At 38.4% G+C, this 71787-nt stretch overlaps 2 protein-coding genes across 4 annotated transcripts in view; both read left to right on the plus strand.

Annotated features, from left to right (window-relative positions):
• LOC111539216 (flavin containing dimethylaniline monoxygenase 3) overlaps positions 1-11854 on the plus strand; it is a 23243-nt gene extending 11389 nt beyond the window's left edge. For 2 of the 3 annotated variants that reach the window (XM_023207021.2, XM_023207023.2), the window contains 6 exons: positions 1267-1429; positions 1671-1813; positions 4739-4938; positions 8059-8414; positions 10215-10287; positions 11135-11854. In XM_023207021.2, the coding sequence (XP_023062789.1) occupies positions 1267-1429; positions 1671-1813; positions 4739-4938; positions 8059-8414; positions 10215-10287; positions 11135-11477 (1278 nt within the window). In that variant the 3' untranslated portion in view covers positions 11478-11854. The remainder of the gene's footprint in view (positions 1-1266; positions 1430-1670; positions 1814-4738; positions 4939-8058; positions 8415-10214; positions 10288-11134) is intronic. The other variant, XM_023207022.2, reaches the window with a different exon arrangement.
• A 19285-nt stretch (positions 11855-31139) lies between these two features.
• Positions 31140-54910, plus strand: LOC111539252 (putative dimethylaniline monooxygenase [N-oxide-forming] 6). Its single transcript, XM_031935504.1, has 8 exons — positions 31140-31184; positions 32217-32366; positions 37248-37433; positions 40118-40280; positions 41359-41501; positions 43202-43401; positions 45527-45886; positions 54155-54910. The coding sequence occupies exons 1-8, from the start codon at positions 31140-31142 to the stop codon at positions 54546-54548; spliced, it is 1641 nt and encodes a 546-aa protein (XP_031791364.1). The 3' UTR covers positions 54549-54910.
• The last annotated feature ends 16877 nt before the right edge of the window (positions 54911-71787 follow it).

Genomic DNA, 71787 nt, shown 5'->3' on the forward strand with positions numbered 1-71787 from the left:
ATTATAGGCAAGAGCCACCGTGCCCGGTCTTAGAAATTTTTAAATTGCATATGTTGCTCATACTATATTGGTACTGATCAGTGCTGTGCTAAAGAATGAAAAGTTAGAAGCATTCACTGTCAAGTTTCAGAACAAGATAAGAATTCCTAATCACTATTTTCAATAGTAATTACTTCTTTTCAATAGTCTTAAGAAATTTAAGAAACAGTGCAGTAAGTAAAGAAAAATAAATGGAATGACAACTCAAAAGAAAGTAAAACACAGTTATTGAAGATAATGTGATTGTCTATGTATTCTCAAAGAATAGATAAATTACTAGAATTAATAGCAATACAAAAAAGTTAGGCAAGATGGTGGTATATAAGATCAATATATAAAAATAGATTACATTTCTGTAAACCAGCAGCAAACAGAAACCCATACAAAAAAAAAGTTGACATATGCAATAGCGTAACTAATTAACTAAATAATCCCAGAGTTATTCTAAACAAATGATGTATTAGGTCTTATGGGTCCATAAGTTCTCATTATATTTCATAACTAACAAAAATGTCATATATGTGTTTATGTGTGTATTCTTCTATATGTATGAAATAGTATATAATAAACTTTTTAAGAACAATTAATACCAAATAAAGATTCTTTTTCCAATATAATCAGAAGAATTGAAAGATTTTTTTAAAACAGGGAGCACACCAACAGGCAGCCATTTAACTGTGAACAAATATTTATTGATAATCTAGTCAAAGCTACTCAGTGTATAGTCCAAGTGACATCAGCATCACCTAGGAACGTGTTAGAAATTTGAATTTAATAGTTTTAATTTTAACTTAACAAATTTAATAATTTTTTGGATCATATTTTCATATGTCCTGGTTCAGTACGTCTATCTTTGAGCTATCTTTGATGTACTGAACCAGAACATATGGGAATGTGATCCAGAACATTATTGGCCATCAGATTTTCTAGTATACGTGACGTATACCTCTTGTAAATTGTAATTGAAGTCACTGCCGTATCTCCAAGGGGTGTCACTCTTGTACTCCAGAAAATACTGGTTATGCACAAGAAATCATGCAGGGACAAATAGATAGACAGATACCATTTAGTGTTTTGATGTATTCTGAGGGAATTTTAAATTTGTAATATGTATCTTAATAATTAGTTAAATATTTTTGCTAACCCACTTTCTCTTTTTTCATACTATTTCTGCCTAATCCATTTGCTAGCATAGAAAAGGGGGGTTTCTTTCTGTATTTCTCTTAGACATTTGTATCCAGTGTAAATAAACGTCCTGATTTTGCAACTACTGGCCAATGGGATGTTACCACTGAAAGGGATGGTAAAAGAGAATCGGCTGTCTTTGATGCTGTGATGATTTGTTCTGGACATCATGTCTATCCCAACCTACCAAAAGAGTCCTTTCCAGGTAAGGCCACAATTTAAGCTGCTAGCCACATAACTGACAAAAATGAATATCTCGATCATGTCTTCTTTTTTCTAAAGGTACAAGCAGGTTAAATTAAAATATACTTCTGTTATATCTAATACGCTTGGTGTGTTAAAATAGCACATTATTGTGACTGCATCTATTCACAAGGTTGCTTCTGTTAAAGTCTTTGTTTAAATATATGACTCAAATTGTCATCTATATCTCACTTTTCACTCAGGACTAAACCACTTTAAAGGCAAATGCTTCCACAGCAGGGACTACAAAGAACCAGGTGTATTCAACGGAAAGCGTGTCCTGGTGATTGGCCTGGGGAATTCGGGCTGTGACATTGCCACAGAACTCAGCCACACAGCAGAACAGGTACTACTACCCGGGCACTCAGGCGACTCTCTTTACTGACAAAAGAGTTATTATCGTTGGAAAGGTGTGATAGGAAATGTGGGGGAGGAAGGAAGGGTATCTGATGTAAAGACTAAGTGGTATTTCACATAGCTGAGCTTCCCCAAGTAACAGCTGAGGTTTTAAATCACTTCATAGACAAAGGCAGAACATCAGCAAGGAGTAATACTGTCATTCAACAATCTCCTTCTTCAGGACATTTGGTGCCTAATGTCTCTGATCAATTTCTCTAAAACTAGCACAGATTTAGGGTTAAGGTTATGATTCTGAGACTCAGGCAAGTCTTTCAATCTCTCTGAGGCAGTTTTCTCAATGGTGAAACAGATAAAAATAGAACCTACTTCTGGGGCTTGAGATAAAGTTAAAGCTTTGGAACAGGATTTAAGCAATATAGAGTGGCTCATTTATTCATTCATTTATGCATGCATGCATACATTTATTCCATGACTACTTATTGAGAGCCTACTATGTGCCAGGCACTGGCTTGGGTGCTGAAGAGAGTGGTGAACATAACAGGCATGATCCCTGCTCTGGAATAAGAGCTGTCACTGGAATAAAGGATAAACAAGTGATTCAGGCACTAAATGCTATGATTCCAAAACTGGATGCTTCACAAAGGAGGTAGAACTCAGTCAGTCCTTGAACAATAAATATAAATCATGTGACTGAAGAGGCGACAGAGGCTGTTCTTAGAATTGGAAATGCCTTGAGCAGAGGCATGAAGATAAGAAAATGAGGGCTGTATATTTGACTATTGTAGGTTATAGTTTCATCTTGCTGTAATGGAGGTTGTTTTTTGGGTTTTTTGTTGTTTTTTCCTTTTTTTTTTTCTTTTTTCTTTCTTTTTTGAGAAGGAATCTCGCTCTGTCGCCCAGGCTGGAGTGCAGTGGCGCGATCTCGGCTCGCTACAATCTCCACCTCCCCGGTTCACGCCATTCTCCTGCCTCAGCCTCCGGAGTAGCTGGGACTACAGGCGCCCACCACCACGCCTGGCTAATTTTTTGTATTTTTAGTAGAGACGGGGTTTCACCATGTTAGCCAGGATGGTCTCCATCTCCTGACCTTGTGATCCGCCCACCTTGGCCTCCCAAAGTGCTGGGATGACAGGCGTGAGCCACCGCCCCCGGGTGAATGGGGGTTCTTAATGCTAACAATTTGTATGATGCATTATGGTACTCAAATACCTTCCTGTAAATGAGCTCCTTTGCTTTTGGGAAGAAGGTAGTTTTATTACAGAGAGGATAAATGAGGACCAGAAATGTCAATTGTCTTCTTGAAAGTCATCAAGAAAATTAATGTTTGAGCCACTGAAGGGTTACAGAACTGAAAGCCAAAGCTTCTGAATCCAAGGAACAGTAGATACAGGATTGAGTTACAGGAAAGAAAGATTGGAATCAGGTTATATCACATGTTTTAAGAACTTGAATGACAGGATAAAATAATTAGATTTCTGCATAAATAAAGGTAAATCATTATTTCAGCTTCTTGGGTTCAGGAAATTTATGATGAACTCACAGTTTTAAGAGATTTGTATTTGAATATGTGATTATTTGCATATGTGATAAATTAGAGGGAAGACCAATTTCAGAGGCTATTTAATTAATTGAACCTTTAGTCTCTTTTTTTTTTTTTTTTTTTTTTTCAGGCAGAGTCTCACTCTGTTGCCTAGGCTGGAGTGCAGTGGCACAATCTTGGCTCACTGTAGCCTCCATCTCCCAGGTTCAAGCAATCCTCCCGTCTCAGCCCGAGTAGCTGGGATTACAGGCACCTGCCACCACACCCCACACCCACCTAATTTTTGTATTTTTAGTACAGATGGGGTTTCACTATGTTGGCCAGGCTGGTCTCGAACTCCTGACCTCAGATGATCTGCCCGCCTCGGCCTCCCAAAGTGCTGGGATTATAGGCGTGAGCCACCACGCTCAGACTCCTTTAGTCTCTTCTTATTTGTCTAGTTCCTCCTATAACAAATGCCTTGAAGTGATACGGTATATAAAAATTGGTTTTAAAAAAGACAAAGCCTGAAAACTACACTATTAGGGATTAGCATAACAGAAGGGGAAGGAGAGGAAACTGACATTTACTGAGCACATACTATCTGCCAGGTAACGTTAGCCATGTGACATAGTTTATCACATCGAATTAACCCTTTTACACAAATTTGATGAGGCAAATTTGATTCTCTCCATCTCAGGAATGAGGGAACAAGATTAGAGAAGTTAAAGGAATTTTTTCAAATCACATCATTGATAAGTAGGAGAGTCAGTGTTTGAGTGTGTGGTTTTCTGATTCCAAATTTCTCACCTTATTTCCAGATAGTAGCAGGCATTTTGTTTTAAAACGCCTATTTTGAGATCATAATTGCTTATTTGTAGACAGCAATAGTTAGATAAGCACTAGGGAAAACGTGACTAGAATTAAGTTATTAGTCACCTGTAGCAGAGATTGATTAAAATATGAAAATTTGCCTGCAGCACTATGACAGGGTGGCTGACCCTAAGATGCAGATGTCAAGTTCAGAAGTTTATTTGGGAGCAGTCTCAGGATCAATACTTCTGCAGGAAGGGAAGAAAGCTTCTGTTTACTTTGAAGCTGGGATGGTCCTTGGGCATTGCCCCAATTTGAGGTGAGGGACTGGGCCTTTATATGCCTGCACTGACCAGTCACTAGATGGAGGAAACTCAGAAAGAATAGAAGATATTGGGTGAGGCCCCTCTCTTCAGCCAAAACAACTGTCAAAGAGGACTGACAGATGAGAGATGCCTTCTGACACCACTTTCTGCAGCTGGGGTAATAGATCCATGCCTCAAGAAGGCTCTGGGGAGCTCATCAGAATATCCACTACAAATGGTCACTAATTTCATGGTTGAATTGGTGTTTTTTAAGGTCGTGATCAGCTCCAGAAGTGGCTCCTGGGTGATAAGCCGCGTCTGGGACAATGGTTATCCCTGGGACATGGTGCTTATCACTCGATTTGGAACCTTCCTCAAGAACAATTTACCGACAGCCATCTCTGACTGGTTGTACATGAAGCAGATGAATGCAAGATTCAAGCATGAAAACTATGGCTTGATGCCTTTAAATGGGTAATGCAGAGTTAAACGTGATATGCCTGCTGGCCTTTAGTTCAGTGTCAACAACCCTTAAGGTCCTGTAACTCCAAAACAAATAAAAATATTAGCAATCACATCTCATCTATCAGAAGATAAAGAACTGCAAAAATTAAGAGTGATTTCCTATTTTACAATCCTTGCTATATTTACACAGCTGGAAAATTATATAATGCCTCAAGAATTAGTCCCGGGAGTAATGATAATCAAAGTTAACCTCTTTTAAGCATTTTATACATGTCAGAGATTTAGCAAGACTCTGCTAAGGCTCTGGCATATATTATTTGGTTTTATCCTTACAACAATTATGAAGAGAGCTCTATTAGTATCTCCATTTTAGAGATGAGATAACTGAGTTTCAGTGTAGTTAATAACTTTACTAAGGTCCCACAGCTAGAAAGTAGAAGCAGCATTCAAAACAAACCCAGATCTGCTGATTCCAGAGCCCTCACTCTTGGCCACTTGCTCTACTGCCTGTTATTTAATGGCAAAGTTAAGCACAGCAAGAGAACTTTTCCTGTCCTACCTTTCCCTTTCCATTTCATTACCCACTCCTTAATGGACCCCTCTCACTAAACACATACATGCCAATGCTTGCATCTTCAGTCTCCTTCCCATCTTCTCCTGTAAGATCCTCCAAGCCAGCAAGATAATAAGAAATAACTTTGACACGAGTTGAAAAACCCAAGTTATGAGCTGTTTACAACAAAGTGAATTCATTAATTTGACAAACATTTATTACACGTTTATTATATGTCAGGTCCTGTGTTTAGCCCTGAGGATATAGCAGTGAACAAAACAGGCAAAAATCCCTGTCCTCATGGAACCTACATTCTAAGTAGTGGGAAACAGACAACAAACAATAGCATAAGATCATATGGCGATGTGTGCTTTGGGGAAGAAAACAAAGCAGATAAACGTAATGGCAAGTGCTGTCAGGACAATTTCCAATAGAGTCGTCAGAATATGTCTCAGAGAGGAGGAGAATTTTAAGAAAACCTCTGAAGGAGTTGAGGGAATGAGTCATGAGGGTCTCTGGGGAAGGGTATTCCAGACTGAGGACACAGCCAGGGCATTGTCTCTTCACAGGCGGAGCTGGCATGATCAACAAACAACAATGGGGCTTCTCTTCCTGGAGAAAAGAGAAGAGGGAAGAGCGCCAGGAGATAAAACCAGAGACATAAACATTGTTGGATGGCATGGGCCTTGTAGATCATTGTAAGGACTCTGGCTTTTATGCTGAAAGCAATGGGAAACCACAGCAGGCATCTGAGCAAATGAATGACAAGACCTAAGTTAGCATTGCAGAGATTGATCAGCTGCTGTGGTCACCATTCAATGTAAGGGCAGGGCAAGGAAGGAAATGAAATGACCAGCTAAAAAGCTACTCTCAAAAATCTGCATAAGAGGGGATGTTGGTCTGGGCCAAAATTGTTAGCAGTGAGTGGTCAGAATAGGGCAGACTTCTGGATAGCTTGAAAGTAGACCCAAATAGGATTTTCTGTGGACTGGATAGAGGATGAGAGAGCAAGGAGGGGGTAAGAATGTCTTTCAAGACACTTGAAAAAGGATGACATTGACATTTACTAAAATGTGAAAAACTACAGGAGGAACAGAAGTTCAGTTTAAGACATATTAAAATTGGAATGCCTATTAGACATTCAGGTAGAAGAATGTTGGCCAGCAGTGGGAAACACTGACTTTGAGGCTCAAACCAGAAGTTAAAACTTTGGAGTCATGCGAAAATGTTTCCTGAAGAAATGAAACTAAATGACATCTCTTGAATGCGTGTAAATGGAGGAGACTAAAGATCTGAGGGCTGAGTCCTGAGGTATGCCATTGTCAGAAGTCAGGAAGAGGAGAAGAAGAGAAGACATCTGTGGGAGACAGAGAAAGAATAGCCAGGAAAGTAGGAAAGGAACTGAGAAAGAGTGATGACCTGGAAACAAAATGAATACAGTGTTTCAAGAAAGAAAAAACCATCAACTGTGTTAAATGCTAAGTTGAGTAAAAGGGAAAGTGAGAGTGGACCACTGGATCTGGGAGCCTGATTCTGACGGCCTTGACAAGAGCCGTTTCAGTGTGGTGGTGGTGGAGGTGAAAACCTGATGGCCACAGGTTTAACATACATGGCAGGTAATAAGTGCAAGTGAGTCAAGCCTTCTTCCAAGGTTCCAACCAATCTCGTTGTCCAACTCAGTTTGTTCTCCAGTAGAATCTGCCTGTAGCACTCTCTCACAGCTCCCACAGCCATACAAGAACAGCACTCTTTCCTTCAACTGTATTCACATTCATCCCCGAGTTCAGATTTCTCTGCTCCCACTACAGATATTATTCAATAAAAAGTAGTCCAAAGCTCTCTCTTTGCAGATTTGCAGTCGCCAAAACCTCAAACTGGCACCCTCCCTCTGGCCTTATTTAAATTTCTGGGTGCTCCCTCCTTCACCTGACTGGTGCCTCTGTCTGCACAGGGCTCATACTTCATCCCTCAAGAGCCCAGCTGCAGCTTTCACACCTTTGACTTTCCTCCTCCTATTTGATCTTCTCCACATTATGATGACCACCTTAGAGTATACAGAATTAAGAACAGCAGTTAACATGTTCAAGCTCTATGTGCGTGCTAGAGACTGTGCAAAACTCTTTATATAATTTAGGGAACTTCTGAGGTAGTACAAACATTACTGACATTCCAGATGAGAAATGTGAGACACCAAGAATTTAAAAAACATAATCTTATCAAGGTTCCCACTGAATAAGTAGCAAATTTAAAAATGTAAACACTGAAGTACCCTCACTTCAGAGTTTTTCCTGAAACAGGCTTTAACAGGGAACTGGGCATAAGTCTTTATTCCAGGATTTGGAAAGAGGTCCATGGAAGAGAAGGATCACAGAAAATAGAGATGGAGCCAGCAAACAGCAACTTCTCTTACTTCTCAATGTTGCCTCCCATCAATTTTGTTCTTCAGCCATATTGGAGATAATCTATGGCTCAGAAAAAAACTACTGGGCCATTTTTTCCTTATCAATTTATATATGGACCAATAAAACAAGAGGGAAATATTACACTTCTAATAATTATCTCTGTTTTCCATACAGAGTCCTGAGGAAAGAGCCTGTATTTAATGATGAGCTCCCAACTTGCATTCTGTGTGGCATTGTGTCCGTAAAGCCTAATGTGAAGAAATTCACAGAGACTTCGGCCATTTTTGAGGATGGGACCACATTTGAGGGCATTGACTGTGTAATCTTTGCAACAGGCTATAGTTATGCCTACACGTTCCTTGATGAGTCTATCATCAAAAACAGAAACAATGAGATCATTTTATTTAAAGGAGTCTTTCCTCCTCTACTTGAGAAGTCAACCATAGCAGTGATTGGCTTTGTCCAGTCCCTTGGGGCTGCCATTCCCACAGTTGACCTCCAGTCCCGCTGGGCAGCACAAGTAATAAAGGGTAAGTCAATAAAAAGGCTCATGGATTGGGAAGATGAATGCCAGTGACAATAACTTTGTATCTTTGTGAAAACAATAATCCTTGTTGCAAGGTCCCCTTCAGTTTTGAAAATTTACAATTCTACATTCTTTGGTGCTATATTTTATAAGCAATTTAAAGTATACCAGTTTGGATTATTATATGCAATAGTACAAGATATTATTAGAGGAGGTATTTTGTGACTTATAACTTCTTACAGCTGATAATTACCCAAGATCATTCATTAGATTTGAGACCACCAAAGCTTGCATCCACTTAAGACTAAGTGAATGACAACTTTAAAAAATTATGATTGCAAAACTCAGTAGAATTACATTGCTTGAAAAGTTCATAAGAAAATATGTTTACAAGCCAATATCCAACCAACTTCGAATGTCCACAGTCATGGAAAATATGATTGCTGAAAGGCAATGGCTTTTCTACTACTGTTTCTTCCCTGACAAAATAAGGACAAAGAGTGGATCAATAGAGGCAGAAAGTGCTAAGTGTGGTAGATGATCAGTCTGTAATACATAAGAATGCTAAGTCCTTATATTTTACAAAGGAAACAACAAACTTGATTGGGGTCAGGCAAGAAAGGCAGGCAGCATCCCCCAGCAGCAGGTTAGAATATGGCTGTGGGAAGATGCAGATCATATGACCAGGTAGCCAGGAAGGTAAAGGCATGAAATTTCACTCAGGGTTCCACTTAGAGTTCAGACCCACAGGGGCTGGCATTAAAGGAACCTTTAATGGACCCTTACTCTGTCTGAGGACAAGAGTTGTAACTTGGGCTCTGAAGAAAGGAAACAAGGCAATTTATGGGGAAAATTGATGTACAAGGCACAGGCTGTCTTAAGGGAAATGAGAGACAAGGCAAACAACCTAGGTTTGGAAAACCAAAGTACCAAGACAAGAGGGGCTAGTTACAACAACCCAATGGCAATAGTTGGTGGGCTAAAAAATAGTCTCTTTCTTTTCAATCTCTTCCCCTGCAAAGCATGACAAGTTCCAAGGCCTGGAACCAGGCCACATCTACAAAAGCTGTTCAAGTGACCCTCCCTGTAAGAAGTGTAGAAATGGGAAATTAAGCAAACCATTATAGGTCTTGAGCAATCATATCTGGGCTGAGAGTTTTATTCTCTTTCAAGTTAATTCCAAGACTACCAAAGAAATCATCCTAAATATGAAGAATTTCTGGACACAAAAGCCTGTTTTGGTCTGGGTTTCAGAGAACTCTGCAAACCTATGTAAACCTGGATCCTGGGGCAGCCCCAAGTCAGAGCTAGTCTCCTGGGTCTCCCTTATGTCCTTGCTGACTTGTGGACAGTCTATATCCTCAGTCACATTCAAGAACTATTGGCTTTCCATAGAAAAACTTAGCCCTTCACCAAATTCTCTATCTTCTGGAAATTCCATTTTCTGGCAAAGCAGGATTAATGTCTATGAAGTTTTCTCTTCATAAATCTTGGAAAAGTGATGGCAATTCATCTCTGGCTATAATTTAAAATATAACATTCTTAAAATATGACTGGGAGATTAAAATTTATCTATGAAATTGAGTTTAAACATCTTGTAACCAGTTTAAGAGCAAAGCTATTTAGGTAATGCTTTTTAATTATTATGACAAACATGAGTTCTGGGAAGACTAGAACTAAATTTGATGTCTGTCTGAAAATGATCAATTAATGGGATTCATAACTATTATTAAAAAGGGAAAACTGTAGGCTGGTCCTATGCCAGACTCATTTAACTACCATCATGTCTTTCCTTCTTTTTCAGGAACTTGTACTTTGCCTTCTATGGAAGACATGATGAATGATATTAATGAGAAAATGGAGAGAAAGCGCAAATGGTAAGAGTACCTATTGTAATAGGAGTGTAGAATTTCCATAGAAAAGTGAGAATTTGTGAAAAGCATAAAAGGAGAATTTGTGAAAAGCATAAAAGGAACTGTTTTAATCTTAAATGATCCAGAATGACGTCATTGGAATCACAGCTACAAGCTATATTTATCCATTCAACAAATATTAATTGAAGATCTACATTGCTTCTGACATTGTATTAAGTTCTTTTTAGTGCAAGGCACAGAGTGAATAATAGGATTGAGAATCTACATTACATAGTCAGTTTTAGCCCTCCATGCCTCCTGTAATATATCATAGAAAGAAGACCCAGAAAGGATTTGAAATCAGAAGAGTTTGGGAATACATGGATGTGGACTTCCATTCTCTAGCCCATAAATCCTCTAAGATGTAGAGGATATTTCAAAGGTATACCTCTAATGAAAATGACTTAGAAAAGTGAGAATGAATCTGGAGAACTGGCCTTCATTTCCAGTTGTCAGTAATTAGCTCAGTGGCCATGAACTGTTATAGAAGCATCACTTGAGCAAGAGACAATCTATCCATTTGTAAATAAGGATAAAAAATGTCTTTCTCAGCTACATTGCAGTGTTGGGGTATTTCCAAATGAGACCAATATGAAAGTTCTTTAAAAAACTACAAAGTACAGGATAAATAAATGATATTCTCCTTACACAAGAAATTGATGTTTTATGTCAGGGTAGTGTGGGAAGTTTTTTTAAAGAGAGAGAGAGACTGATGTTAATTCTCACTGATAAAAAGTTGTGAGCCATTTTGTCTGTTCTGTTTCTACACAGAGTTTGGGTATCCACATGGTGTTTTCTCTCCCATCTCTAGGTATGGCAAAAGCGAGACCTTAGAGACAGATTACATTGTTTATATGGATGAACTCTCCTCCTTCATTGGGGTAAAGCCCAACATCCCATGGCTGTTTCTCACAGATCCCAAATTGGCTATGGAAGTTTATTTTGGCCCTTGTAGTCCCTACCAGTTTAGGCTGGTGGGCCCAGGGAAGTGGCCAGGAGCCAGAAATGCCATCCTGACCCAGTGGGACCGGTCGTTGAAACCCTTGCAGACACGAGTTGTCGGGAGTCTTCAGAAGCCTCGCTTCTTTTTCCATTGGCTGAAGCTCTTTGCAGTTCCTATTCTGTTAATTGCTGTTTTCCTTGTGTTGACCTAATCATCATTTTATCTAGGATTTCTGAAAGTTACTGACAATACCCAGACAATGGCTTTGCTATTTACAAATTAAAATTTTCACACCATCTACTTTTCTATTCAGCATCTTTTGCAGTACTCTGTAGACATTAGTCAGTAGCACAGTGTTATTTCTAGGCTTTGAAATAACTACTTTAAGAATCATATCATAATCTTTAGAGAGCACTAATCATTTCTGTTTGGGTTCCACTAACACTTCCAAATCAGAACTATGTTCTTTATATCTAATTTAAATCATTTCCTGAAACATTTTGACATGATTCCTTTTTCCCTTTAAACACTGTTTGAAAGATGTATTTTAAATCTAAACAAAGAGCAAATTAAGCAGAATAATTATAATATGACATTCTCAGGCTACTTCTATAAGCTATTTGCAGGGTCAAGGGGGGAGTTTGGCTATTATATTATTTTTCGTTCGTTTGTTTTGTGCAACATAATCCAGGTAAGACCTCCTCTCCCCTGCCCAAGAAACACAGCATAAGGACCGGGTCTATACTGAAAGTTAACAAAGTAATTTGTTTTATTTATATTCTCAATAAGGAAACAAACTTTTCAACTTCTAGCAGCAAAAAAATAACAACAATAACAATGAGTTTAGTACCAAATACACCTTTTTAGCTAAATCTTTTAAAAAATTAAATATTTAGCCAAAACTGTGATCAAAATCTAATGCTTATACAGACTTATAGTCTTATATAGTCTACCCCAATAGATTAAACTTCTGAGGTACCAGAATAAATCTAAAATTATATTTTATAATGTATTACATTTTATAATTAAAATTTTCATAATTATAATTTTTAAATTTTGACATCATAGGCGGATAAAACCATCTGTCAGAATCATCAGTCGTCAGAGGGCTCCACCAGTTATTATATTACGTATTTCTTACTAAACCTTCACTTCCAACTTAGATCAATGGAGCAAATATATATGTGTGTGTATATATATTCCTCTTAAAGGTCTGCCAGTCCCATTCCTGTGATAATCCATTAATTCATTAATCCATAAATGATGCTTCCATTTATTTAGGCAGAGTCCTCATAACCCAACCACCTCTTAAAGGCCTCTCCTTTCAACACTGCTACAATGGGGATTAGTTTTCAACATGAGATCTAGAGAGAAAAAACATTCAAACCACTGCATCATACAAATAAAGGATATTAAAAATTGGCAACTTAATCTTCCATTTTTTGTACTGACATTTATAACATGAAGTAAAAAACATTTATGGGCTGTGTTTAATTTTTAGTTACTTCATTCCATTTAGGGCACAAGTTTTCAAGAAAAGTTTTGCTTCATTTGGGAATATTTGGGAATATTTGACATCTGGTAAGAAGACCTTAAAAGCAGAATGTTACTTTGCTACCATAAACAATTAGGAAAAGGAAAATATTTAAAATTGTATATAACATTTATGATAAATCTGAGCTTCAAAGATAAAAATATAAAGAAAGTAACAATAGAAAAGAAGAAAGCATTAGATAAAAAACGTAATCTTCTTCCTTTCTTCCATTTCTATATCCCCCGTGTGTGTGTGTGTATATGAGTATATATATATCGCTATATATCATATTGAAAGGAAAGCAATATGAAGAGACATCTGCACTCCCATGGTTATTGCAGTACTATTCACAATGGCCAAGTTATGGAATCAACCTAAGTGTTCATCAATGGACAAATGCATACAGCACATTTTCTTTATCCATGTACAAAGAAATGACAAATGGTTGAGGTGATGGATATGCTAGTTACCCTGATTTGATCACTATTCATGATATACATGCATCAAAATATCACATGTACCCCATAAATTGTACAATTATGTGTCCATTCAAAATAATAAATGCAGTAAAAAGATATTATAGGTCAGTGGTTCTCAACACAACACAATTTGGTTCAATGCCCCCTTTTAATAGCTAGAATTTTGTAACACTTTATCTACAGTCCTGAAGTAAAATTAATACACAAATGTGTTAAATGTGTATGTATGTGTGTGTGTGTGTGTGTGTCACTGTAGCCCAATTGTAAAGTATAGAATCTTTTCAAGTTGTGCAACTGTAAGTACACATCCAAGAGGACTTTGTGTCCAATCATTTTGCAGGACTTCACAGAGCTTCTAATAACTAGAACTTCTCAATCATGCAACAACAAAAACTGACCCTGAAAATTCCAAAGATACCCTAAATCAAGTGAAGTACCCCTAATGAGATTCACCATAAAATGAATGAAAAATCTAAGTCTCTGAGATTATGATCCAAGAACACTAATGTAAAAAGAGTAGAGTTTGAACCCAAAGCCATATCTCTTGATATGTACTGTAGTAAATTTGTTTAGAATGTCGCAACCGCCTCCTAATTTAGAGTGGTTTTTCAGGGTGACATTGTCTGTCCAAGGTCTGTTGACTTTTAGAGACACAGAAATCATGCAGCACATAGTTCTACTCAATACAAAATAATGGACAATCTAACTTACTGACATTGATATATGATGCTAGCCCCATATAACCAGACCTTTTTGTTGAAATCCAGAAGGGATTGAGAATGGACGAGAGGGTTCAAATTTATTTATTTAAATCATCTGCATAAGAATTTATAAAATTTCTAGATTTCCACATACCATTGCCTCCTTGATATCTTTTCTTGCATGTGCATAGGCATCTCACACATAAACTGCTACATTTACCTCTCAATTCTTCCCACCAACAACATTCCCATGTGGATCCCAAACATGTTCTTTCCTCAATCTTACTTATTTTGGTAATGAGACTTCTAAATACGCCATTTCTCAAGCCACAAAACTAGGCATAATCCTCAATTCCTTTAGCTGCCTCCTGTATTTGTTAGCCAGGGATGCCATAAGAAAGTACCACAGACTGGGTGGCTTAACAATAAAAATGTATTTTCTCACAATTCCTGAGTCTAGAAATCCAAGATCAGGGTGTCAACAATTTTGGTTTCTTCTGAGGCCTCCCTCATTCGTTTGTGGACAAGTTCTTCCCCCTGTGTCTTCACAGTCTTCTTCTGTATATGCCTGTGACTGAATCTCCTCTTCTCATGAAGAAACCTATCATATTGGATTAGGGACCACGCTATGACCTCATTTTAACTTAATAGCCTTTTTAAGAATGCTCTCTTCAAATATAGTAACATTCTAAGGTACTAGGTATTAGAACTTCAACATATAAATTTGAGGGTGACACAAGTCAGTCCATAACACCTCACCATTCCCCTACCTACAGCATCAGCAAATGTTCTCACTTCTGTCTGCCTCCATAGCCTCCACTTGGGTCAAAGCCACCATTAAATCTTACCCATTATTCTAAGAGCCTCCTACTTGATTCCATTCTTGCATCTTAACATTCCATTTTGTATGCAGCAGCAAGAGTAAACTTTTTCAAACACAAATAGGATCTTGTCATCCTTCTTGCTGTGTCATGTAAGGACATGCTTCCAATTCCTTGCATGCTGCTGGCTAATCTTAAGACATAGGAGGGAAGCACCCATAATGCAGGAACTCAGCTCTCTATTAACAGTTCTCTTGGGTTAAGATAATAGTATTTAACAAAAGAAGTTCTGTCCACCCTCTTATAATTCTGAGATGGTTCCTACACTGCTCAAGCCTTTTCCTACAGACATTTATACCTGCTGTATTTGAAACTTTCTTTTCATAGACTTGGTTACCAGATTTAAGTATGGATAAAGCCCTGAAAATAGAGAGCTTTCTAAGTTGGAAACATAAGTTGGTTAGGATAATTGCCCATCTCTGATTGCCAAAAGGATTAAGTTGTAATATTAGTCTCCACATGGAAATGCATAGCCTCCTGTTTGTTGTGTAACTGTATAGTTATCCAACAAGTAGAAATTTCAGCTCTCTCTGTGTTAAGTTTGTGACACAGGTTTGTAGAAAGGCACTTCCTGATATTGCGGAAAACTATGGAGGCAATGAGGTTTACTGGAAGTTACCAGCTTTCCCTTTCTGCTTTTGTGCCCCTTGGAATATTTTCATGTCACTCAAATAGCCACTGCCTTCACATTTCTTCTGCTTTCACACTAATCTCATTAAAGGATCTGTAATTTGTTCCCACTAAGAATGTTTTCCCATTAAGAAAACAGCTGAAAATGTCACCTTTCTTGAAGGGAGTACATTTCAACATCTCATATAAGTCATTACTACTCTAATTACTGATGTATGAGAATCTGGTACCTCAACTGTAGGCCAGTGTGAAAAGGAACATAGTCCAAAGTCATGCATACCACAGGCTTATGCAACTTATCTGACAATGATAGAAAGATAGCAAATGATCAAAATTCCAGGGTTCAACTTGATTCAATTTATAGCTGGCATCCAAGAGGACGAGCTAGTGAGTTTCTTGGTTTCTCAGTCATCATCTCGTCTCAGGACAGGATGAGTCATCAGTTGTAACAAGAGTCAAAGTCTTACAAATGGTTCCAGAAGACCAATATCATTCTAGATAGCCCACACATTGGTGGAATAAGACTCCAGCCAGAAGTAAATGACATGAAGAAAAGATTTAGCTCCTAATTACAGGTAAGGGATACTCCTAAGAACCAGAGCGAATACCAGAGTCCCAATCAAGTGGCCTGGAGGTCAGAATAAGGCTCCAGTAAGTCAATTCATAGAACATGGGTATATTCTCTAAGAATGGTCCTCCAAGGAGCATATGACAACATAGGACTAAACACCCAAGGAATTGATCAGGAGAATACCTGTGAAAGATAATAGGAAAGGAGTTGGAAAAGACAGGGAGAGCTGTCAGACAAGGATGCAAGTATGACTCCAAGTAAAGAAGTGAGGGGAGGAGAGTTGGATGAAAACATTCCAGACTGCCAAGCAGTCTAGGAATGGTTTGGCAACGCTGTAAGGGAATGCCTGACCAAAGTTGGGCATCAGAGGAGTCCTGTGTCTATTAAGGAAGAGGCCTGCCTAGGTATCTCTGCCATACTCAGTCATTGGCTGGGAATAGCCTGAATAAGTATAGCCTCAGTTCAAAGGCAGCATTCAATGAGCAGCTTGGATCCATTAGTCAATTATGCTCCCTGTAGTTTGGGTCCACTGGTCAATTATGGTCCCTGTAGTTGGAGATCTGCAACTTCTCATGACCACCAGAAGGAGCCAGCCCAGTAGGATTTACCAAAGGCTTGGTGAGGGAACAGATGCAGAGCTTATACCAGATACCAATATTACCAAAGCAAGACTAATTCCAGACCCTGTAGCAGACCACTTAGTGATCAGGAACAGTAGACTCAGCAGACTGAAATTTCTCTGTGTTTAGGTGAAAATGTGCTTCTGTGTGAAGGCACAACTTGCAATTATTAATCCTCTTCTCCCAAGCTTGAGTAAATTAAGGGGGGGCTCTAAGCTATGAATTGCAGCTCAGGACCTTCAAAGATAAGGGTTAAACTTCTGAAAATTTTCCAGCAAGATAATGGCAAATGGTTATCCAAATTTCACTATGTCATTTGCATCCTGTCAGATAACACTACTCCTGTCAGTGTTTTATGTTGTTGCCCCAGCCTGTTTTCAAGCAGTTTTCTTCCTGTGGAACATAAAACAGACAGATAATAGTGGGGGTCACATGATCTGCTTATTTTTAGACTGCTGCTCTACTGCAAATAACTTTCCAGTGAAACTGTGTCTCAGCCCATATGTGCTGCTATAAAGGAATATCTGAGGCTGGATAATTTATAAAGAAAAAGGGTTTCTTTGGCTCATGGTTCTGCAGGCTATACAAGAAGCATTGCAGTAGCATCTGCTTCTGATGAGGGCCTCAGGCTGCTTCCACTCATGATGGAAGGGAAAGGGGAACTGATATTTGCAGAAATTACATGGTAAGGCAGGAAGCAGTAGAGAGAGGAGGAGGTGTCAGGCTCTTTTTAACAATCAGTTATCACAGAACTAAGAATGAGAACTCACTCCTGTGAGAATGATACCAAGTAGTTCATGAGAGGTCCACCCTCAAGATCCAAATACCTCCCACCAGGACCCACCTCCAACATTGAGATCCAATATCAACCTGAGACTTGACAGGGCCAAGCAAAGTATATCCAAATCATATCACGGTATTTTCAGCTCCAGAATAATGTTTCCTAGTGCAAAAGTTTCCATAAAAATGATAATAGTAAAGGGCAAACAGAATTCATGCTTTCTACCAACAGTTTTTGTACTAGTTATGTACTAGGGTATATTCTAGGACCTGGTGATTCAGGATATTAGATTAAAATGATACCACTTTTAAGAAAGTCACATTCTATCAGGGGAAAATACTCTATTTAAAAATACACGGGCCAGGCACTGTGGCTCACACCTATAATCCCAGCAAGATTACTTTGGGAGGCCGAGACAGGTGGATCACAAGGTCAAGAGATCAAGACCATCCTGGTCAACATGGTGAAGCCTTGTCTCTACTAAAAATACAAAAATTAGCCGGGTGTGGTGGCATGCACCTGTAGTCCCAGCTATTTGGCTGGCTGAGGCAGGAGAATTGCTTGAACATGGGAGGCAGAGGTTGCAGTGAGCCAAGATCATGCCACTGTGCTCCAGCTTGGTGCCTGGTGACAGAACACGACTCCGTCTCAAAAAAAAAAAAAAAATTAAAACTATTAGAGAAGAAAATATCATGACATCGAATAATAGAAAATAAATGGCCTTAAAAGTTATCTAGTCCAGTCCTCTAGTTGTAAAGCAAAGCGACCCAGGAAACATGTGAGGCCAATGTTTACCAACTCCCTTTGAGTCCCAGGTGTACTTTTTCTGGAGCTACTGAAATGATATTACTTACAGTGTATCAGCCCTAACCTGATGGATTTCTAGTCAATTTTTCAATATTCTGAAGTTCTATATTTCCCTAATCTCTAGTGCAGAAATCCAGCTGCAATTCCTTCTATTTTATCCCAGTAAGATCTTGTTCTAAGTCAGTAGAATGCTCCTTTTTGGCATCTTCATTCCTTTTTGCCATCCCACTTTGCCTTCAACCAATTCATTTCATCATTTCATCATTTCTTATCTCTCTCTCTCTCTCTGATTTTTATGCTACCCATACCCAGATTCAATATTTCAGCCTCATTCTTTCTTCCCCTGGCTTGAATCCCTATTTGTCATCTAAGGATAGGTTCCATAAAGTCTACTTTCTACATGTCTTTTGCCTCTTTCCATCTTATAAGTCCCACTCCAGCAAATTAGATCTGGCTATCATTTTTAAAATTTTGATATAGTAGTATTTGTCTATTTTGCTTTTGCTGCCTGGGTTTTTTATTTATTTATTTATTTTTGTTCATGTTTTATTTTGTTGTTGTTGTTGTTTTTAGAGGCAAGTTTTTGTTATGTTGTCCAGGCTGGCCTGGAACTCCTGGGCTCAAGCAATCCTCCCATCTGAGCCTCCCAAGTACATGGAACATATCACCCCACTCCCAGCTATCATAATTTCTGAGACTGTTGGAACAGGCCTCTAACTTGCCAGTTAGACTTTAGTTTCCCTGTCATAATTTATCCTGTATACTACTGCCAGATTCATCTTCCTGAAGTGAGCCTCTAAAACACCTTACACTTGCATAAAATTCTTCACTGGTTCTTTCTCCCCATTTAAATCTCATGCATGGGGCCTCCCGATATGACTAAAGCTACTTTTCCAGTCTTATTTGTAACTATGTGCCAGACAAACTATACTATTTAGAGTTTTCTCCCTGAATAAACCCACCTTCATGTATATATTTATGGTAATACATGAAATGTACAACCATATAAAAATGCCTGAAATCCAGGCATTTGTCAAACCCATCTTTAAATTATTTCCTTTAGGGTCACACTTTGTACTTGTTTCCCTGGAGTATGCTGAGATCTAACTCTAGTCATTAATCTAAGGGCAGCAAACACTGGATTGGGGTACATATTGAGAATAGCCATCCTTTCGCAAAGCAATTGCCACTGGTGAGGTTATTATGGGATTTTGCAGCATCCTCAGACTTGGGGTGGTGGGCTGCTTAAAGAGAAGCTCAAAGTGATTCAAAGGTTTGAGATTCTCAGCTTCATTAAAAGACTTGATGGGGCTGGGTATTCAGCACAAGCTGTCATTCTGAAACCTGCAAAATTAAAATTTGTTCTGATTTTCAGACAAGTTGAACCTTTGTTGCAACAAATAAAAGATTATTTTAAGTCTACCACAGGAGCACTCTGGCTGTCTGGCACGACTTCAGCCAAGAGTTGAAAAACCTGTGCCTGTCATCTTCTTTCTTAAGTGCTTCAGTGCACTCAGAAGTTACATCCCTACCCTTGATCTTGTGGTCATTACTGTCATCATGCAGGTAAATGTAGCAGCCACTTGTCATCTGCCCTACCCCGTCCCTGCCCCACCAAGGGACTTGCTTCAGTAGGCACCTCCTCACAATCAAATACAGGTGATAATGTGGTTAATTGTGATGCCATTGCTTGCATGGATTACTGTATCACAATTCACAAATTTTAAGGAGCTCAGCACTGCATTCAAGTCCAAGGACACGACCAAACCAATCCCAATATCTTATTTTTAAGTGCCCATTTTCTTGGACCATTCCTGGCGCCAACTTCTGTATCAGTTAGGATACTTTCAGGAAAGAGAAACCTTTTCAATAATTTTAACATAGAGAATATTGATATCATTTTGCTGTGTCCCCAACCAAATCTCACCTTGAATTCCCACGTGTTGTGGACGAGACCCAGTGGGAGATAATTGAATCATGGAAGCAGGTCTTTCCTGTGCTGTTCTCATGATAGTGAATAAGTCTCATGAGATCTGATGGTTTTAAAGAGGGGAGCTTCCCTGCACAAGCTCTCTTCTCTTGTCTGCTGCCATGAGAGATGTGCCTTTCACCTTCTGCCATGATTTTGAGGCCTTCCCAAATACGTGGAACTGTAAGTCCAATAAACCTCTTTGTTTTGTAAATTGCCCAGTCTCTGCTATGTGTTTATCAGCAGTGTGAAAATGGACTAATACCAATATAATATTTAAAAGCATTAGCAAGGTATCAGAGAGTCTTAAAGGCAAAAAGAGAACTCAGAGTATCACACAGATAGTTTCTACAGAAGGAGCTGCCTCTCCTATGCCTGAAGAGAAAACAGAAACAGGTTGGTATTACTAAAACTTAGAGACTTAGGAGGAACTTGCAGAGCTGGAATCTCATTTCCGAAGAGGGTGCCAGCTGGCTGGTGTTGCTCTCCCTGAAGTCACATGAAGAAACTTGTTCTAGGAGTTTGGGAACAACTATAAATTGGAACTAGCTACAGCACCAGCATGGCTGCAGAGGTGAAGACCTTTTTCTGCAACAATACTAACATGAACAGGAAGCAACCAGCAAGGAGCGAAAAGGAATGAGGTTTGCGGAGTCCCAGCCCCAGCAACATAAAGCACAGCATAAAAGAACATGTTTGAAGTTGAGAGAAAGTAATTTAATCAGGAAGCCTTTAAACACATCTCAAATGGGTTTAAATCCTCATCCTTTGAGGCTTTCTTAATTTACTCTCCATATATGTGTTTTTCTCTCTCCTTAGAATCTCTACAGCAACTTAGATGCTTTTTGGTGTCACTTGTATTTTGCCCTGTACTACAGTTATCCCTATAGCTGTCTTAATCTCTCCCCTTTTCATTGTCATCTTTCTCCATACACAAATACATATGTATTAGAAAAAAATCAATGAATGCTGGAACAGTATTTCATTTATTTCCATATTGCCTCTGACTTCTCTATAGGTAGTTGCTGAACTTGTTCACTGCTGAATCCCCAGTGCTTAGAACTAGACCTAGAGTATAATACATCACATATGTATATGTATGTGTGTATTTGTGTGAAAATGAATGATTAAATTATTTAATGAATAAATGTAACTGAATTGAATGTCAGTCCAGGAAGTCAGACTTGAATGATAATAGGGGATTCTGAATATGGGAATGCTTCGATTAAACAGTAAAGCCCACTTGAGGAAATAAAAGAAAATATATTCTTTTTACAGTGATTAACCTAATCTCAAACTTGAAAAACTTCTCAGCATCTAATTCACTGCCTTCCTTCACTCCTCCCCTTGACCATGTCAGAAGAAAGATTTAAGTGGATCCAAACCTGAAGCTGTTCCCGTAACACAACAAATGTAGAGAATGTGTTTTGCAACCAGTAGTAATGACCAAAAAATGTATTTGACATAGACTTGCCTGAAAAGATAAACATAGCATATTATATTCAAAACAAAGGAAAAATGGCTCTTAGCATTCCTGTGGTAAGAAATAAAGTCTGTTCCAAATCTCAGGGTACCAGAGAGCCTAAAATCCCCTGGCAGATAAATTTAATCACTTTTCTGTGTTATTAATAAGAAAACACTAGAGAGTGTCAGCTGGTGGAACAGGAATTTCCAGTGCTCATTCTCTCACAGTAATATCAATTTTATAACCATCCACAACAAAAATAACTGCACAAGACCAAAGGAATCCAGGTGAGAGATTACAGCACCTGAATGGAGCACAGAAATAAGAAAAAAACACATAGAAGAGGATAGGAGAGACAGTTTCACACTACCTGCATCACCTCTCCCCCATGCCTAGGCAACACAGTCTGGAGACAGATGCCCTCCTTTTAAGTAAGGAGAAGAAAATGAGTAGGCAACTTTGCTCTGGATCCTATTACCAGGCCTGCCCTACTAAACCCCAGGGCCACGTGAGTCCTCACAGACCCAGGCTCCAGGCCTAACCAGGTGCCAGGCCATATCTAATGGTCCTAGGCTGCAGGATAACTCCTGTGAACCTAGTTTTTCAGGCCTGCCTGTGATTTAAGGTCAGCAGCTGTCATGACCCCAGACACCAGACTGACCACTGAGAACCTGGGTTGTAGGCCCACCCCAGTACCAGGCCAGCCCCTGTGGACTTGGGCCTAAGAACTGCCCCAGTGCCAGGATAGCTCCTGTAGACACAAGCTTCAAGCCCATCCTCATGGACAGTCACCAAGCCCACCCCAGTGGACCACAGAGCCATGCTGGCCCCTGTGGATGCAAGCACCAGGACTGTCCACATGGCTGCAGCTTCAGACCAAGCCAGGTGGACCCAGACTCCAAGTCTTTCCCATGGACCTATGCATCAAGCTGACCTCTGTGAACCTAGGCATCAGACCTGCTCACCTGCTAACTTAGGCACCAAGCCAACTCACCTGAGGACTTCAGTAGCAAGCCTGTCACAGACCTTGCATGTCAGACTGCCAAGAATCTCTGCCCAGTTGGACTGCAAAGGGATCTCCCTGCAAAACCTGTCTCTAACAACTAGAAGAGGTCCCTACTTTTTAAAGTCTGTAGACAGCAGTTCAAGACCACAAGATCACAAATAATCTGGGAAATGTGACACCACCAAAGGAACAGAATAAAGCACCAGTAAACCAACACTAAAGAAATGAAGATTTACAAACTCCCTGAAAAAGAATGTAAAGTAATTGCCTTAAAGAACTCCAGTGAGCTAAAATAGAACACAGATAGGCAACTAAATGAAATCAGGGGGAAAATACACAAACAAAATGACGAGTTTAACAAAGACATAAAAATGATTCAAAAAACACACACAAAAAAATCTGAAGCTGAAAAACACAATTACAGAACTGAAAGATTCAATAGAGAACTTCCGCAGCAGACTTGATCAAGCAGAAAAATAAATCAGCAAACTTTAAGACAGATTAGTTGAAATTGAGATAAACAAACAGAAAAAAGAAAAAAGAATGACAGATAGTAAAGGAAGTCTACAAAACAAGTGGGAAACCATCAAATGAACCAATGTATGCATTATGGGAACCCCACAAAGAACAAAGAAATAGAGGTAGAAAGCTTATATAAATAAATAATGACAGCAGACTTTCCAAATCTAGAAAGGGAACTACACATCCAGATCCATAAATCCCAAAGAACTCAGTTAGATTAAACATAAAGAGATCTTCACTGTGACACATAATCAAATTAACAAAAGTCAAAGACAGACAAGTTTAAAGGCACCAATAAAAATGTGATTCATCACATACAAGAGAACACTAATAAAACAATCAGTAGATTTCTCAGTAGAAACTTTGTAGGCAAAAATGGAATGATATGCTCAACATGCTGAAAGAAAAATAAAATGCCAATCAAGAATACTATATGTGGTGCGTTAGTCTGTTCTTGCATTTCTATAAAGGAATACCTGATGCTGGGTGGTTTATAAAGAAAAGAGGTTTTATTTTTCACTCACAGTTCTTCAGGTGATATAGGAAGCAGAGTGCCAGCATCTGCCTTTGGTAAGGGCCTTGGGAAACTTGCAATTATGGCAGAAACTGAAGAAAAGCAAGCATGTTACATAGCCAGAGAGGGATCAAGAGAGAAAGAGAGGAGGTGGCCACTCAGATCTTGAGTGAACTACCAGAGCAAGAAATTACTCATGACCAAGGGGATGCCAATAAGCCATTCATGAGCAATATGACCCCAGGATCCAAGCATCTCCTACCAGGTCCCACTTTCAATATTGGGGATTACATTTCAACATAAGATTTGGAAGGCACAAACACTGAAACTACATCATTCCCCCACACCTAGCCCCCAAACCTCATGTCCTTCTCACATTGCAAAATTAGCCCTTCCCAATAGTCCCCCAAAGTCTTAACTCATTCTAGTATGAACTTAAAAGTCCCAAGTTCCGAGTCTCAAGTCCAACATCTTATCTGGAGATGAATCCTTTCCACCTATGAGCCCACATTTGTCTCAAGTGCACATAGACTACTCTCCAGGATAGATAATATGTTAGGCCACAAAACAAGTCTTAACAAATTTAAAAAGACTGAAATCACATCAAGTATCTTTACTGACCACAATGATATTAAATCAGAAATCGATGACAGAAATAACTTGGAAAAATTCACAAATATATGTAAATTAAATAATATTCTCCTGAGCAATCACTGCCACGAAGAAGAAATCAAAAAGAACATTTTAAAATATCTTGAGAGAAAAAAAAAAATACCGAAACTGAGGGATGCAGCACAAGCAGTTCTAAGAGCAAAGCTTACAGAGATAAATGCCTACATTTTAAAATAAATGAAAGAAGAGACATTATAATGGATGCCTCAGAAACAAAAAAGATCATGGGAGACTATTATGAACAATTATATACCAACAAATTGAATAACCTAGAGGAAATATATGAATTCCTAGAAACATAACAAACCAAAAATGAGTCAAGAAGAAATAAAAACCTGAACAGATAAACAAAAAAAATTTAAGTAGTAATTTCGAATCTTCCGATAAAGAAAAGCCCAGGACCAGGCTGGGGATGGTGGCTCATGCCTATAATCCCAGCAGTTTGGGAGGCTGAGGTAGGTGGATTGCTTGAGCCCAGGAGTTTGAGACCAGTCTGAGAAACATGGTAAAACACCATCTCTACAAAAAATACAAAATTAGCCAGTTGAGGTGGTGTGCACCAGTAGTCCCTGCTACTTAGAAGGCTGAGGTGGGAGGAATAGCTTTAGCCAGGGACGTGGAGGTTGTGGTGAGCAGAGACAGCCCCACTGCACTGTAACCTGGGCAACACAGTTAGATCTGGTCTCGAAAAAAATAAATAAATAAAATAAAGAAAAATAAAAAACCCAGGAAAAGATGACTTCATAGCTATAGTCTAGAAAACATTCAAATAAATAATATCAATCCTTCTTAAGCTCTTCCAAAAAATTGAACCAGAGGAAATCAAACTCATTTTGTAAGGCCAGTGTTATCTTCAAAACAAAATCAGACAAGGATACTATAAGAAAAGAAAATTCTAGGCTAATATCCCTAATGAACATAGATGCAAAAATCCTCAACAAAATGCTAGCAAACTGAGTTTACAACACATTATAATGATTAAACATTATGACCAAGTGCGATTTATCCTTAGGATAGAAGGAAGGTTTAACATATGCAAATCAGTAAATGTGACACATCAACTTAACAAAAAAGAAAGACAAAAAAGATCATCTCAATCGATGCAGAGAAAGTGTTCAACAATTCAGCATCCTTTCAAGATGAAAACTCTCAACAATTACATATACAAGGAATGTACCTCAATATAATGAGACCATATATGATAAGCTTACAGCTAACTTCATGCAAAATGGTAAAAAGCTGAAAGCTTTTCTTCTAAGATCAGAAACAAATCAAGAAAGCTAACTCTTACCCCTTCTATGCAATGTAGAACTGAAAGTCCTAGCCAGAGCAATCAAGCAAGAAAAAAAAAAATCAAATCAGAAAGGAAAACAGTAAATTGTCTTTGTTTGCAGTTGACATATTTTATATAGAAAGCCCTAAAGACTTCACCAAAAACTTTTATAACTAATAAACACATTCAGTAAAGTTGCAGAATACAAAATCAACACTAAAAAAATTGATTGCATTTCCATACACCAACAACAAACTATCCAAAAAAGAAATTAAGAAAGGAATTCCATTTAAATAGCATCAAAAAGGAAAAATACTTAAGAATACAATTAGCCAATAAGGTGAAAAATCTGGACATTGAAAACCATAATCTTTAAGGAAACTGAGGAAGACACTAAAGAATGCAAAGATATTTTGTGTTCATTAATTGAAAGAATATTGTTAAAATGTCCATATAACCCAAAGCAATTTATATATTTAATGCAATTCCTTCCAAAATATAAATGACATTTTTCACATAAATAGAAAAAAGCATTCCTAAAATTTATATGGAACCAAAAATATCCCAGATAGCCAAAGCAGTCTCGAGCAAAAAGAACAAAGCTGGAAACATCAGACTACCTGATTTCAAAATATATTACAAAGCTATAGTATTCAAAACAGTAATGTACTGGCACCAAAACAGACACAGACCAATGAAACAGTATAGAGAGCCAAGTAATTACCCCACACATATACAGCCAACTAATCTTTAACAAAAGTGCCAAGGACACACAATGAGAAAAGGATAGTTTCTTCAATAAACGGTGTCAGAAAAAACTGGGTATCCACACGCAAAATAATGAAATTGGACCCTTAGCTCACACAATATGCAAAAATTAACTCAAAATATATTAAAGACTTAAATTGTAAGTATAAAATGTATGTAAAACATGAAACTGTAAAACTACTGGGAAAAAAAAAACATAGAGACAAAGCTTTTTGAGATTTGTCTGGGCAATGATTTTTTTCAGAGATAACCCCAAAATAAAAGGCTTCTATACAGGAAAGGAAATAACCGAGTGAAGAGATAACCTATAGAATGACAGAAAAGATTTGCAAACCATACATGTGATAAGGGGTTAATATCAAAATATATAAGAAACATAAACATGTCAACAGCAAGAAAACAAATAACCTGATTTGAAAATGGGTAAAGGACCTGAATAAAGATCTCAAAAAAAATGGCCGTATGAAAAAATGCTCAACATCACTAATCATCAGGAAAATGCTAATCAAAACAACAATGAGATATCACCTCACACCTATTAGGATGGCTATTATCAAAAAGATGAAAGATAACAAGTGTTGGTGAGGATGTGGAGTAAGCGAAATCCTTGAACACTGTTGATGGGAATGTAAATTAGAATAGCCATTATGGAAAACAGTATGAAGATTCCCCCCAAAAAGTAGAATGGAACTACCATATGCTTCTGCAATCCTACTTCTGGGTATATATTCACAGGACATGAAATCAGTAAGTCAAAGACATGTCTGCACTCCCATTTTCACTGCAACATTATTCACAATGACCAAAATATAGAATCAACCTAAGCGCTCATCAACAAATGGATAAAGAAAATGTGGCGCTTACCTACAGTGGAGTATTACTCAGGTTTGAAAATGGAAAACATCCTGTTGCAACAATATGGATGAACCTGACAGACATTTTGCTATGTAAATTAACCCAGGCCCAGAAAGACAAATACTGATCATTCTAACTTACGTGCAGAATCTAAAAAAGATAAACTCACAGAAGCAAAGAGTAGTAGGGTGGTTGCCAGGGGCTTGAGGGTGGGGGAAATTGAGTAATCATGGTCAAATGGTACAAAGTTTCAGTCATTCGGGATGAATAAGTTCTGAAGATGTAATGTACAATATGGTGACTATGGTTAAAATACTGTATTGTATGCTTCAAATTTGCTGAAAGAGTAGATCTTAAATGTTCTCACTCAAAAATAATGGTAACTATGTGAGGTGATGAATATGTTAAATAGCTTATCATTTCACAATGGGGATATATATATATATATACACACATACACATATTCACTATGTTTTGTGCCTTAAATATATACAGTTTTTGTCATACACCCCACCTCATGGTTTGCATTCTGCACTCTGCCCAACTCTGTGTGTGCACTCTCGGGTATGTGCTCTTGCTCCCATGGTCCCTGTAGCTGACAACACGTTGCCCCCATTTCAAACCACACATTTTTCTTCATTCTTCAAGTCCGTTTTCAAACACTGATGCAACTGCAAATCTTCCTCCAGTCCCCTCCCACAGAGTAAATTTCTCAGTCTTCTAGGTTTAAATAGCTCCTTTTAAGCCTTTGTTACTATGTGAATCATGGTCAAAACTGTAGCATAGTTAACAATGTGTGTGTCTTCCTCCCATCTATCTGCCCTAATGCTGTGACTAATACCTATTAAATATTTGGTACATAATAATTCCTTTTCCTTTTCTTTTCTTTCTCTTAAGGGGAGGCAGCGCATCTTCATAGCCTGCCACATGTTAGTTGTATCACTGTGCCAGGTTAACCTGCTAAGTCTCAGTCTTTCTTCAGAAAAATGGCCACAGTAATACTTGCCTTATAAGGTACTTTTGAAAACAAATAACATAATGTATCTAAAGTGCTTAGCTTAGTGCCTGGCACCCAGTGAATGCACATTCTAAAGTGATTATTTTTAGTGGTATTTCCCCCCATCATTTTCTGACTGTGAGGCACAGTCTGAAGCATTTTATATACCATGTCCCAGAGTCTGTACTAGAACTTAGCTTCCTAAGGGATGGTACTCTGTCCTTTTTTGTTGCCACTGTATCTCTAATATTGCAAACAATGCCTGGCAGGCAGTAAATGCTCAATTAATACTTGTTGAATAACCCTCTGAAGGTTCCATACTCTCTAAAGTAAGAATATCTTCTTCATACTCTCTGAAGTATGTCTTCTCACTATTCCCGTTTATAGGGTATTGGAAAAAACATAACATCAAGTCATCAATTTTTGCTGGTTTAGCAAGTTTGAACAGTTCAGTTTTTCATTAGTAGATTGAGGATAATAATAATATCTGCCATACAAAGTTAATGGAAGAAAATACATGAAAAAACACTTTCCAAATTCTTGTCAGCATTCTGAAGATGTTCACTAATCTCAACCTACTCTTGGAGTGACTAGTGTGAACCATTGGGGGCTGCCAGCCTCAGTGGTACGGCCTAGAGAGCCCTGAACTGTAAGGGAAAAGCATGGAGCTTTAAGTACAAGGAGACATGGAAATGCCACAGAGAGATAGAACTCCCAGGCGCGGGGGAGGTAGGGGAGCTCTGGAAATGACCTTTCTCCCTGGCCTTAACATGTCTCTTCCTCCTGGGTCCTCCATAGTGCTCAGGACCAGCCCAAAAAGGGTTCACCGGTAGAGAGCTCCTGGCACTGAGGAAGAAGAACAAGACACTGTGGACAATGTTCTCCCTTTGTTTCATGGTCTTGCTCACTTTGGCCTATCAAATAACTCCAGGGGCTTCACCTTTTAGTTGATTAAATACCTGGGATACCACATTCTTATAGCTCTAAAGACACTGCCAAGCTGCGAGAATGCAGGGGGAGGCAGAAGACCCACAAGGTCTGATTTTCCTGATCATTTTTGAGTAACAAGCCTTTCTGTGATCTCATTAAATCACAAACACAGTCTCAATCCAGAAAATAAATCCCATTATATGTGATAATCAAAACCTTGGGCTTTCCTTTCAGTTGTAATCTTTTCGGTATTACCTCCAGCTGAGCCTGCAGCTAGGGGAAGTCTGAGGTCCTGGAAAGGAAGCATGAGGCTTTTCTCCTTTATCACCTTATGCTTCCACTCCTCCTCCCCATGATGCTGATGGAAAAGTTTCTAACCCTTTCAGAAAATTATATTTTCTGTATTTGAAAAGCTTGACTGAGGTATATGCATGAAGTTAAGAGATTCACAAAATGTTGAAGGGACAATAGTAATTAATTAATCCTATTTGCTTATTTTACAGGAGAGAGATCTAAATTCCTGCAAGAATTATCAGAAAATATACAAAGAGATGAATAACTGAGTTTTTAACTATAATATTAGATAATAGTATGAATATTTCTTAAATTTATAAGAAGGCAGAACTGGCTTTCATTTAATATATGTATTACAAGAATTGGAAAGCTAAAAACCACATTTCGAAGACTCTGTTACAGTTAGGGCTTGGATGCAATTAGTTTTGCCAGTGAGATAGTCATCTAGGCTCAGAAGGCAAAGGAAAGCTAACACTAAATTTTCGTGATAATGTTGATAGACAAATACATTCCAACAGGTGTGCTTTCATCAGCTGAACTCCACGTTCCACACTTTAGCCCCCCAATTTGTATGTTGGAGGCATCTGCAGTGATAGAAGCAGTTTCCTGCCCTCTGGATAGTAGCTCTAGTGGTGTAGGTCTAGGAGGTTCCTGCAGCAATCTCCTAGTTTCTGCTATTTCAGCTCTTCGACCTTTTGCAAGCACCTAATTCCCTGTATTATACACCTTTCTTCAGGAAATATAGTGTTTTTTATCTCCTGCACTAAATCATGAGCATATGCATATAAATCATAATATGAAATCTTAAAAAACAGAAGTACTTTTGCTGAAGCATTAAGCATATAATCAGTCAGCAGGTCCCCAAACATCTAATTCCTGAATATCTCATATATCCTGTCTCTATTATCCATTCCTCTGATGCTACTCTAATTTAAGCCCTCAGCCTCTCTGGCCTAGATTGTTGAAATAACATCCTGGGTTTTTGGTCTCCTTGATTCTAGTCACCATCTGCTCCAGCCTCCATGTGAATCTGATCTGGTCTGATGTTGTCACTTCCTTGTTCAAAATTCTCTAATGGACAACCATAATCCAGAAGGTGGTATCCAAACCTGTGATTGTGGCACTTCAGTATCCTTCATAACCTGTGTCCTGCACGTTTAACCCATATTCTGCTATTCCCATCACTTATGGTCCAGCAAAACTGAACTAATTATAGTTCCCCCGTCATGTGTTCTTACTTTTCTATGCATTTGCACATATTTTTCTCTCTGCCTGTTTTCTATTTCTTGTCCCTCATCTGTCTGGAAAACATCTATTCTTACTTCAAGACTCAGTTTGAAGGAAGAATGATAGAAGTTCATGATTTAGTGCACTCTTCTCACACTCCTTGAAGCCTCTCTTATTCTTCCTCCAGGTGGACCTAGATTTTTCTTCCTACATGCTAGCACTACACTGAACCATACTTCCACTGTGACATTTATCACCTCTCTCGCCACTAGACTTCGTGGTTCTGGATGGAAAGTGCTGTGTTTTCTCATCTTTGAACCCCCCAAAAGAGTATTATAATGCATGACATATAGAAGGCTGTCAGTACAGTGAAAGGAATGGCCAGAGGAAGGGAAGGAGGGAAACAGAAGCAGGAAGCACAGGTATAGAAATGTGAGGGAGCCAGAGACAAGCTTCAAAGACCACAATTCTGTCTTTTGAGTTCACTAGTTTTACAAGCTGCTCTACTAGAGTTAGTTCAGCAACTCAGATCAGGCCCTCCTAAGTTTCCAGAAATCTGAGCTACTTTTCACAGCTGGCACAACAAAACATTTCATTATAGTCCAGGTGCATAGCCTTTGTTTATATATTCTATATTTTCAAAGCAAAAATAAATAAAAGAATCATTGTTCCCCTAATCTCCCAGGAGTTTCACCTTACAGCTCCCGTGGCCATGGCAGTCACTGTTCTATACTTTTTGTAACAAGAACCAGGGACTTCATTCTTGCCCTTTTCCTATCCCTTTCTTTTTACTCCACCCACCCCTCCCCTGTTCTTCTCTTATCCCTACCACACTCAATCCTTCTCTTTCAGATTTTACTAGGGTTCTATACCATTAAAAATACAAGGAAAAAAAAAAAAGGAATTTTTACTTTAAGAATAACTCCTCCCCTTTTCCCAATTTTTACATCAAAAGATATTGTTAAATGCCATTCTCTTCCACATTTAGAGAACTGCAAATTCTCTGGGGAGAGAAAGGTGCTTGCTTAAGAGGTGAAGCATCTTAAAGCATTCAAAATGAGGAGTGATTTTGTACAGAGGATGTCATGCAGCAGGCTGAACGTCTATTTCCCATTCCTTTATTTGTTACCTCTGAGACCTTGAAGAAGTAGTTTCTGGTCTTGGCATGCCAAAGTTTCATCTGCAATTGAGAGCATTGGATTGATGATCTTCAAGGTCCTTCCTGCTCTAGCATTCACTGACTCTGCTATTTTTGACATATTGAATAATCAGAAGCAGCCAGTTTTAGTATCTTATTATAGCAAAAGTGGTAAAAATAATGAGCATGTACTATCAATGTGCATCTATGTCTTCTCATGTTTGAGTGAGGTTCCTGATACATAAACCTTGGCTGATAATTTCTACTGAAAAAATTGTAAGTATTAAAGACACTCCTCTAAAGGTGTTCTCTCCAGACTCTCCTACAGGCAATCAGGAGCAAGAGGGTTGGCATCATCGGAGCTGGAGTCAGTGGCTTGGCTGCCATACGGTGCTGTCTGGAGGAGGGGCTGGAGCCCACTTGCTTTGAAAGGAGCAATGATGTTGGAGGCCTGTGGAAATTCTCGGTGAGTGGCACATCATTGTAACACCAGTGAAAGGAGATGGGTTCCAGTGCAAATCAAATCTGGTCAGTTCTAATTCAGATTTAGGAGGCAGGTCACAAAAGCTCCAGATCTGGAAAGTAAAATCTTACCTCTCCCATCATACTAATGCCCTAAAAACTATTTCACACCAGCAAAATTTGTCCTGAAAAGGACATCTTCAGCTCATTAAACATCATCACCTGCATGGTGAAGTCCAGATCTCCAAGCTGTAAAGGGCACTAATGTTTAGTAATTAGTCAAAAATGTACCATGGCCTTCCCAGGTAACTGAAACGATTCTATTCTTTATTGCTCTTAAATGCCAGGAACATGGTTGGAAAAGAGGCAAACAAACCTGGACTGAGATCCTGAGGTCAGAAGTCCTGAGTTCTAATTTCAACTTGTAGGTTTTCTAGGCAGATAGATTTCAGGCCAGTTGCTTTTGTTTCCCTGGACCTCAAATGCTCATTTGTCAAATGCAGAGGATATGATTCTATAATTAACTTATGTCTATTGGGCAGATAGAAATTATAATAGATGATGATTGTGTGTGATGTGTGTGCAGTTGTTGAATAGTCTATCAGCTCCAAATCCAAAGAGAAAAATTATGGTCTTTGCCATTTGGACTTACCGTAGAAATAATATAATTAGGAAATAGTCCTTGTAAACACATTTTTTTTTAAATTTCAAAGCCAAGTTTGGAGAAACTTCTAGTTCTTCTGTCCTGAATTTCCCAGTCATTGTAATCAGTTATTGATGATACATATTTGGCTTGAAAACATTATATTCACATCATTCGTCTTGTAACTACTTCCTGTCGTGGTCTCAGTTATTGCCCTGCCTGCACCAATAGCCTCCTCCAATAGAGTATATCAGTGCTAACTTAGAACATATCTTTATTCTTCTCCAAGCTTTTTTAAAAAAAATTTGGTTTTGTAACCCTTAAAGCACTCCATGAGATATAAGGTCATTAATTTTTATTTCCCAGTAGGGGGTAATCAAGAGTTAATATTTTTCAAGAATTTAATTTTCCTTATTTACATTTGCTCAGGGAAATGTGGACAGCTTAGACTAAATCATAAAATGGCTTTCTATCATCTCCCTAGTAACAATTAAATTATGCTTGAGCATCTATTCTGCTAGTTTGTGCTAAGTACTGGAATGATAAATATGGAATATAATCACTCTTTGTAAATGGTTCCATTTCATTTGATTAAGCAAACCATAATATAATTCCACAATCCTTTGATAGCAAATGGGCAAAAACTCATTTGATAGCAGAATCTCTTCTGAAATCATAAGATTAAAAAACATGAATTGGATCAACATGAGGCTAAGTGTTCTGCTGTACAACAGATCACTTTCTGTTGTACAGCAGAAATTTTATTGCATTTGACAGATTGCTGCCCCAGATCTGTCTAGGAGTGTTATGGAGCGAAGTCCAAAAATGTACACATTCCAAAATATATCTGGCCCTAAGACTTTTAAATAAGAGATTACATAATCACGATAACAAGATAGACCTTGTCACCATCAATTCAATGGACAAGTACCTCGAACTTTTAGAAGAGGGTGGACTATGGAAATCTTAGTAGGCCAAAGTAAACCTCCCACAGGGATTACACTTCGCCTTGAAGGATAACCCCAGACAAGCAAAATAGAGGACACCCTGTGACACAACTCCTAGAGAGTGCATTTCCCAACAGTCTGCGAATGGCACTCCATAGACCTATGCAGGCATTGGCTGTGTGCCAGCACCAGGTAATAGAGACTAACAATCAGGAGGCACAGAAAAGGCGAGGAACATAGTGTGTGCAGAGAGGGATCCATGAGTTAGCCAATATAGCCAGATCAGAAAGTTTATTTAAGGAAGCAATAATATGATACAAAGATCAATAACATACAAAGTTGGATTCTGAGTTATGAATAAGATGCAAAGCTGGATTCTGACTTATCCACAAGAGGAAATTCCTCTTTTCCATAAGGTCGTGTCTGTAAGCAATATTCTACTCAAAGGCCTGGTGAGGAGATGGACCCATACAAATACTGAAAACTTTAGCTCCCTCCACACACCCCAACCCTTCCTTCTTTTCTTAGAAAAGTTGCTTGGCACAATATATAATCAGAGAGGAATTTTTTTAACATGTTACATAAGACTTTATCTTGCAAGCCTTTTTTAGAAGGTGTTCTAGCAGACAGAAACCTGATAATTCTGAACTTTTCACTATTTGCTTTTTCTGAGAAATGAAAACCAAATGGGATTTACATACTAGCAGGCTGAATGTGAGTGTGTTTTCAGTTTCATCCACTCCTAAATAGGGCCTCATGTCCTCAAAAGATTTTATTACTGTTGTAATAACAAGCTGCTTAACAGCCAAGTACGGAGGCTCACGCCCATTATCCCAGCACTTTGGGAGGCCGAAGCCGGTGGATCACCTGAGGTCAGGAGTTCCAGCCTTGCCAACACGAAAAAACTCCATCTCTACTAAAAACACAAAAATTAGCCAGGTGTGGTGGTGGGTGCCTGTAATCCCAGCTACTCAGGATGCTGAGGCAGGAGAATCTCGAACCCAGGAGGCAGAAGTTGCAGTGAGCCGAGATCATGCCACTGCACTCCAGCCTGGGCAACAAAGAAAGACACCATTTCAAAAAAAAAAAAATGCTTAACAATAAGTTAGTAGCATTTTGATTGCAAAAGCTGTAACCAGGACTATTTGAACTTTTTCCCACTCATTTATTCATATATTCATTCGATTAATACGTACTGAGTACATTATGTGTAGGGTACTACGTTAAGCATAGCTGCAGATAAGAGACCAGTCAGCACTGTAAAAGCAGTGAGAAAACAAGTATTAGAATAACTATAAGTGACTATATAATTAGGGCAGTAAGGATAATGGGAGCTCAGTAAAGCTAAAGATGATTTGGCAATAGCTGAGAGGGAAGGTAAGGAAAGGCATGAGAAAGTTGAAGGCAACTTTTGAGCATATTTCAAGGGCATATTTAGACAAGGAGATATGGGACTCATAAGCAGAGCTGAAATAGGAAAGAAGATCAAGGTAGACTGCTCAGATGCATGTACAACATTCTGAAATTAACCTCTGCCTTTGCCCTCAAGTTACTTATGTTCTCGTGGGAAAGATGAGAGATGAACACAGTTATCATCTAAGACAGATGGTGCCCACAGCTGCTTAGATCTCTGGTTCTAGGGCAAGCTCCCTCAGCTAGAGGCAGAGTCTAAGTAGAATTTCCTCCTTACTGGCTCAAACCACACCTCATATTGAAATAATAAAAATGCCTGCTCCTTGGAGCAACTGACTTGTTATATAATACATTTGCTTTTTTGTGTTTGTTTGGAGAACAGTGTTTTAGGAAAAATTCCAAGGAGCTGTAGTGTATGTACTCTTCTCTCCTTGTGTTATAATTGCCTGGGGTCAAGAGGCATAAAAGTATTTCAAGATGGAAATATTCCAAGGCCTTAGCATCTGTTTCCCAGAACAGAGTCTCACTTTCTTTAACCAGGCTCCATCCCACAGTTCAGCCCTGCCTCCTTTCAATGGGCAGCTGGAAAAAAAACCTCCTTCCAACCTCTCCTCCTTCTCACAACCATCAGTAAAAGGCACTAGTTGTGGGTGAAAGGGAAGCACTCAGCCTGCCAAACTGCTGGGCATGAGCCTTCACACTTTTTCCGACCTCCACAAACATTTTTAAAAGTTTAAATTCCTGTGCTTCCATGTTTATGAGAAATACAGCAACCATGAACAGAGGAAGATTAGGTTTTCAACTTCAGAAAAAAATACTGAGGCTTCGGGCAGCCGCCTACTTCCCCACTGGGACACAATCCTCTCACCCTTTCCAGCACTTTTTGTCTCCCTCTTCCAGAGGTCATCTGGTGTGAGAGGGAGATACACATCTTGAATCCATCAGCAACGTGACATTCCATCTCTTTCCCCCATTGCACAAGAGTCCCTTCGGGACCTTGGAAGCAGAAGCTGCCAGCTCTGAAATGTATGTTCAAGGCAGCACATTGTGTGCACTTTTACCCTACCCTCACGACTGAGAGGAAATGTTTATTTTCAATTTAGCCTTTGACTGCTTCTAAAAGATAAGCCACTTTTCAATTACACAGAGGCTTTACAATGAAGTGCCAAGATCTAACACATGTTCTAAGGGCTCTGGTTTCCTGTGTTTCTTTGGTGAGGAGTGAAGGCCAGCAACTGGTGAGCCAAAGAACAGGGTTCATTTACAACAGAGCAGTGGTTGTCTAAGTGTGGTTCCTAAACCAGCTGCATCAGCATCACCAGGAACTTGTTAGAAATGCAAACCACCTCAGACAATACCCGAGACAGATTGAATCTGAAATTCTAAGAATAGGGCTCAAGAATCTATGGTCTAAGAAGCCCTCCAGGTAATTCTGATTATGCCAAAGTTGGGAAACCACCTCAATATCGGGTTGCTGCCAGTGAAGAGTTTACTAAACTCCAATAGCAAATAAATAGGCTGGAAGTCAAAGCCTCCTCTAAACTGTTTTTGTTTTTGTTTTGTTTGTTTGTTTGTTTTAACCTGAGTATAAGGTCAGAACCAGTGGTGGCACAGGAGAAAGCAAAAACCACTAAGTGACTATAAAGACAGAGCTAACACTGAGGGTAATTACAGTAAGAGGATTCACGTGGAAAGAGCTCCAGTTCTGTGCCAGGTGCTATGTGAAGGGCTTTCCATTCCATATCTTACTGAGAGCTTTTAATTTTTGTTTATGCTTTCAAATATTAAAAGGGTTTTTTAGTCAACCAAGAATTAAACCCCTGTGTTCGCTGAAGGGAAGACAATTCTTGGCTTTCTCTTTAAGCTTTCTTATTCTCCCTAGGACCCCAAAGAAGGCAGAGCCAGCATTTACCAGTCTGTATTCACGAACTCTTCCAAAGAAATGATGTGCTCTCCAGACTTCCCTTACCCGGATGATTACCCAAACTACATGCACCACAGCAAGCTCCAGGAATATATAAAGACATTTGCTCAAAAGAAGGATCTTTTAAGATACATACAGTTTGAGGTAGGGGCCTCATAGCTTGTACTGTTGAAATTAATATATGTGTGGGTTAGAGAAAAGGAGACAGCAAACTATTATAAAACTTAGAGCCAAATGTTTGGGCACCTCAGTAATCAAAGGTTGGCTCTGATTATAAAGCATTCATGCACTGATTTTTTTTTCTACTAGACTTATTAGTCCACTACTCCCTGAGAACTTTCAGACTACCTTAGAAAATGGAGGCAGCTATCCTGTCATTGTCCACTTTCCACCCTCATGCTCTGATGTTTTGGAAATAATCCAGAACTCTTTAGTATATATTAGGAATTTTGTCAGTTCAATGCCAATGAGTTGTGGTTCAAAAAACCACAGCATTTGGTAGGAATTCTCCCATTACGTTATGAAAAGGTTAACAACTTAAATGGGAAATATAGTCATTGCCCCCATTTTTACCCACTCAGTTCATAAGTTTTTTTATTAAAAAGACTTGAGATTTCAGCATTGTTTCTGTGAGAATAATGTTTTACATTTGTTTGGGCCTCTTTACTGAGCATTTCTGTCTGTATGTTTGGAACTCTTAACCTCAATTAACTGCTGTTAAATGCAGAACACATGCATATAGTGGGAAAAACAATCAGCAGAATTATGAATTGTGGTGATATTTACATCATTATTTTACCTGGAGTAGCCCCAAATGTATAGTAAAAATAAAATTTTCCAATAGTCATTTTATTCCATTCATTCATTACATTCATTTGCTTCCATCACGGTATTAATATCAACAACCATATAGAAGTTCCTACTGTGTGCTAGGATTGTGCTATGTGCTATATGTAAAAGAAAAGGAGATCTAAGACTCAGCTCTCACGAAGTTATTTCAAAATAAATATATAAAGAGTAAGTAATAAGATTCCAGTAACAATTTCAATCAAAGAGAAAACTTTTTAAAGCTATATATGATTTGTTTATAAATAAAACAATGCTATGGAGATCATGAAGCAAGAGGCAACACTTTGGGGGAAGGTATTTTCTACAGGAGGTAAAATTTAGTTGTATTTAGCAGGTGTTTTAGATAAATGAGTGGCATGAGTACAATTAGAGAGGTGAGAAAATGCCCTGCTCATTTGGAGAACAGTGGGCAAACCAAGTTGGCTAGGAGGGAGATATATCTGGTAAGATGAGATATGGCCACATATATCAGTAAAACTAGTGTGTAAATACTGTGATTTTGAAAAACAGAGGATTATTTTGCAACCATGTAAAATAAGTCCAAAGAAGGGACACCCACAGCTTCTGTGATGGCACCAAAGTCATCAAAGATTCAGCTTCACCCTTCTTAGCATGAGGCCTACATCATGAGGTTTGCCTTGTGGTCCAAAACAGTTGCTGAAGCTGGAGCCATCACATCTGCCTTCTAAGCCAAAAAAAAAAAAAAAAAAAAAAGGAAAGAATGAAGGGCAAAGGGATGTTCTCCCAGCTGAATCAGCTCCCCTTTTACAAATTCTCCTGAAAAAGCTGTCCAACATTGTCTGCTTATATCTCACAGGCCACCCTAGTTGCACAGGAACCTGGAAAATGCATCCCTTTGCTGGGTATGTTGTCACTCCAAACAAAATCAGGGTTCTGTTAGTAAGAATGAAGGGAGAATGGACATTAGGGAAGCAATTTGCAGCATATGTTCCAGAAAAGTCTGTGGGAATAACAGAAAATAAAACCAAAAGAGTAAATTGGAACAAAATTGCATGGACTTAATAGTAATCACATTTGAAATGTAGAATAAGTTTAAGAGGTTGTGAAGTAACAGAAATCGAGCAGGAGACATGAAATAATATGGTCCTTTAGAAAGATTAATCTGACAAGCAGGACAAAGGATGGCTTGTAGGAAATGGGAGACTGAAGACAGGCTAGTTAGAGTTTTTGCCGTAGTCCATGCAAGGGAGTGATAAGGACTTGAATGAAGGCAGTGTTAGCAATCATGGAAGGAAAGCGTGAGATTGGGAGAGAAATTATTGTTAAACGTAAGGCAAGGATGGAGAAATAACAAGGAAAACAAGTCGTGGATTTGAAGCATAAGTGACTGGGAGGTTCATGTCATCATTCAAAGAAATAAAGTCAGAAGCCAGTTTCAAAGGAAATTTAAGTAGGTCAATCAAAACCTGCTACATATGAGGAAGTATTAGGTGGCCCTCCAGATGGAAAGGTCAAGCTAAACTGGATAGAAGAGAGACCAAAGATAGATGTATTTGTATATTCATATCATAAAAGTTGCTAATATTTCTAAGGTAGAGTACTCATGTAGAGCAAAAGAGACACCAACGATCAAACCTTGAGATAGTCCCATATTTATTGAGTAGATGGAAGATGAGGTCAGAAAAGGAGGAAGCCATGTCAGTAGAGAGTAGCCATAAGAAAACAACACAGATTTGTTAGATGACATCATTCACAAAAATATTCAGTGTGATTTACCCCTAAATCTACTAACTTGATGTCAAAAAGTAAATGTACTCCAGTGAGTAATTTTTCTTGTGAGATTCAAATACTCACTGAAGATTCACTGTGACTCCAATTTTAATATCTTTCTATACATCTCTGAATGACCAAGAGAGCTCATAACAATTATTTCTTCCACAGAAACAAGGCAAGAAGGAAAAAAAAATTTCACATACAGAATTGTAAATAGAAAAATAAATTTTCTGGTTTTCTTTAAGACCTTGGTTTCCAGTATAAAGAAATGTACCAGCTTCTTAGTCACAGGCCAATGGGTTGTTGCTACTGAAAAGGATGGGAAACAGGAATCTACTATTTTTGATGCTGTAATGATTTGTTCAGGACATCATGTATACCCCAATCTGCCAACTGATTCCTTTCCTGGTAAGTTTGAAAAATATATAATAATCTGGGGACTTTATATGCAAACCTCAAGAGTTAGAAACATATATTTCTATAGATATTACATAATGATTATTCTTAAAGTCCCAAAGATTTCAAAAGAAAAAAAAAATTAAGTTTAATGATAGGATAGATATAGTAATAAATAGCTTCACAAGTCCTTATATTAAAAAAATCAAGGACCTGCAAGCCAGAGATCAGACAAACACACGTTCCTATTGTACAGACAGTAACTGAAATATAAGTTCTGACAGCACATGGGATCTCCGACCACATTTACATTCAAAAAAAGGAATCCAACTGCCAAATGCTTATGTTATTTATAGGAGACTCCTAAGTTTCTAATTTCATCTTCATCCACAATTTGCAAACAAACTTTAGAAATCTCAGTGATTTGAGTGTGGGTACACGCATGGGTGTGTGTATAGCAGCACACTTCATTACCATCCAAAACTGGCAAACCTGAAATAAATACAACATAGATGGAGCCTTCCTTCCATGCCACAGGAACACAGTCTACTCAAAGATATTAGAGTTCCCATGTCTAGGTATGATGTCCGTAGGCCAAGTCAAATTAAAGAGTAAAGGTTCAGAAGGAAAATAAGATTAAAATTCTTAATGTTAACAGGCAGTATATTTAATGTTTATGAGCATAGGATCAGAACACCTGGGTTCAACTTATTATTCCACTAGTTCCTTACCACTTAACTTGTCTCAATTTCCTCATCTTTTAAAATAGGGACAATAGCCTACCATGCAGGGATGTTATCAAGATCAAATGGCTAAAACATGTAAAGCATTTAGCAAAGGATCTAGCCCACAGAGTTAATTCAATAAATATTAACCATTATTATTATCGAAACATAAATTCTCATGCCTCAAGATTTTTTAAGACACTAAAAGTAAGTTTTCGGGGGCTTAATGTCAAAAAATGCTAAATGGATACACTTCAACTGGGGAAATTTTTAATTAAAACCGATAATAGGTTTAAAAAGACACAAAGAAAACATCTTCATAATTTCTGAAAATCAGTTCAAACCACTCACCGTGTTCCACTTAGGCCTGGACCGGTTTCGAGGCAACTACCTCCATAGCCGGGATTATAAGAATCCAGAAGCCTTCAAAGGGAAGAGGGTCCTCGTGATCGGTCTGGGGAATTCGGGATCTGACATTGCTGTTGAGCTCAGCCGTCTGGCTACACAGGTACGTGACATAAAGGTTTTGGGAAATAAACCTAAGCTAGGGCTGTGCTACTAAGTCAGCAGCCAAGGCACTAAGGATGGTACTTACATGTCACATCACAAGAGATCCACTTTTTGTATGTGGTCCTTTAAATCAAGGAGGACTTTTGACATCCTCCATGTGAAGCCACATAATGTGGCCCATGCTAGTAAGGAAGTACATTCCATTGAATCCAAAGATAAGTGCATGAGTGTGTGTATGTATAGGTGAGTGTGTATGTGTGTATTTCTTGTTTTCATTTTATATTCTGATCACCTCCAAACAGACTAGTCCCTGGTCAGGCTTAATCTTTATTTATTTAACAGTATTAATTATAACCTATCATGCAAAAAGCACTCTGTTTACCACCCTGAAGTTCTGAAAGATATGCATGATTTGGTACTTACTAACATTAATTCAATCAACAGCAGGTGCTTAACAAATATTGGGCACTTACTGTGCTTACTATGTGTCAGAACTATGAAAAACTAAAAATAAATGCATAAATAAGTTAAACTAGTTCCTGACTTCAAGGAAGAGTCAATGGATGGAGATGAGGTTCACAGGTACACACAGACTATTACCAAAGGAGGTAGTGAGTCTTCCAGTAGAATTAGGTGTGGCAACAGCAACACAGGGAAAAGAGAATCTAACTTAGCCTGGATAAGGTCGAGGAAGACTTCCCAGAGGACTCCAGGCTGAATCATGTATCACCGATAGACCCTAAAGAAACAACATATTTTTAAGAAAATGGGTTCTCAATAAATAAATTCTTAAATGGATGTAAATAAAACCTAAATTTTTTTAACTAAAAATTCCCTTCAGTTATCACAAAGTTAAAGTCTATTTTGCAAAGATGGTAAAATAGATAAGCAGCCAGACTCATCTCAGGGCTGAGGCGGTTGCCATGGTTTGGGTTGCTCAGGAAAAGTCCTTGGGGTATGTGTGTAGGGAGAACTGGAAAAGACAACCAGGGACAGAGAACAGAATTAAATCCTTGACACCTCATCAGCCTAATTTCAGCTAGAGATTTAGCTACATTTTTCCTCCACCTAGCGCACTATCACCAGCCACAACCTCTGGGGCTCACTGGATCATCTGGTCCCTACCAGACTTGCCATCTTAGTCTATGAGTATGTGAAGATTAAACCATCACAGTTGAACACAGAGCCCTATTGTTCCTTGAGGTATGGTTCTAATCCTTTCAACATCTACACACCAGCCCTCAGGGGTGGTGAGAGAGTCCTGTCTCTACTAGTTTAAATTTTAGACTTTAAAATTTTTTTTTTATTTTAAGTTCTGGGATACATATACAGAACAAGCATAGGTATGCATATGCCCCCCACTCCCCCGACAGGTCCCCGTGTGTGTTGTTCCCCTCCCTGTGTCTATGTGTTCTCATTGTTCAACTCCCACTTATGAGTGAGAACATGCGGTGTTTGGTTTTCTGTTCCCGTGTTAGTTTGCTGAGGATGATGGTTTTTATAGCTTCATCCATGTGTCTGCAAAGGACATGAACTCATTCTTTTTTATGGCTGCTAATCAATTTATTTAGACCCACCTTTTAAGAGTGTTTCTACTTGGATATTGAGGAAAATGCATGAAAGTGCCCAAAGAAGTGTGTTGTGTTTGTTTATTTCTCACAAAGTGATACTGAAATCTGTGTTGCCTTTCCCCACCAGGTCGTTATCGGTACCAGAAGTGGTTCCTGGGTCATGAGTCGGGTCTGGGATGATGGCTATCCTTGGGATACGGTGTACGTTACCCGCTTTGCATCCTTTCTCCAGAATGTCCTTCCTTCATTCGTCTCTGACTGGTTATATGTCCAGAAGATGAACACATGGTTTAAGCATGAGAACTATGGCCTGATGCCTTTAAATGGGTACTTAAAAATAGAATTTTTTTTTTTCAAAAAAGGGGGGACACTCATTTAAGTGAATTTATTCTCTCTAGAACTTACTTTTGTTGTCTCATTGAGCCTAGTAACATTAAACTAAAGGTTTCACAGGTGACAAGATATACCCAGAGACCATGTATGGCTTGGAAACCTTACTGAAATTAGTCCAGTACAGAAAGGGTATAGAAAAACCTGAAATGGAGATGATGCTGGCAGATAAATCACCCTGCCATGCGTGCTGCTTTTGTGGTGGCTACAAGCTAACACATAGAACTTTGAGGACTGAAGAAACTTAAATTGGTTTTTTGGAAGAATATCTTGTCCATGCTTATGGATGAAAGGGGATATCAATAATAATACCTTCTTCTCAAGATGGTTGTGGTATTCAATAATATAAAAATACAAGAATTTCTTTGTAAATGATAAAGCTTTAAAAAAATTGGTTCTTCCCAGTTTCAAATTTCTTAATGTGCTTCAAAGGAGCAAATAACAAAACAGTGTTAATCAACATGTCTCAGCAAGTAGGACGTCTCAAAACAAAAGTACATACTTCTTCCACCCCGAAATGTTGACATTTTTGCAGAACCATCAGGAGGCATGGAACACGTAAAGCAACGGAGAGTCACAGAACTAACATGGCCCATAAGATTAGTCAATTCATTTATTTACTTCTTTATAGAGACAGGGCCCAACACTTACTAATTAGGAAGGTCACTCCAGGTAGAAGAACCAGCATATCAATAGAAAAAAAGAATATTTAAGTTGATAAGAAAAGAAAGAACTGAGAAATTTTATCTCCTGGTCCATGCTAGCCAAAAGTTTCATTGTGTTTAGAGAAAGGTTAAGAAAAAGGAGGAACTGCAAATCAAAAGAGCAAATGCCAGATTTAGGAGCTAAACTGTCAATCCGAAGCACTTATACTACCAAGTCGTGCAGACTGCTATAACCCTAAAAAAATGTTGATTTTGTGCATTTAACACTGGGGCCTCCTTGAGGGTAGAGGGTGGGAGGAGGGAGAGGATTAGAAAAAATACTTATCAGGTACTATGCTTATTACCCAGGCGACAAAATTATCTGTACACCAAACCCGTGACACACAGTTTACTTATATAACAAACCATGGACCTCCAAACCTAAAATAAAAGTTTTTAAAAATTATGTTCAATATAAGTCCCATAGCTTGAACTGGTTAAGATTTTTTTATCTTGTAAGAGTGTCTATAAATTATATTTTGGCCTTTCCATTTTGACAATTAAAACATAGTTTTGGAGATGCATTCATTCTAAAACCTAAGCTTCCTTTTGGAAAGGATTCCAATTACCCAAAGTTTCTGGAGGGGGAAAGGGGGAGAAAAAACAGGTTTCATTGCAATCTATGTTTTGCTACCTTGTAAGGTAAAAGAAGTGGTTGCAGGATTAGATAGACAGAAGATGATATGGAAGTAGAGACACATTTCAGGATTTACAAAGTTTGTGTCTGAGATACTTGCAGGAAATTCCAGAATCTCAAAGGAAACTTAAATCAAAATGAAATATATCGTCCTGAAAAATATTATTCCTAGAATTTTGGCAACTAAAATGCAATATCAACGTTGTTATACTTTTTTGTGGACACAGCTGATGAAGGAAAACCAAACATGGCAATAAAACTTCCCACTACTGCAAGTTTGACTTCCCCATGTAAGCAAGACTTTAAAGTTATGATAATAGCGCACTTATAACAACAGTGCTTGCAATTACCAGGAACTGTTTTAAGTACATTAAGGATAATTGGTCATTTAATTTTCACAACAACCTATGAGGAAGATTCCATCACCATCCCCAATTTTACACATAAAGAAACATACAGAAAAGTAACAACTAGTAAGAGATGGAGCTAGGTTATGAACCTGGGCCATTTGCTTCCAGAGTTGACATTCTTAACCACTTTATTATGTCTGTAAATTAGTTTTATTCTCATTTAGGAAAGGAATTGCCATGAGAGAAGAGAGTTCAATAGCACTCATGCTGATGTTTAACTGCTCGATGTCATTTCAATGTTATGGGCTGTTGCAGGTATGTCTTGGAAATGAGCTATTTACAGCAAGGATGTTTGCCTCTCATTTCTGTAGTTCCCTGAGAAAAGAGCCTGTGTTCAATGATGAGCTCCCATCCCGCATCCTGTGTGGCATTGTGTCCATCAAGCCCAGTGTGAAGGAGTTCACGGAAACCTCAGCTGGGTTTGAGGATGGGACCGTGTTTGAGGCTGTCGACTCTGTCATCTTTGCAACAGGCTATGATTATTCCTACCCCTTCCTTGATGAGACCATCATTAAAAGCAGAAACAATGAGGTCACCTTGTTTAAAGGCATCTTTCCCCCACTAATGGAGAAGCCAACCTTGGCTGTGATTGGCTTGGTTCAGTCCCGTGGAGCTGCCATCCCCACAGCAGACCTGCAAGCCCGCTGGGCTGCTAAAGTATTTGCAAGTAGGTGGGCCATTCTGTCTTTCATTCATTTTATCAATGAACATTTATTGAACACGTGCTATATGCAAAGCACTGTGCTAGGGATACAAAGAGAACAAGACAATCATGTTCCTTGACCTCTCAGAGCTTAAAATGGGGTGTGGGGGATGCCATAATAGGGGAAATTTGGGGGGGTTCTAGCGAGGGGAGTTGGACAGTGAGCTATTTCACACAGAGCAAACAGCATGCAGGAAGTCACAAAGGTGAGGAAAAGCATGAAATGTGTTAGGACCCAGAAACATTTAGGTGGGAAGGGAATATAAAGCAGAGGCAGGGAGTGGCAAGAAATACAGGTTTGTAAGTCATGTTAAAGAACTTAAACTTCTCATAGGGATTTAGAAGGACTTTGCAAGATTTTAAGCAAGAAAAAACTAGCAGAGGATAACTGCACTGTCAGGCTACATTGTGAAGGTTGGAAGGGCCCTGGTGAGTGTTGGAGGTATGCCAGAAACCTCACTGGTGTCAACTTCTGTCAGAATAACAAAGTTAGGCCACTCTGATTCTCGTGACAATCTTCTTCTTCCCTCCCTCTACTCTAGACCTCATGGTCTGCAGGGACTACAAGTAGGCTTATGTGAGGAAATCAAGAATATGAGGATTACATGGAGAAAGGCAAAGTCTCAAATATATTGATTTAATTTACTCCAGTCATACTATTATTATCATTATTACTAAAAATGTTCTTTTATTCAAGTATTCTCCAAAATATTGACCAATATAGGTATAACTTATCTAACATAACTAATCTATAAAAACTTACACTATTGGTAATTAGTAAAACATAACAATCATGGAATATATATATATTATCTAAAATTTTTATAGGTAAATTTCTATTTCACATATACCATGAAATATCATTATTTAAATAAACCCCATCATTAAATATTTTGTAAAGGTGCTCCCTGCAAAATACTTCCATTGCCTTTTTCCTTTGAAAGGCACAACAATGCCAAGACCCTGAGATATTATGAGAAGACTGGATGCAGTTCATAAACCTAGGAAATTTTCATGAAGCAAATGATATCATTTATTTATTCCACAAATATTTACTGAACACCTGCTATGTGTTAGACTCTAACCTGGCATTTAGGACACAACAACAAATGAAGCAGAACAAAAATCTGGCCTCATGCTTTCTAGCAGGGTGTCCAGCCAATATCAATCATAGGGTACTACCAGGCTGACATAAGACCCTAACGATGACTGGGAAGTGTTCATGCATTGCAAATTTTAGAGCAACTTTCATCCATTGTTACAAAGGCACATAAGCTACCATTATCAGTTAAAAGAAGTTGCATTGATGTACTGAAATTTGCAAAAAGCTAAAAAGTGTCTACTGCCCCTTAAAACACTTTAAATAGCTGCAGAAGATGTTTAAAATCCTATGCTTCCTTCCATTATCTTATTTTAAAATGCCAGAAACCTTAAAAGGAACTGTTTTACCAGATTCTTTCTTCAGAGAAGTTTTAGGAAGAAGATATAGAAAAAAAATAGGAAGAAATTATTAAGCTATTATACGCATGAAGTGTACTGAGCACATATGTTGAGGATTAGGTCCTCCATAATGTTACAGAAATAAGAGACTGAGTGATTTGAAGCTACGACTGTCTCTGCTGTCACTATCTCACTACAGGCCAGCTTTGCCATTCCCAAAGAAGGTCCATTAACTTTTCAGGTCTTTGTTTCTGTGAACTGGTATTTTGCTAAAGATATCAAAGACAGCTCCTCTTGATACAAAAATTTTCAGGAATACAGTTTATAAAAACCAAATGATTTCCATCATATGTCATTATGCATTCCTGATGTCTTTGTGTTTTTCAATATTTTTCTCTTCATTTCTTTTCTAGACTCATGTACCCTGTACTAGATTCATTTATCTTGAAATGGTGGGTAACTATAGCTGCAGAACTCAATGTATAGTATATATTAAGCAACTCAATTTTTTTCTTATAATGTCATAACTTTTCTCTGCTTCTTGGGAGCACTTCCAACATCATTAATGAGGGCATGCTACCAGCATCTTATGGGTAGATAACAAGGATTCTGCTAACCATCCAACAATGCAGAGCACAGTCCACCAAAACAAATAATTATCTGGCTCAAAATGTCAATAGTGATGAGGTTAAGAAATGACTCTATAAATGACTACAGTTGACCTTTGAACAACACAGGTTTGAAAACCTATATAGGTCCACTTATACATGAATTTTTTTCAATTAACATTTGGCAGGCTGGGCACGGTGGCTCACGCCTGTAATCCCAACACTTTGGGAGGCTGAGGCGGGCGGATTACCTGAGGTCAGGAGTTCGAGACCAGTCTGGCCAACATGGTAAAACCCTGTCTCTACTAAAAATACAAAAAAAATTAGCTGGGCACAGTGGCGTGCGTCTGTAATCCCAGCTACTCAGGAGGCTGAGGCAGGGGAATTACTTGAATCAGGGAGGTGGAGGTTGCAGTGAGCCGAGATCGCACCACTGCACTCTAGCCTGGATGACAGAATGAGACTCCATCTCAAAAAAAAATTTGCAATTTTTTGGAGATTTGCAGCAATTTAAAAAACTCAAAGATGAATTGTGTAGCCTAGAAATATTGAATACATTAAGAAAAAGATGCCATGTACAAAATATATATAGATACTAATCTATTTTATCATTTACTACCATGAAATATACACAAATCTATTATTAAAAAAATTAAAATTTATCAAAACTTAATGCATACAAACTCTAACAGACTATACATGGCACCATTCATAGCCAAGAGAAATGTAAACAAAGATGCAATATTGTCATAATTGCATAAAATTAATGGTAGTACATGATGTACTAGTATAATAATTTTGTAGCCACCTCCTGTTGGTATTGCAGTGAGCTCAAGTATTTTGAGTATCTACTTAAAATGCCGTGTGACATTAATCATTTTCACCTGAGCAGCTCATAGCTCCAGTAAATTCTGCATCACAATAAAAAGTGATCTCTCAAGGTTCTCACATATTTTTACCACATTTAGTGCAATACCTTAAGCCTTTAATAACACCATGGGCTCCATATGAAGTGTCATTAATGATGTTGGAAGTGCTCCCAAGAAGCAGAGAAAAGTTATGACATTATAAGAAAAAAATTGAGTTGCTTAATATATACTATACATTGAGTTCTGCAGCTATAGTTACCCACCATTTCAAGATAAATGAATCTAGTGCAGCTATGCCAGCAGTCATGACATCTTGCACTTTTTGTAAAATGTATTTTTATTTTGTATTGAAAATGCCGCTTTTTATGTGGGTTCAGGATTGCTATAAGAAAGTACACATATAGATTCTAACATAATTTGAGAAAACATGAAGTCATTATATGACAAAGCAAAAGGAAGGTGAAGGATCTAAAGCTGGAAAATTTAATGCCAGCAAAGGATGATTTGATTATATCAGAGAGAGCTTTGGCTTAAAAAATGTCAAGATAACAGGAGACGTGCTTGCTACCAACCAAGAAAGAGGAGATGAATTCCCAGATGCCGTTATGAAAATCACTGAGGAGGAAGGATACCTGCCTGAACAGATTTTTAATGCAGACAAAAGTGCCCTATGCTGGGGGGGGGGGGGGGGGAGAAAAAAAGCAAGCCACAAAGGCCATTTATTAATAAGGAGGAGAAGTGAGCACCAGGATTAGGGAGGGAAATAATAAGCTAACTACTGTTTTGTGCAAATGCAGTCAGATTTATGATCAGGACAGCCCCTATCTATGAAGCTACCCCCTCAAGCCTTGAAGGGAAAAGATGAATCTCAGCTTCCTCTCTTTTGGTTATACAAGACCCTTTATCTGGATTAGCTCCATCAATGCTTTGTCCCTGAAGTCAGAAAGTCCTTGCCAATAACAGACTGCCTTTTAAAGTTTTTTTTTATATAGACAATGCCCCTGACCACGCAGAACCTCATGCGTTCAACATCAAAGGCATCTAAGTGGTCTAATTTCCCCTAAACACAACATTCTACTTCAGCCTTTATATCAGGGAGTCATACGGATCTTTAATGCTCATCACATACCGTACTCTATGGAAAAGATTGTCAATGTTGTGGAAGACAACCCCAATAGAGAGAACATCAAGAAAGTCTGGAAGGATTATACCATCGAAGATGCCCTAATTGTTATAGAAAAAGCCATGAAAGCCATCAATCCTAAAACAACATATTTATCCTGGAGAAAACTATGTCCAGATGTTATATATGACTTCAGAGGATTTACAACAGAGCCAATCCCGAAAAAGATTGTGGATATGGCAAAATAAAAAGGCGAAGGTGAAGCATTTCAAGATATGGATCATGGAGAAATTCAAGAGCTAATAGACACCACTAATAGACACTTTTAATTCCACACCAGAGGAACTAAAAGATGACTTGATGGAGATGAGTGCTTCCAAAGCAGTGCCATATGAGAAAGAAGACATAGAAAAAGCCATGCCAGAAATAAACTGACATTAGATTATCTGGCAGACATGTTCCAGTTATTCAAGACTGCTTTTGACTTCTTTTATAACATAGACCCTTCTATGATACAGGCACTGAAACTAAAGCGATCATAGAGGAAGGATTACTACTATATAGAAAATCTTTATAGAAATAAAAAAGCAAAAGTCAGACAGAAATTATGATGTATTTCCATAATTACACCAAAGTGCCTGCCTCTCCTGCCCCCAATTCTACCTCCTTCATCTCTTCCACTTCTGCACCCATGAAACAGCAAGACCAACCCCTTCTGTTTCTCCTCCTCCTCCTCCTCAGCCTACTCAACATAAAGATGATGAGGATGAAGATGTTTATAAGCCACTTCCACTTAATGAATAGTAAACATATTTTTTCTTCCTCATAATTTTCTTAATAACATTTTCTTTTCTCCAGCTTACGTTATTGTAAGAATAATATTTAATACATATGATATACAAAATATGTGTTATTCAACTGTTTGTGTTATTGGTAAGGCTTCTAGTCAACAGTAGGTTAATAAGAGTTAAGCATTTGGGGAGTCAAAAGTTCCACATGGATTTTTGACTGCAAGAGGACTCAATGCCCCTAACCCCTGAGTTCTTCCAAAGTCAACTGAATATAGGAAGTTTCTTTACTTTTTCAAACATTTAACATGGCGTTGATATGTCAACCTAAAGGAAAACACGGAGACAAATTTAATATACAACGAATTGATTTGGGCCAAGTTTGAGGACTGCAACGCAGGAGCACAGAGTCAAATTGCCCTGAATATACACTCCGTTAGCAGCAGTTACAAGTAGACTTTTAAAGGAAAAACAGAAGAGTTAACTTCTAAGTTGTTTACCAAGAAGTTACATTAAAATTATGTAGCTATTGATTGGCTATACACTGTTCTTTGCATCACAAATTCCAGGAACATGAAGATGATGGGTGAGGCAGCTAGTCAGGAATCAAAATGCCTTTTAACAATTGCCCCCAGGCATTGGTAGAGGGCAACATGACAAGTCCCATATGCCTGGCTATCTGAGCTTGATAAATTTTGCATACCCCACATAGCGCAGACTACTCTGAGCTATTTTTCTTCTCTCACATTGAATGCCACAATGTAGTCACCCACTCAGGGCCTAGAGAAGAAAAGAAATGGAATCCTCAGATTCAACAAAACCTCCTCTGCTCAACTTCATCCAGTTCACAGAACACCTCTCAGAGTTGGGCACTTTTATATGCTAACAATTCATGCAGCTTGATACCCTTTCCTTTAGAGCCCAGTAGGAATAAAGATGAGGAAACAGGTTAAAATGTTCATCTTATTGCTTAAATGATAAGCTGCTCTTCAGAGTTTCAAAAAGCAAATTAGGCCACATTCCAACTAAAAGAACTATAGAGGCAGAAAGGGGGTGATCTCTTTTCTGTCATAAAAGGTAATGGCCAACACCCCTATAACAAAAGACAGGTTAACAAGATAAAAACATAACAGATTTATTATGTGCACATGTGTGCATGAGAGCCTTAGAAAACATGAACTCAAAGGAGGGCCAGTTCGTTCATGTTAAAATATTCTCTTCACTGGGGATAGGGGAGATGGAAGTGTAAAAGTAAATGATTTTTCAGAGGAAATTAATGAGTCCAAAGAACAGCAGCCCGGACCAAGTTTCTCTGTGCTTTGGGGGAGGTGTAATCACCCAACAGATTCATCTTGCTCACTGCCCAGAAAAGCTGACGCACTGAGAACAGCAGGTTTTTCCAATAGAGAGAGTTTAATAAACACACAGCTGTCAGAGCCATTTGAACCAGAGTGACTCCATCTTGAATAGAGGCTGGATAAAATGAGGCTGAGACCCCTAGGCTGCATTCCCAGGAGGTTAGGCATTCTTAGTCACAGGACGAGATAGGAGGGCAGCACAAGATTCAGGTCACAAAGACCCTGCTGATAAAACATGATTCAGTAATGAAGCTGGCCAAAACCCACCAAAACCAAGGTGATGAAAAAAGTGACCTCTGGTCATCCTCACTACTTATTATATGCTGATTCTAATGAATTAGCATGCTAGAAGACACTCCCACCAGCACCATGACAGTTTACAAATGCCATGGCGATATCAGGAAGTTACCCTATCTAGTCTAAAAAGTGGAGGAACCCTCAATTCTGGGAACTGCCTATTTCTTTCCTGGAAAACTCATGAATAATCCACCCCTTGTTTAAAATGTAATCAAGAAGTAACTATAAGCATACTCAGTTGAGCAGCCCATGCCACTGCTCTGCCTATGAAGTAGTCATTCTTTTATTTCTTTACTTTCTTAATAAACTTGCTTTCACTTTATGGACTGGCCCTGAATTCCTTCTTGTGAGAGCTCCAAGAACCCTCTTTTGGGGTCTGGCCAACTAAACAGAAGGACAGGAGTTTATTACTACTCAAATCAGCCTCCATGAAAATTCAGAGGCTAGGTTCATTTAAGGATAGTTTGGTAGTCCGGGGCTAGGGAATGGGGAATGTTGATTGGTTGGATCAGGGATTAAACCATAGGGAGTCAAAGCTTGTCTTCTGGTCTTCCTGGGAGGAGACCACATGACAAGATGAACCAGTTTACCAGTCTGGGTAGTGCCAGCTGGCCCATCAGAATGCAGGGTCTGAAAAATAACTTGAGCACCAATCTTAGGTTTTACAATGGTGATGTTATCCACAGGAGCAATTGGAGACTTCTGACTGCATGACTCCTGAGCCCTAATTTCTTACCTTGTGGCTAATTTGTTAGTTCTACAAAAGCAGTCTGACCCCCAAGCAAGGAGGGGGTTTGCTTCGGGAAAGGGCTGTTACCATCTTTGTTTCAAAGTTAAACTATAAACTAAATTTCTCCCATAGTTAGCTTGGCCTATGCTCAGGAATGAATAACGGAAGCTTGGAGATTAGAAGAAAGATGGAGTGATTACATTTTTTTTCACAGTCATAATTTTTTTAAAGGTGATTTCAGAGATAATATCACAGGATATAGGAGACTGACGGGAAGAAAGCATGTCAAACAAAGGCTGTCCTGTCCTGCAGACGAAACCTCACAGAGAGCGGCTCTCAGAGTCAGTAGCCTATGATGAAAGTTTCTCTGTCAGACATTCAGCGGTGCCTGACTCTCAGTCTCTCTCTCCTGCGAGTTAATATTTCCTAGAGTGGGCAAGGGAGGCCTCTGAGAAACCTAGTTTCCATCTTCTGTTTACTTCCCTTTCTTTTCTCCACAGATAAAAATCTTCACAAAGGCAGCTTTTCAGGGCTGTTTCCGTCTGCAGGCCCTCTGAATGGCCATTTCAAAATCTTTCGAGGAAGTATATATTTTGCAGTCAAATATTTTTTGTTTTCTTTAGTATGAAACAATTTATATTATTAGATTATAGAAGTATTAAAACCATCCATGATCCCACTTTTCAACAAACTAATCTGAAAGTCTAACATTGGGGCAGATTCTAAGCAATGTATTATAAAGAATAATGTGTTAATGAGTAAACTAAGTTAATTGGTCTCCTTAAACCAGAGGGTCAGTTTACTCCACGCCACATGGCCAAAGGCAAAAGTCCAACGTTACATCAAACTCAGATAGAGATTAGGAAGGAGGAGAAAAGCAGCTCACTTAGCCAAAGAAAAAGCAATAAATTCAATTTTGTAGAAAAGGGGGGCATAAATGGAATTGCCATTTAAAATATTATTTTTCTGAAAGAAAACATAAGAAATTAATGCTCTTATTTGCAACTGTAACACTTATTGCAGTATGTTCTCTTCTTTCTTCAGGTTTGGCCAGAGCCAGACTTTGCAGACAGATTACATCACATATATGGATAAGCTGGGCTCTTTCATAGGGGCCAAGCCTAACATACCATGGCTCTTCCTGACAGATCCCCGCCTCGCCCTGGAGGTGTACTTTGGCCCTTGCAGCCCATATCAGTTTCGACTGATGGGACCAGGGAAGTGGGATGGGGCCAGAAATGCCATCCTGACCCAATACAACCGGACAGTGAAGCCAACCAGGACAAGAGTTGTCAGTGAAGCTCAGCGACCCCACCCCTTTTACAATTTGCTTAAAATGCTTTCATTCCCATTACTCCTTCTGGCTGCTACACTTACATTAATGAGAAAGTCTTTGAGGTCTCAAAGTTCAGAGTAAGTGTAATCACACAATACAACACACACACACACAATCACAATCTAGTTCCTCTCTCCTTTCCTGAAGTTATGAAAATCAGTATTGGCCCCTTTGAATTAAAGTATAAGTAAAATGGAAAATACTCAGCCTCTCTCTCTGTTGGGAATCTGTTCTCTAAAAGGCTTTTCACATGCTGGATTGGCAGATTTGGGGATGCTTAAGACAAGACAGGAAGTCGAATATGCCTGAGCACGGATTTTCAGGCTGAACAAAGTTTAATAAAATGTAAAGGCATTTTATTTTGTCCATTATAGTATATCAACCAAATGTATTTTTCACATTAACTGAAGTTCTTGACATTAAATCAACATAGAGAGTTAAGTTTATACCAAGACAACAACAAAGATAAAATGAACATATTGCTTGAAAGATACGTACTGCCAAAGCTCTCCCAAGAAGAAACATATAACCTGAATAGACCTAAATCTATTAAAGTACTTGAATTTGTAGTTTAAAAACTCTTCCACAAAGAACAACAGGCCAAGATGGCTTCACTGGTTAATTCTGTCAAATATTTAAGAAAGCAGTATACCAATTATACGCAAAATTTTCCAGAAGATTAAAGAGGACAGAATAAACCTCAGCTCATTGTACGAGGTCATCAAAGCCCTGACACCTAAACAAGACAAACACAATCTAAAAATGTAAAATATAGATCAATATCCTTCATGAAGACATATGCAAAAATTCTTAACAAATGTTAATATAATCCAACAGTATATAAAATGAATCCCATAACCAAGTAAGAATTATTCTGGGAAAGCAATGTTGGTTTAATAGTCAATGTAATTCACCACATTTGTAAACTGAAAATGAAGAACCATATGATCATCTCAATAGATGCATAAAAAGCATCTGATAAAGGCCAACATCCATTCCTGAAGAAAACTCTCAACAAAGTGATAGAAGGAAACTTCCTCAACATGAAAAAGAGCATCTATGAAAAACCTACAGCTAACATCATACTCAATGGTGAAAAATTAACTGCAGTATTTCTAAGATCAGGAACAATATAAAGGTCTTGGTTCTCACTACTTCTAGTCAGCATCCTACTGGGGTTTCTAGCCAGTGCAATAAAGAAATAAAAGAGGAATAAGAGATATCAAAAGTGGAATGGGAGTAGAACTTTCTTTATTCTTAGACAACATGATTGTCTATGCAGAAATTTTGAACTGTACGTAAAAATTACTAGAATAATTGTATTTCTGTATACTAACAGTAAATGGAAAAATAGAAAATTGTAAACTATTATTTATAACATCCAACAATATTAAATATTTAGGATAAGCCAGCATAAGAAAGGTAAAAACTATACACTGAAAGCTAGAAAACATAGTAGAGAGAAATTAAAGGTCAAAATAAATGGAGATACACTATATCTTGGGTTGGACCACCAATATTGTGGTGATGTCAATTATCCCCAAATTGATCCATAATTTCAATGCAATATTCCTAACATACTTTTTTATAGAAATTTATCCTAAAATTAATGAGGTATTTAAAGGACCTAGAATTGTTAAAAATAACTTTGAAAAGCCCGGGCACAATGGCTTACACTGGTAATCCTGGTACTTCGGGAGGCTGAGGCAGGCAGATCACCTGAGGTCAGGAGTTCGAGACCAGCCTGGCCAACATGGAGAAACCCCATCTCTATTAAAAATACAAAATCAACCAGATGTGGTGGTGCATTCCTGTAATCCCAGCTACTTGGAAGGCTGAGACAGGAGAATCGCTTGAAGTGGAGGTTGTGGTGAGCAGAGATAGTGCCATTGCACTTGAGCCTGGGAAACAACAGCGAAACTCTGTCTCAAAAAGAAAACAAAAAAATGTGGAGCACTAATACTACCTAACTTCCGATTTCAAAATTTCTTATTTTATGAAGCTACAATAATCAAGTCAGTATGTTATGTTGTGAAGATAAACAATAGGTCAATTAAAAAGAATGGAATGTCTGGAAATAGAATCACATGATATAGACAACGGTGAAAATTCAGTAAAGACAGGAGAGTCTTTTCAACAATTGGTGCTGGAATCATTGGATATCATGCGATATGAAAAAAAAAACACCTGCAGTCAATACTTTGCCCTATATATAAAAAGTAACTGAAAGAGTATTACAGAACTAAAACCCTAAAACATCCAGCAGAAAATGAAAATCTTTGAGTTAGGCAAAAATGTCTTACATACACTACTAAATGCACAATATTCATTTTAAAAACTGTGTAAATTGGATTTCATCAAAATTAAGAACAATTCTAACATTCCCTTAGGAAAGAATATAGTAAGTACATTGATGCTTATGACATGCATATTATTTGTATCTAATAAAAGCAGGATGAATATTCTAACTCAATTTGTCTAACTGGAGAGATGGATAGGACATAGTAGAGAAAGTTCAGACTTGAAAAGAAAAATGTATACCAAACTATCTCAGTTTGTTTTTAGAATATATATAATTTATCCTAATCAGAATTGGCTCAAACCAGATGTGTCTCCAAAGTATTCTCATGTACATGTGTGTATGTGTACACACATGCTAGTGTTGTGTTGTGCTTAGTATGATGCTAAATTGTATAACAGAAAGAATCTGTAAGAATTATAAGCTGATTTTCCAAATATCCTATGCACATATTTCTGAGTCCTCTGTTCAATCTGGGAACTACCAATGAAGACTAATCTGGAATCTTGGAGAGATACACTTGGGAAGAACAAGAAAAATAATATTTTGAGTGGAGGTCTCCGTTTCTGGAACATGTTTCAGGGTGTGAAAGTCTCGTTCCCTCCTCAGACCTGGTACTAGAGGGATGTTCTCCACAATCAAGACTGTGGTGAAAGTGTGGCTAAGTGGACTGCTGAGCCCTTCAGACTTAGTTTATTTGGGCCAACTAGAAACTTTTTTGTAATTCAGACTTCTTGATATTTTATTGAGTCATACGGATAATATTACTTTGCACTAAATTGAATTTGATGGAATGCTGCTTATAACCTCTGTGTATTTGGTCCTGTGTAGTAAGTAGACATAAGTGTGGTTCTTCCCATCATCTTTACCAACTATGCAAAACAAAGTGAGAACAGAGCCATTAAGGAGTGACAAAAGGCGAGGGAGCATGCTAACTCAAAGCTAACTCATGCACCTCATTCTTCTGATTGGGCAGCCTGCTCATCCGTGAAATCTATGTTTGTGTGTATATACAATCTGTGATTGAATCTAGTGTAAGGACTATGCCAGACAAACCCATTAATAAACTCACTAAACAAAACTCTTTCGCCAGGTGATTCCCAAAGACAATCACAGCTCTTCAGTCAGATTGATAGCAAATCTCACAGTTAAAAAACTACTCTGTTTTACATCATGAGATACAGAAGAAACCATATTTTTAATGTTTTACTTTGCCTCTAAAATCCTAGCATAAATTAACATATTTTTAAAATAGGGTTAATAGAAGTGGTTTATACCTGGAATCCCAGCATTTTAGGAGGCCCAGGCACAAAGATTGCCTAAGCACAGGAATTTGAGACCAGACTAAGCAACATAGCAAAACCCTGTCCTACAAAAAAAAATTAACATTAAAAAATTAGCCAGGTTATACGATTGAGACATGTGTCCCCTCCAAATCTCACATTGAAATGTGATCCCCAGTGTTGGAAGTGGGGCCTTGTGGGAAGTGATTCTCTCATAAATGGCTTGGTGCCCTCCCCAGGGTAATGAGTGAGTTCTCATTCTATTAGTTCACATGAGAGCTATTATAGTTGTTTAAAAGAGACTGGCACCTCCTCTCCTCTCTCTTGCTCCGATTCTAGTGCTCCCTTTCACACCATGTGACATGCCTGCTCCCCCTTCACCTTCTGCCACGATTGTAAGCATCTTGAGGCCTCACCAGAAGCAGATGTGGGTGTCATGCTTCTTGTACTGTCTGCAGAATGATGAACCAAAATAAACCTCTTTTCTTCATAAATTACCCAGTCTCAGGTATTTCTTTATAGCAACACAAAATGTGTAACTGGCAAAAGGGTCCTGCTGCTTGCCATTTGTAGAAAGATACCAACATAACAAGAGTGAAGTGTGACAGAGAAAGAGTGAGTTTTATTATCCGTGTTAGCAAGGAGAAGAGTGGGCAGAATTCTTTCCCCAAAATTTCCACTCTTCAATTTGTGGAAGGAACACAGGGTTTGTTTTGTTTTGTTTTGTTTTTGTTTTTGTTTTGTTTTGTTTGTTTGTTTTTAAGTGACAGGTGTTTGGAATGCAGGAGACGAAGAGGGCTTAGAGGTGTCAAGTGGCAAGATGTGCTCCAATGGCTTATCTTGAATTATTGTTCCATTTGGTGAAGGGGCCAGTGCCATCCTGGGCTCAACCAGGTTACAAATTAATTGCAGTCCATCTTGCAATTAATTTCTAGCCAGGGGTGAGTTTTGGCCTTAACTGGGAAGAGAATTCCAGAAGTATCTTGTCCCTGTCAGGATCTGGCTCCCAAAGCTTCTAAGAAAATATATGACCAGGTAAGTGAGACTGGTGAGCACTTAACAAGCATCTGAGTTAATAAATGTGCATAAGGCATGGGAGCATAGAATGGGAAAAGAAAGGGAGTGGAGGTTCACAGCACATTCTGAGGCTGGATTTCTCCAAGTTATATCTTGAAATTGGGGAGAAAAGAGGAAAGAAAACAAAGTTTTAAAACACAGTTTGAACCCAAGCTGCTTGGTTACAAATGTACTGATACATTAGGTGTGGTGGCATGCACCTGTAGTCCTAGCTACTTGGGAGGCTAAGGTGGGAGGATTACTTGAGCCCAGGAGTTCAAGGTTATAATGAGCTATGGTCACACCAGTGTACACTAGAGCCTGGGTAACAGCAAGATTCTGTCTCTAAAAAATAAAAACAATAAAAATAATAGATACAGCATTGTAGTCACAGGAATTCACTAATGTTGATTCTCTTTTCTCTCTTATATTTGTATAGTGTCACATCTGAATCTTTTACAAACATTTATCTATTAATTTATATGGCATTTCCTCTGTTAATGTCACTCTGCCCTATTTTATAATGAGGAAATTGAAACTTTGAGGTAGTATAGAGGCAAAGCTAAGCTTCCTGCTTTCCAATCCAAGGTTCTTTCCAATAACTATTTGGCTATTACTTTCTCTAAACAGCACATGAGAGAATTGAGAGCCAAAAGGACATAGTTATATCACTACTTACGCAATACATTTCATATATTAAGTAGGCGGTACTCTTCATAAATATGATTAAATGCATTGTGCCTATTTTATTGATCTATATGTGTATCTAATACACATAAATATGCATGCATGTGTATAAAATGGGCACAATATATATGTATATACTATACATGCATATGTATATAAAATGGGCACAATGCATTTAATCATACCTACAAAGAGTATTACCCACTTCATAATGAGTAATATTACGTGTGTGTGTGTGTGTGTGTGTGTGTGTCCAAAATCATAAAGGAGATGTGAAGGGACTAATGTAGAGAGCCAGAGAAATTTGTCCTGGCATCTCAAGAAAGGCTTCCCAGAGGAGGTGCCATTTGATCTGGACTATGAATATGCAGGAGAATATGAAAAAGAGTATTCTAAGCAGAAAGAGTACATTCTTCAAAGACATGGTAAAACAAGTTCAGTGCTAAGAGTAAAGAATGTAAACAGGCAAGTGGTAGAAAATAAGGATGAATAGGAAGCCTAGGTCAGACAATAAAGAGCTTTACATGTCATGCTGAGTTTGTAACTGATGATGTCTACCACAGAGATCTTAAGGAAATGGCGATGATATGACCTGAATTTTGTAGGAAGAGAACTCTGGCAGTAGTGTGGAGGATGGACAAGTGTCTACCTGAATGTACAGGGTAAATGGAACGGTAGAATCAAGGAAAACATTACTGTTTCCATTGAGAAACTGAGTAGATCACAACTCTTCCATCTGAACTAAGTAATCCCAAAGGACTAGGTCTTGAGTACAAAATAGTGACAAAAATTAGGATGAGCTAAATTTGAGATGCCTGTGAAGATGTCCCCAAGGAAACTGGAAATCTGAATCTGGAAGGCAGAAAAGAGAGATTTCAGAGTAGTATGGTTAAAAATAGCCACTGGAGCCATAGACAGGGATGAAACCAGCCAGGGAGAGGGTGTAGAACCATATAGGAAAAGAAAGAAGTAAACGAAGGAAAGAACTGTAGAAGAAAATAGGAAAAGAACCTTAGTTGAGAAAGGGAAAAAGGAGAATTAAGAAGGAATAATTAGAAAGGTAGAAAAGGAAATCAGGAGAGAGTAATGTGCAGGGGTATAGAAAAAGGAGTGTCAAGGAGTTAGTAAACCCAACAAATTGCCCATCAACAGGACAATCCCAAAATCCATCTGAAAGAATTATGAGGAAGAGGAGATAGGAGAAAAATGGCAAAGGATTTAAACAAAAAAACTGTCACAGGACGAAAACATGAAACATAAATATATTTTTGAAATTTCAATCTCAATTAACATAAAAAGTGCAAATTCAAACAATAAAATGCCATTTTAACCCATAAGATTGGGAAAACAGATTTAATAGAAAATTAGTAAAGCTGGCAGGGTATGATAAAAAGTAGTCTCTCTCGAATGGTGATGAGTAAAAGAAAGCCAAAGGGAAGGGGAAGTGGCGGGAAGAGTGCTCCCTACTGAGAGGCCCCTATCCGCAAAGTTCTGGAGATAAGAAAAAACACGGCGCATTTGAAGAAATGGGGAAAATCCTTTATGGTTTCGAACAGAGTTGGGAGGGAAAAGGCTAGAAATGAGGCTAGAGAGGAAGGCAATGCCTCTAATGATAAGGGAGATTCTTATACTAAATACTCAGCAGGGGTCTGGGCCTTAGTGGGCAGCCACACAGATCAACAGGCAGGCCAGTTAGACATGGCACCTTGCTCTGTATCTACCAATCTCTTTAAGGACATAAACCACAATCTGGTTTAGACATTACTTTGATGATTATAATATTTTGATAATTAACAAATGTATATCTGGATGCAATGTCATAATACGGCTTTTTAGTAAAAAGTACTTGAAGGAAAAGTGAATATTAGATTAAAAAAATTAAGCTACAAGGAAATGATAGCTGATATTTAAGCCACAAGGAAATGATAGCTGAAATTTCTATGCATATATTTAAAATTTACATCTTACATTGAACAGTGACCTAGGTGCCTTCAACTGCCCTCTCCTTAGATTTAATAAGGTGTAGATAGCTTCACAGATTACCTTTTCTTATAATAAAAGAAGTATAACCAGAGCCTTTATGACTACATTCACTAATTTCTCCTCTCTGAAATAAGACAATGTAATCTTCAGGTATTTGGTTTACTAATATGTCACAGATTCATCACCACCCCACCCAAATAGTCATCAAATGAGTTTTGCAGCTAAGAACCGACTCATGTTATATACCTGCCTTCTTAATGTATTAAGAAAATCCTTAAGCTCTGTTAAGTTTTGGCCACATATGAGACATCCAAACCCAGATACCTTTGGGGACTAGACTGAAAAAATAAGTGAGTAAAGCAGACAGATTGCATATTAATCATTCTGTTGGCACGTTAAACATAGAGAAATCATCCTTTACTTCCACAAAGATATTTGCAGGCCCAGGACAACAACCAGATTTTCTAAACTTTTTAGAGAAGCCTTGTATTGATATTTTCATCTGTAATTTTCTGGATTTTTAATGTTTAGCAACAACTTTTTAAAAAAGATTTGTAAGTCTTAGAGGGGCTGGAGAAAACTCAGTAAGGGCAGATTTCAGCCAAAGAACCTCCAATTCAAGACCTTCTCCTTACCTTCTCTGGAAACAATATGTATTGCCATCTTCCAGCCACCATTTTCAAGGTTCAGAGGGAGTTTAAAGCTCTCCTAATTTAACCCTTGGTTGATATTTGTGTTCTCTCTACAATATCCAGCCTCCTCTTTAACACCTCTTTGGACACAAAATTCATTCATTACCCTCTGGAGCAGCCTACAGATAACTGACTGCCTCTGGCATTTACCCAGTACAGCCACCAATCATTCACAGTGGTAGACACCAGCCCTGTGAGATAGAAAGAGGTTCAAATGCGGGAGTCACAGCTACCTGCTCAACAACTCAAAGCAAAACACTAAACTGATTCCAAACTAGAGTCTTCATAACTTAATAGAATATTTAAAAAGGAATATTTCTAGGAATTTGTTATATAGATATTTTTGCATAAATGCACAAAGATGGATGAACAAGGAAAATCATTGCAGTCTCATTTGTAATCATGAAAACCTGGAAACAATTCAAATATCTATAATAGTATAAAATAATATACAGTAAAATATATGAGATCAACCTATATACACTGACATGGAACTCTTTTCAAAATATATTGTTTAATGAAAAAAGTAAGTAACAAAATAAACAGTACTTCTTCATTGATGTAAAGTCCATGTATCTATGTGTATATAAATGTTATGTATACACAGAAGGAAATGTCTGAAAGCCAACTGTCATCAGTAGTTTTCTCTGAAGATTAGATTGGGGCTGGAAATGGGAGGAAGGAGTAGGAACTCTGTACTTTTGTTTCTACATACTTTTGTATTGTTTGAGTTTTTTCAATGAAGACATTTTCACACATGACTTGTTTTATATTTAAGAAAATAATGTTTTAAATAGGTATCATTTAGTCTAGAAAGCAATTGGTGAACCTTGTGAAGACAAGAGAAAAATGAAAGATTTTGTGTATGAATTTTAGTCTCAACTGCAAACTACTTTTCTGCTTTCTCAATGACACTACTTTGTCCTGTGTGCCATGTTACCACTCCCTGCATTCAGATGATTGTGTTTATGCATTATGTAACAATATTAATTGTGCTACTGCCAGAGAGGACTGTGACTAATGAGGTATATACTCATTAGAATGTACTTTAGCAGAATACACAGTTGTAGATAAGCCAACAAAAGATTGAGTCCAAGTTGTGAACTTCTCCTTACCTTTCCTGAAAACAACATGAATTGTCATCTTCCAGTCACCATTCTCAAAGTTCAAAGGGAGTTCAAAGATCTCAGCCGATGGATCTCAGCCTCTTTGCCCTGCACATGAGCAAGGGAAGAATAGTGGAATCACAAAAGTCCCCAGGTAATATATGTAATTTTTTTCATAATGCATCACCCAGATCAATGCTGAGATCTGAAAAGAGATGGCCATAGGTTGTGATAATGCCCTGCCACCTCCCCATCTATCCTCCACTCTGCTGCAAGTCTGGCCACAGCATGCCCTGCTCAAAACCCTTCAAAGGCTTCTTGTCACCTTTTGGATAATGCCCAAACTCAGTAGCAACTGAGGTCCTCTGTGATCTGGCTCTACTGTTTCTCATTTTTACCTCTTCCTTGCTCCCTCTTAATACTCTGATAGCATTGGACTGGTGATATTTCCTAAACTCATACCATAATGATCCTCACCTCTTTTCTCCAATTCATGCTGTTTCCCTGGTCACAGATACCTTCCATCATCCCACACACATCACTACCACCACAGCCTTGGACAACTCCTGCTCTTTGTTATTTATCTGTATTCTTTCTGCACAGTGGTTTTCCTGGGGACCATTGTCTTCATTCCTCTTTGCCCATAACTATCTTTACATATACATGTTGAAATGATTACTACAGTCAAGGTAATTAATATTTCCATCATCTCACCCTTCCCTAATTGGTGGGTGGGTGTGTGTGTGTGTGTGTGTGGTAAGAGAACAAAAAATCTACTCTCTTAGCAAACTTCTAGTGTACAATACAATGATATCTGCAAGAGGCAGGCAAATGCCTAGGCAGACAGGGGCAGGTCTCTGGTGAAACCCCACCTTCAAGCCAAAGACAGTATAAAGCCTGAAAGCCAAGCTACAAGTCAAATCCACAGACTGGATTGAGAACCTCTCTTCCCATTTGGTGCACTTTTCTCTGAATGATCCCTACCCTTCACCTATTTTACATATACCTACTCTTCCCTAATTGGTTTTTTACACTGCCATGCCCACTGAGTTGTGCCTTTGTTTTAACCTTTTTTGCATACTCACAAACCAATCACCACTCCCCAATCTGAGCCCATAAAAGCCCGGGACCCAGCCACACTGAAGGGGAGACCACCCGACTTCATGTGGTGGGTCACCCTCATGGCCCCTCTTTGCTGAGAGCTGTTCTGTCACTTAATAAAGCTCTTCTCTGCCCTTCTCACCCTTCAATTGTCAATGTAACCTCATTCCTCTTGGATGCACGACAAGAACACAAGAATTGCTGAACACGGGTATGAACTGTAATACAGGTGGGCTGGGGCACTCCTGGGCCAGTCATGGGGTGAGCCAGTGTGCAAGCCACTGTCAAACAGGCAGAGTACCTACTGCAGCAGACCTGGGGCCGAGTGAGGCCCAGGTTGGGGCATCACCAGCCAGACACTTCCAGCTGGAAAAAGTGACTGAGAAAAATCCTCTGTCAGTGAAACTATTAACTATAGTCCACATGCTGTATATCAGACCTCTAGATTTATTCATCTGACAAAACTGCAACTTTGTTTCTTTTTATCTACATCTTCTGATCTCCCCCTACCTCTGGTAACCACCTTTCTACTCTGTTTGTGTGTATTCTGCATTTTTTAAGATGCTGCATGTAAGAAAGATGTGGAGTATTTTTTTTCTGTGGCTTATTTCACTTAGCGTAATGTCCTCTAGGATCATCATGTTGCAAATGGCAGGATCTCCTTCCTTGCTAAGGCTGAATAATATTCCTGTATGTGTGTGTGTGTGCAGAAACCAGCCCTTTCAAAAGATTCCATACCTGATTTCAACCAACTGCCTGACTGATAAGAGATCACCAACAACCATGGAGTGGTTCTGGCCAGTCTGCAGAGAATGCGCAGTGAGGGTTTTGTGTCCTCTGCTTCACCTTTTAACATCAGAGGGCCAAAAATGCCACCCTTGGGTCATGCTAATCCTGCCATTTTTTGAACATGGGTCCCATGAATGAAGATGAAGTTCAGTTGTACATGTAAATGTTTCTCATTTTATAAACACTTATGATTCCTCCTATAGCATATTGAATTTGCATATTTAGCCACCCTGCTCAACATAAATTCATGTTCCCTTTGCCCCACCTCCCCCCCCACTCACAAAAGTGTCTGCTTCTAGCTTCTAGCTAGAGGCCATGCTTCCCAACTGGTCAGAAGGGCCACCCTTCAGGCTATAAACATTTATGAGAAATAAAGCTCTCCTTTACAAACTTATGAACCTTGTCATTCTTCAACTGACACTAATATATCATGATCCATCAAGCTTAAAATCTTACAAATAACCTTTATTGTCTCTGTCCCCTTAGCTATTTGTAGTTATTAGGTCACCAAGATCTGAAAATAGACACATCTATGAGAATAGAAGAGGCAAAGTCAAACCACAAGATATCTATATTCTTCCTGAACTCCTCCCTATGTGAGCATTTGTGCACCTGCACTTGTGCACATGCACATGCATGCATGCACTACACACACACAAAGATTTGAACATGAAATATATTGGGCTTAAAGTAAATAAGTTAATCCTGTTGGCAACCTGTTCTTGTTCCCACTTTACTCGACTATTCCCTAAAAGTACATCCAATTCAATGAAATGTTAGCAAATAATTCCAATTTTTCTATAGGAAGACAAAGGAATACACCTGACACCAAAAGGCAAATATTAATAAAAATTCCTCATTAGATCTGTTTCCTCTCAAATTCTTCTCAGATTACTTGTCACACCCACCCTTTTATCAACCCTTCCTCCCAAGAGCTTCTCTATCCTTGGTTCCAAACTAACTGCCTCCCCCACCATCTACACATTGTAGGAAAGAAAAGATTATTCACACATTGCAAAGTTCATAGCTGAGATCCCTATAACAAAAAACAGATTAACAAGAAAAAAGGCCAGGCATGCTGGCTCATGCCTATAATAGCATTTGGGGAGGCCAAGGCAAGAGGGTTGCTTAAGGCCAGGAGTACAAGACAAGCCTAGTCGATGTAGCAAGACTACACCTACAAAAATAAGCCAGGTGTGGCAGTGTGTGCCTGTAATCCTAGCTACTTGGGAGGCTGAGGTGGGAGGATTGCTTGAGCCTAAGAGGTCAGCTGCAGTGAGCCATGATTACACCACTGCACTCTGGCCTGGGCGAGAGTAAGACCCTGTCTCCAAAAAAACTCAAAACAAACAACAAAACAGAAAAAAGAGAAAAGCATACACATCTACTTAATACAAGTTTTACATGACACAAGGGCCTTCAGAAATAAAGATCCAAAGAAACAGGGAAACATGTACTTTTATGCTAAATTTGATGAAGTAGATAGTTGAGGAAAAGTATGATTAGACAAAAGGCGCATGCTGCAATCGTCAGAGTAGGTAGACAGGCAGATTTGAATAGGGCAGGATGGGGCCCCAAAGAATGTCAGGTAACTGTCAGGCAATTGTCAGGCCATCTCCTCAGGAGTGATAAGCGGTCACAGCCAGTACCAGGGAGCGGAAAATTTCCTATCAAACAGGAAACATCTTGAGCTTGTGGGCAACAACTTTCCAATAAGAACTTAAAAATAGCAAACGTGTCCAGGCATGCACAGTAAGGGACAAAATGGCAACATTTCACCTTCTTCTGGGGACATGTCCAGGCATGCACAGTGAGGGGCAAAATGGCAGAGTTTGACTGGTACATAACCTTTCTCTGTGTGCACTAGACTGGTAAGGGAAAATTACCTTAAAAGAGCATACACATAACTTCAACTAGCAAATAGCGCACATGGCCCTTCCCAGATGCTGGCAAGTCACTACTCATGCTGCGATTAGCCAACAGCCTGCCCAAGGGGAAGGATGAGGGGAGGAGACTAAGAAGAAACACAAAATCGTAACTATAAGATTCCTGAGCCAACAATCAGGTGGGGCACTCAGTCTTTCAGGTTACCCACTTGATCCGTTCCAAGTATACTTTACTTCAATAAACCTTCACTTCTGCTTTAAATCTACTTCTGTCTCTTGGCTGAATTCTTTCTTCCACGAAGGCAAGAACCCAGGATTGTGAACCCTGCCCAGACTCATTGCTGGTAACATAATGGAAATAGACTGTGGGCAACTTAGCAAGGCTGGTTTGTTCAGATTATTCTCTGTGTCCCTGTGTCTTCAGAGATAAGGATGCTCCTTTTCTCTGAATATAGGGAGGGTACATCAAAATGAGGGACTTATTCAGAGGAAGGTCAAAGAATTATTTTATGGCCTGTTTCAGGGAAAAAAGACAGCAAGAAAATCAAGGAGTACTTTCTGCTTGTGCTGTTTTCTCAAATGCCAAGCTGTCATATTTTGAAGCAATGTATCCTCAATCCCATCACCCCCAAGCTTCCACTCTTTTCTCATTAGAACAATTCTGTTCTCTCTGGCTTTTCTAACTCAGTACCCTAACATCTCTTATCCCAGTTAACAAAGGATTATCCTTTGAAAACGTCTGGGAATGGTCCACACAACTACTTTTCCTCATGTGTCATAATTGTTTGTCCTGTGACAAGTACATCCAGTATGGGCTTGAAAGGTAAAAGAAGCCATAAAGAAGCATCCGCAATCAGAAAGAGGTTGTAGAAATGAAGAAAAAGACAGCATTTTGCTTTCTCTACAATTAGAGCCAAGAAAACTATAGTTAGAAAATTGGATTTTATTCTAAAATTTGGGGATTTTTCCCACATCTCTTCTCTGGATAGATTATAATTCTATACCCCCATCTCAAAACTTTTAACATAGGCAGAACAACAGGTATTTGCACTGCTTTTAAATATCTGGTTGTGACAAAGCTTGTTGTTGATCAGACTCCCTGTTTCACTCATATATATTATAATGGGTTTTGTAAATATGTTACACACAACAAAAATGTGATTGCTTCAAAATATTTATAACGTATTGGGGAAATTCGGGACACACCTCCCCAGTATAACTGTAGGAGACCAGAATATGCCACCTTAAGAATGCCTCTTTGGCACAAAAATTATTTAAAGTTGATTATTTTGAGAAACAACAGACACAAGAGAAGCTTTAAAAACAGAAGATATTCTTTTGTATGGAAAATTTTTATCTTTAAAGGAAATCTTAATTTGTAAGGGTATCTCCCTCTCTGTATCAGGAAGGGAAGGATTACTTAATCATTAGAAATTCTTCTCGGGAAAAGTCATCAGCAAAAATCTGCATAATAAACCTTGTTCTTGTGTAACAGGCTTTTCTCGGTATAATTTTTTTCTTGTCATAACTGAGTCTCTGTCACATACTTCTTTGTATCAGGGAACCATGGTATTTAAGCTCAAAGTCAAAGCCACCTGTTTCAGATCTACTCCAGAAAACTCCTCATTTTTCCCTGAAAATGTATAGATAAGATATACATGTGATTAAACTTCTGTGTTTTTTTTCTCTTATTAATCTGTCTTTTATTGCAAAGGTCTGTCCCAACTGAGAACTCATGCAGGGTAGAGAGAAAAATCATGTTTCTTCACCTGCAACTCATTAAATGACTCAAAACAACATTTAAATAGGAAACCAATGAGGTGTTTAAGCAGGGAAGTAGCAAAAATTGATTTAACAGTATAGGAAAATAATTTTACTTCAAGGCAGAGAATGTGTTGTAAATGGGAGACTACAAACAAGAATACCCGTTGAAAAGCCACTGCAACAATCTAGGCCTGATTTCAGTAATTCAGAAGTTATGACAATTTTGACAAGAATATGGCTGAAGTGTCCCGTTATCTATAAAAGGAATATTTCATAAACACCTTTGTAAGAGAAAGCTTAAACTATTATACAACACAAAATATTTTAAATACTGTGGAAGCAATCACATTCCCACAATTAACGTACTAGTTATAAACCATTACGTGCTTTTGAAAGTATGTTCTTAAAAAACTTTCACTGGGCAAGAACTTGTTCAGTAGTTCAAGTGTGTACAATACCTGGCACACAATATGTACTCAATAAATATTTACTAAATACATACATACATTCATCATTTCTTTAAAAATACCACCCCATTCAGATATCACATCTATTTACTGGCTTTACCACCTCCACCTACCATCCCGCCTCCAGTTACTATGGAAAATATGTCTTTTATCCATAGCATATTTTCATAGAATATGAGCTATAATCCTAGCATGTAAATATTTGAAAATAGACCAGAAATTATCTTTGACTTATAAAATTAAACAACATAATTTTAAATCACACAAAATATAGTAGGATTAAAAGTTAGGAATATGTCTGCAGAGAAGAAAGCCAGCAAAAATTCAAGTTGTTTGTTTTCCTAAACATTAGTCATATTGGAAATGTGTTGTGTTAAAAGACAAAATTACAACAAATCTAGTTTTACAGACGTTAATTGGCCTTTCTTTGTGACTTTAGAACTGAGCAGCAGTTCAGTCCAAAAATGGCCCAGAATGTTCCACCCCACCAAATGTGTAGGTTATATTCGTAACTAGAGAAAAGGAAGTGACATACAGAACACTGCAGTGAGGTACAGAGATAGCACAATTGGTTATAGCTCACATCTGTCTTATTTGAACATGGTTTGAACAATTGGCCACCTGTGATTGGCTGAGATTCTGTTCCTAAGTTAGGTTTTCAGTTTGTTTAAGTGCTGAGTTGGGCTGCATTTAGGAACTCACACATAGGCCTCCTTGGACCAATTTTAGTTTGTTTTAACAGTTGTTCATGTGATTTAAAGGATTTGATTAAACACAGTAAAGAACTTCCTGGTGGTGAGGATACCTAAAAGAAGAATGAGTGATAAAAAGAAATTCAGCATCTCCCTCTCTAGGAAGCTTTATAAACATACTAACTCCTTATAAGTCTCAGTAAATTTCTATGTAAAATTCATAATGTCACGGGTATAGTTTAAGCTAAAATTTACTTCTGCTAACTATGACTTCTGTTTTTAAGTTTGCAAAGTAAATAAATGAAGTGAACAATATTTCAATGGGAAAACAGACTACTGAAGAAAACAAAATGCAATCAGGTACTATTGTAACATAAAATCCATAAACTTAGGAAATATAACAATTATAAATAATTATTTATTTGCAAAGACAGTGCTCCCCAAGGTCCTCACCACACCAGGAAGTAATCATACTGCGTTTATTTTTAAATAAATCATTATTCAAAGCTTTCACTAATTTTCACTGACATCCTAAAAGGTAAATACTAGTCAGTCTCTTTCCATTTGGTTTGTTTGAGATGGAGTCTTGCTCTGTTACCCAGGCTGGAGTGCAGTGGTGTAATCTTAGCTCACTGCAACCTCCACCTCCCAGGTTCAAGCGATTCTCCTGCCTCAGTTTCCCACATAGCTAGGACTACAGGCGTACACCACCACATTGGGCAAAATTTTATATTTTTAGTAAAGACAGTGTTTCACCATGTGGGTCAGGCTGGTCTTGAACTCCTGGCCTCAAGTGATCCTCCCGCCTTGACCTCTCAAAGTGCTGGGATTATAGGCATGAGCCACCACACCTGGATAATTTTTGTATTAGTAGAAACAGGGTTTCACCATGTTGGCCAGACTAGAGTTTCTTTACATTCAATTCAAAAAGTCATAAATTAAAACTAGTTTACATTAGAAACTATAAAAAAGCATTTAATCAAGTCAGAGTACAGGCTACTAGAAAGTAATTTCAAATACTAGCTATTTAAAGGACCAGGTGCCATTGAAAAGGATTGATGCAATTTAAAGACACAGGTGAGATTTAAAAGGATAGACTATATTTTAAAAGCTGGTCTTTGAAACGCATAGCTCTGAGTGAGAAAAGAAAAGGCAAAAGGAAGGAAGACAAGCCCTGTGGCAATTTGGTAGTGAAGAGAGAAAGAAGAAAAAAGGGAAGAAAAAAATTAGGGTCCTATAAGACAAAAAAAAACCCCCATAAAATTGGAGGATTCAAAACCCTTCCCCAATCATCATCATTAAAACAAGCAAAAGGAAAACTGTTAAATATCTGAACTTTTCTACTTTTTCAGAAGAGGGCACCACTAAATTAGAAATCTAGTAAAATATCCTAATTTCATAAAAACAAGTAAAATAAAGATAAGCTATGTCCAGAGAGATAGGAGAGAGAGAGAGATGAAAACAAAGGAAGGCAGGAAGTCAGGAAGGCATGAAGGGAGGGAGGGAGGGTGGGGG

This window comes from Piliocolobus tephrosceles, chromosome 1 (assembly GCF_002776525.5).
Source record: "Piliocolobus tephrosceles isolate RC106 chromosome 1, ASM277652v3, whole genome shotgun sequence".
NCBI lineage: Eukaryota > Metazoa > Chordata > Mammalia > Primates > Cercopithecidae > Piliocolobus > Piliocolobus tephrosceles.

What these genes read in the sequence shown, in the direction of transcription:
- LOC111539252 (XM_031935504.1), top strand. Translation starts at nt 31,140, where the DNA reads ATGGCCAGAGGAAGGGAAGGAGGGAAACAGAAGCAGGAAGCACAG. An exon ending in AACAGAAGCAGGAAGCACAG is followed by an intron (nt 31,185 to 32,216) that starts GTATAGAAATGT and finishes TGTTCTCTCCAG; the next exon opens with ACTCTCCTACAGGCAATCAG. An exon ending in GGCCTGATGCCTTTAAATGG is followed by an intron (nt 43,402 to 45,526) that starts GTACTTAAAAAT and finishes TCATTTCTGTAG; the next exon opens with TTCCCTGAGAAAAGAGCCTG.